The following is a 55,490-nucleotide window of genomic DNA, read 5'->3' on the forward strand; positions in this document are numbered from 1 at the left end:
ACCCCACTCCCAACGTCGCTCCCCCCCTGCTCCCCAGCAGATCACAAGATGCTGTCGGATGAGGGGGGCGGGAGGGGTTTGTGGCCCGCCGCCTGAGCTGAAGTGGGCCCCGTGAATCCGGAAGGCGCGGGGCACACACCAGGCCGCTGGCATTGCAGTCGCTGGCGGGGAGGGGTGGGGCTCGTAGCGAACGATGCAAGAGCTCCTTCCTCTGCCTTAGCTCACGTGACTGGTGCTCTGGAGGAGGGAACTCCGAGAGCTGGGGTCCGGGGCCCATCTGTAGACCCGCCCCCGGGAGTATAGAGCCGCGCAGCCGGCGGCGTGCCCGCCTAACCGGTGTGCCTGGCTCGCCGGCAGCCCCGCGTTTGGCGCCATGGCCCGGCTGGCCGCTCTGGCGCTACTGCTGCTCCCGGCGCTACTGCTGCTCCCGGCGCAGGTGGGTGTGCGGCGGCGGGGCTCGGGGCCGGGGCGGGGGACTCCGGAGAGGGAAGACCCCCGAGGGCCGGGCACGGGGCCGGGCCCGGGGCGCGCGCGGCGGAGCCCTCGCGGAGAGACTCGGACGAAGTCTGAGTTCTGGAGCCCGGAGGGAGAGCGGCAGTGTCCCGAGCACCCCCGATCCCGACCGGGTCGCGGCGGGGCCGAGCGCTCGGCGTCCAGCTCCTCGGCCGGCGGGGTCCCCGCGGCCACCCCTGCCCGCAACTGTCCGGGCAGGCGCGACGGCGAACGCGCGCAGGGCCGTTCTTCTCGCCACTGTGACCCACGCCCGCGGCGTAGCCAGAGGCGATTTAATGCGTCCTAATTGGGAGGATATTGTAACGGCTTCCTCGGGGTATAATCCACATTCAGTACACGGCACATTTTCAGTTCACCCCGCGGAAGCCGTCACCATCGGGAGAGTGGACGCGTCCCGGACCCGCAAAAGTGTCCCGCGGCCGCTTCGACATCCCTCCTACACTCCGTCCCCGGCAATCAGCCGTCTCCCTAGAGATTCATTAGAAAATAGTTACATGTGTTTTCAAATAAGATATAAATGGAAACAAGATCCTTAAGTATTCATCTGCTAGGCTTTAAAACAATTTTATTAAATCTGAATATTTGCATAAAAGTGATAACATGATTTGCCTATAAATATGTTTTTATTTTTTTAATTAATTTATTTTTTATTTATTTTGGTGTGTGAGGAAGATCGGCCCTGAGCTCACATCCACGCCAATCCTCCTCTTTCTGCTGAGGAAGGCTGGCCCTGGGCTAAGGTCCTGCCCATCTTCCTCCACCTGGTATGGGGACCCCGTCACAGCGCGGGTGACAGGCGGCGCGTCCCTGCGCGCGCGGGATCCGAACCTGCGGACGCCCACGCAGCGGAGCGCGCGCACCTCGCCGCCGCGCCGCCGGTTTGCCTCGGAGAAATCAAGGTTGATGTTGAAAACTTTTCCTTTTCAAAGTTATTGACTTCAGTTTTGTTTGCTTTTGAGTGATAGCGATTTCGTATTCAGTTTGAACAGAATATTTAGCCTCACACTACCGCTAATGAAATGACTCACCTTTGAAATGGAAACTTGCACAGCACTAGAGAATTTACTAAAGCTGTTTGCAAACGAGCCTTGCGATATCCTCAGACACTGCCGTCACGCGTCGTCCACGTCCGCTCCCCGTCCCCGGCAGCGTCGGCCTCGCGTCGCCGTCCGTGTCCTTCCGCGCCGCCCGCGTGGACCCGCGCCCGCCCCTCCCCGCTCCCCCCTCCCCCCCGCTGCCGTCACGGCCCCGCCCCCCCGCCGCCGGCGTGGGCCCGCGCCGCCCCACTCCCCACCCCCGACCCCCGCCGCCGTCACGGCCCCACCCCTCTCACCCCCTCACCCCCGCCGCTGTCACGGCCCCGCCCTCCCATCCCCCTCTCACCCCCTCACCCCCGCCGCCGTCACGGCCCCGCCCCCTCCCATCCCCCTCCCACCCCCTCACCCCCTGCCGCCGTCACGGCCCCACCCCTCTCACCCCCCTCACCCCCCTGTTTTCTATTTCCTATATTTTATATCTATTTCCAATTGCACATAATTGAGTTCAATTTTTCCAAAGCCTGAAAAGCTTCTCAAGAAATAGGAAAGGCTACTCCTTGTAGTGTTTGGTGCTTGGTGTCACCCCACGCTGGTATGTAGCTCATCGATTTTAATCTGTCTTGACTGGTCCTCAGCTGCAGGCAGTGGAGCAGTCAATGATGCAGCTTCCTTTACTGTGCCAAATACTTCATCTTTCACGTGGCCTCCTGCGGACTCCTTTCGCAGAGTTGCTCTCGTTGCTGCATACGTTTTTTGACAAACATCGAATGATCTGGAGACCGTGCAATGAGTATCCGTTCATATTCCTGGGCATTCTGAGAATCTAACCTGAATAATATGGCATGGTCGTTTGTCCTCAACAGGGGTAAAACAAAGGAATCCTAATCCTTATCCCAGGAATCTGGAGGCTGACTACGTGAGCCAATCACAGGTTTCTCATTTTCAGTGGATATTTTCAGAAGTCTGTATTTGCCATTTCTTGCTCTGGCAAATGTCTTTGGTATCAGGTGCTGCTGGCCTCGTAAGATGAGTTAGGAAGTGTTGTCGCCTCGTCAGTTTTTAGAAGAGTTTGAGAAGGATTGATGTAAGTTCTTCTTTAAATGTTTGCTAGAGGGCCGGCCCCGTGGCTTAGTGGTTAAGTGCTCGCGCTCCGATGCTGGCGGCCTGGGTTTGGATCCCGGGCGCGCACCGACGCACCGCTTCTCTGGCCATGGTGAGGCCGCGTCCCACATACAGCAACTAGAAGGATGTGCAACTATGACATACAACTATCTACTGGGGCTTTGGGGGAACAATAAATAAATAAAATTATAAAAAAAATGTTTGATAGAATTTACCAATAAAACTTTCTAATCCAGGGCTTCTCTTCGTTGGGAGGTTTTTTGATTACTGAGTCAATCTCCTTATTGGTTACAGGTGCATTCAGGTTTTCTATTTCCTCATGTGTCAGTCTTGGTAGGTTTTGTGTTTCCTGGAATTTGTCGTTTCATGTAGGTTATCCAATTTCTTGACATACAATTGTTCATAGTACTGTCTTATAATCTTTTTTATTTCTGTATAAGCAATAGTAATTCCCCACTTTCCCCACTTTTTTGTATTTTAACATATGGTCTCTCCTGGAGAGTATCCTGTGTCCATTGGAGAAGAATATTTATTCTGTTGTTGTTGGGTGGAGTGTTCTGTATATGTCTGTTACATCTAGTTGGTGTATTGTGTTGGCCAAGTCCTCTGTTTCCTTACTTATCTTCTATCTGATTATTCTATCCATTATTGGAAGTGGAGTATTGAAGTCTCCAACTATTGTTGTAAAACTGTCTGTTATTCTCTTCAACTTTGCCAGTTCTGCTTCACACGTTTTGAGGGTCTGTTATTAGAAGCATAAATGTTTATAATTGTTATATCTTCTTGCTATATTGGCCCTTTTATCATTGTAATGTCCTTCTTTGTCTCTTGTAACAGTTTTTTACTTAAAGTATATTTTGTCTGATGTTTGTATAGCCACTCCAGCTCACTTTTGGTCCCTGTGTGCATTGAATATCTTTTTTTATCTTTTCACTTTCAAACTGTGTATGTATTTGGATCTAAAGTGAGTCTCTTGTAGACAGCATTCAGTGAGATCATTTTTTAAAATTCATTCTGCCAATCTTTGCTTTTGATTGGACAGTTTAACCCATTTACATTTAAAGTAATTACTATTAAGGAGGAACTTACTTCTGTCCTTGTGCTATTTGTTTTCTATGTGCCTTATGGCTTTCTTTGTCTGTCATTTCCTGCATTACTGCCTTCTTTTGTGTTTAGTTTACTTTTTTTTTTTTTTGAGGAAGATTAGCCCTCAGCTAACATCTGTTGCCAATCCTCCTCTTTTTTTGCTGTGGAAGATTGACCAACGTCCATGCCCATCTTCCTCTACTTTATATGTGGGATGCCACCAGAGCGTGGCTTGATAAGCCGTGCGTAGGTCCGAGCCCAGGATCCGACACCTGCGAACCCCCAGGCCGCCAAAGTGGAGCACACGAACCCAACCACTATGCTACTGGGCTGGCCTCTAGTTTACTTTTCGTAGTGAGAAGTTTTAAGTCACTTCTCATTTCTTTTTGTGCAAATTATATAGTGATTTTCTTGGTAGTTATCTTAGAGATTACATTCAACATCCTAAAGTTATAACACTCTAACTGGAATTTGTACCAGCTTAACATGAATAGCGTATAAAACTCTGCTGCTATAGCTTCATCCCGACCCCCTTTTAGTTAAGCATGTCACAGAATTACAGCTTTGTGCGTTGTGTGGCCAAAAACATAGACTAATAATTGTATTTTATGCATTTGTTTTTTTTTTTTTAATTTTATTTATTTTTTAGTGAGGAAGAACAGCCCTGAGCTAACATCCACGCCAATCCCTCTCTTTTTGCTGAGGAAGACTGGCCATGGGCTAACATCTGTGCCCATCTTCCTCCACTTTATATGGGACGCCGCCACAGCATGGCCTGACAAGGGGTGCATTGGTGTGCACCCAGGATCCGAACCCCGGGCCGCCAGCAGTGGAGCGCACGCACTTAACCGCTACGCCACGGGGCCAGCCCCTATGCGTTTGTTTTTTAAAATATGTAGAAAATAAAAAGTGGAGTTAAAAACCAAAATTATAGGGGCCTGCCCAGTGGTGAAAGTGGTTAAGTGCGCACACTCCGCTGTGGCGGCCCAGGGTTCGCTGGTTCGGATCCCGGCACACACTGAGGCACAGCTTGTCAAGCCATGCTGTGGCGGCATCCTGTATAAAGTGGAGGAAGATGGGCATGGATGTTAGCCCAGGGCCAGTCTTCCTCAGCAAAAAGAGGAGGATTGGCAGATGTTAGCTCAGAGCTGATCTTCCTCACAAAAAAAAAAACACCAAAATTATAATAATACTAGCTTTTATAACGTCTGCATATTTACCTTTACCAGACATCTTTATTTCTTCATGTGGCCTTGAGTTACAATCCAGTGTCCTTTCTTTTCAACCAGATCCACTTTAGCATTTCTTGAGGGCAGGTCTAACGGTAACAAACTCCCTCAGCTTTTGTTTATCTTGAAATGTCTTTATTTTGCCCTCATTTTTGTGTGTGTGTGTGTGTGTGAGGAAGATCAGCCCTGAGCTAACATCTGTTGCCAATCCTCCTCTTTTTCGCTGAGGAAGACTGGCCCTGGGCTAACATCCATGCCCATCTTCCTCTACTTTATATGGGACGCTGCCACAGCATGGCTTGACAGGCGGTGCATCGGTGCTCGCCCAGGATCCAAACCTGCAAACCCCGGGCTGCCGAAGCAGAGCACATGCACTTAACTGCTGTGCCACCGGGCCTGCCCCTCTCCCTCATTTTTGAAGGACAGTTTTGCTTGGATATAGTGTTCTAGGGTAGCAGTTCTTTCCTTTTAGCACCTTGAATATATCAACCCATTGCCCTCTGGTCTCCAAGGTTTCTAATGAGAAACCTGCTGATAATCTTGTTGGGGATTCCTGTATGTGATGAGTCATTTCTGTCTTGCTGCTTTAAAGATTCTCTCTTTGTCTTTGTCTTTTGACAATTGGATTATGTGTCTCGATGTGAGTCTCTCTGAATTCATCCTAATGAGTTTGAACAGCTTCTTAGATTTGTAGATTCATATCTTGAATCAAATTCAGAATGTTTTAGGCCATTATTTCTTCAAATAATCTCTCTGACCCTTTCTCTCTCTTCTCCTTCTGGGACTCCCACAATGCGTATATTGATGCACTTGACGGTGTCTTACAGGTCCCTTAAGCTCTGTTCACTTTTCGTTAGTCTTTTTTCTTTCTGTTCCTCAGTTCTCCTATCTTCCTGTTCTCTGATTCTTTCTTCTGCCTGCTCAAATATACTTTTTAATCCCTATAGTGAGTTTTCTACTTCAGTTACTGTACTTCTCAGCCCCAGAATTTCTTTTTAGTTCCCTTTTAAGTGTGTTATGTCTTTATTGATATTTTTGCTTTGTTTATATACCATTTTCCTGATTTTGTCCATGTCTTCCTTTAGCTCTTCAAGCATCTTTAAGACAGTTGTTTTAGAGTTTTGGCTAAATAAAACTGCCATCTGGTCTCCCTCGGGAGTGGTTTCTGTCACACAGGACTGTGTTTTTTTCCTTCGAATAGGCCGTACTTTCCTGTGTTTTGTGTGCCTTGTGATTTTTTTGTTGAAAACTGGACATCTGAATCTTAACATAGTAACTCCAGAAGTTGTGTTTTCCCCCTTCCCCAGGTTTCTTTACTTGTTTGGTAGGGTGTCTCTGTGCTGGGGATCAGGTCTTCTGGGTCTTTTCTGAGCCTGTGTCTTTGCCTGAACATGCATAGTAACTGTCTAAATTCCCCCATATATGCAGTTGCTTTTGAATGTCCTAATCCTTACAAGTCTGGCTCCCAAAAGGAGAAAAAAGGAAAAGGAGGAGGGAAAAGAAACAGGTTCTAGCTCTTTAAATCTCTTGGAAGCTGTTTCAACCGGTGAGGGGTTACAGTAATGTCTGTCCACCTCTGTGCCTGCACCTCTTCAATCAGAAGCACCCACCATCACTCAGAACACAGATCCCCGATGTTTGGATGACAAGGTTGTTATGGTCCACCCTGGCTCAGCAAGCTGCTCCAGGAACACATGCATGGCTGCAGGCCTCAGGGCTGGAGGGTGGGGGATGGGTAGTGGCTACTATGCTAAGAGCTGAAATTGACCCAAATTCACTGAGACTGACCTACCCAGCCTTCCCCTGGGAGCTGCCAGCCTTGGAATGGTTTCCAGAGTTCTAAAATAGTTACATCAGACAGATTCTGCCAGTAAGGAGATGGATTCCTGGTGCTCCCTACTTCCCCATCGTCCCTCATGTCACTCTGGGACCTCTCAAAACAATATTGTAAAAGATGATTTAAGTGAGAATATGAACTTCTTTTCTTCTATCAAAGGGTCTAAAGATTACTGAGGTTTGGAGAAACAGTCACCCAGAAGGCCTTAACTATCCACCACAGTGTATTATGTCTGTGATTCCGGTGGTTTTTAAAAACCTATTTACTAATTTATTTGGTAGAAGTTCAGAGACATGAGGGAATATACCAAGCAGTGATGGCTCTGCTTTTTGAAAAGACTTGGTTGGAGATGTGGAGTCCAAGCTGAGTCTTGGCAAAAGAACAGCCCCCACACTTGCTGTAATTTTGCTCAAGGATACTTAGTCATGTGCTGCATAATGACGTTTTGGTCAATGATGGACCACATATGCGACAGTGGTCCCATAAGATTAGTATCGTACAGCCTAGGTGTGTAGTAGGCTATACCATCTAGGTTTGTATAAGTGTGCTCTACGACGTTCGCACAATGACACAATTGCCTAATTATGCATTTCTCAGAATGTGCCCTCTTCATTAAGTGACACATGGCTGTTGTAGGAACCCTAACCCACTGTCCCCATTCCATTAGTATTCCAGATGTCACCACTTTGCACTATTACCCCATGTTTTAATACTCATTAAGTACTTAGACACGTCTCTATTCCTTATTTTAATTACATGATATTATCTAGGACAGTCTCTGGAGGCTGCCAGCTTTGGGGGTCCAGGTGCTCCACTCTCCCCCCATCACCTTCTCTCCTGAAATCAAGCCTGAGAAGAGTCACCACACAAATGCTGCCCCCCAACAATATTGTTATGTCCCCAGAGACCCTCTGGATGCTCCAAGGCTGCAACCCCATGGGGTTGCTGCCGCCGTCCCCATCCCCACCCTTAGGCTGCTTCTCTCTGCAGAGGGAACACCAGGGCCGAGACCCGCTCAAGGGGCCCCTCTGTCCAGCTGGGGTCAATTCAGTCTGTTGCTGTTCCTGCCATGTCCGGCCCAGCCCCTCTTCCTCCAGGACACCTCTGCCCCTTTGCACTTCCCCTTTGTTTGATGGGGTGGCTGCTATCTCACTTTCTGAGCTTCGCCAGACCAGATATTTCTTTGTTCTTGTTGATGTTATCGTCACTAAATTCTTGTTACCTGTAAAACCTGTACATTGTAACACATTCAACCCCAGGAGATGATTCCAAATGAGAAATGGCTCATTTCATCACCCGTGGAGCCAATTTGTCTATGGCTGTCCCGTGCCCCAGGCCAGCAGGCACAGACTGAGGGCAGAGTTCGGGGCCCCGCAGAATGTGGTTGTGTTCTTTGCGGGCTGGGGCGTGTATGGTGAGGAGCCCCAGCTCTTTAGTGAAGAGCTGAGACCATGAGATGGTCTGGGATGGTGTCCTAGCCCAGCACTGACCAGCTGGGATCTTGGGCAGGACACCTGACCTCTCGTAAAGTCAGGTTTAATAGTACCTGCCTCTCGGGGTTGCCGTTGAGATGAATTGAGCTATAACTTATGCACAGCTGAGAAAATGCCCACCATGTCAGAGGTGACGTTGAAAGTGGGCTATTAGTAAAACGTGTCTTGTTCTTTTCCATCTGAAGCTGAACACCGTGACCGACTTGGTCTCCACGCAGAGCCTGGTGCCCCCTGGCCACGAGTCCTGCGGGCCTGGCAAGTACAAGCATGCCGGCCACTGCTGCAAGCTCTGCGATGCCGGTGAGTCCCGGAACGGGATCCAGCACCGGGCAGGTGCCTGCCGTCCACGTCCCCCAACTCTACCCAGCCCCGCAAAGGAGGGTTTGTGGGTCTGTTTGTACTGAGTGGACAGGGGGTGTCCAGCAGCCCTTCCCCATCTGGGCTCTCCTATCTGCCCTACAAGGGGTGACCCCCAGAACCCAGCTGAGAGGACAGGGGGTTCAAGAGGGGGAACCAGGAGAGTTAACGTCACCCTCCCAGCACCTGCTGCAGAAGCCAGGGTCTCCTCTGGCAGGTGAGGAAATCGGGCCCAGAGCAGTTAAGTGGCTTGCTCGAGGTCACACCATCTGTCAGTGGCTCAGCCCCGGCTCGTCCTTCCTAGTGCTGGCACACTCTGCCAGCAGAGGGCACGCATTCCTGTGCTGGGGGTCCCCAAGACCCACGATTGCTAGAAGGACTCACAGGATCCAGAAAAGCTGTTACATTCACGGTTATGGTGGATTTCGGAAAGGTCAAAACCAGCCAGTGTAAAGGCTTGGGGGCAGGTCCAGGAGAGACCAGGCGCCAGCTTCCAGCTGGCCTCTCCCAGCGGAGTACGTGGACAGCCAGCCCTTCATTCTCCCAGCAGCCTTGTGTGACACATGCGTGGAGCACTGCCACCCAGGGAAGCTCACCCAAGCCTGGATGTGTAGAGTTTCTACTGGGGGCCGGTCACATGGGCGTGGCTGATCACCAGCGTGGCTGGTCGCCCATGCGGTTGACCTTAGCCTCCAGGCCCTCCATAGGTCAAGCTGATATAGCATGGCCCAGGACCCCAGGCAAACAAAACAGACACTCACCATAAATCATGTTGTTAGCATAGACGATCTGCTGGCACGGGGCCCCAGGTAGATAAAGAGGCTCTCACCAGGCCCAGGGCAGGACAGTGCAAGGGCTCAGACATTACCTCCTGGAGCCGGTCAAGGGCCAGTCCTGAAGACCTTGGGGATGTGCAGGGTTTGAGCACCCCAAGCCCGCAGAGTTAACCCTTCACTGCGCAGAGGGGGACTCCAAGCCTGGGGTTCCCCGAGCCTCAGGCTCCCCCACCTCCCGAGAGACAAGCTCACAGACAAGGCCATGAGGGGCATGGCGGGAGTCTGTGCACAGCCTGCCGTGAGTTCAGCCTCCCTCGCTGCCGGTCCTCACCTGTCACGGGAGGAGAGCCTCGGACCCGGACCAGGCCCGTCATGGCAGCTCACTAGCCAGATGACCTGGGCATGTCCCCTGTTGCCCCCCACCCCAACCCCGCCGCCAACAGCCTCTCCTTAGCTGTAAAGAGAGTAGTAACACTGACACTCCTGGACCATCAGGTTTTGAACACAGCGCCTTGGACAAGGGGTGTGCACTTGGGGTCTGTCACCCACACGGACACTGCTCTGTGCCCCCAAAAGTTGGCCACTTGTGATAGTGGCATTTAGGGAATGATTTTAAGATTGTTCTTTAGTTTGAATCACTGTTAAATTTCAAATCAGTCTATTTCAAAAAGGAAATGTATATCGCTGCTGTAAATGAAAAATCAGTATCAGTGTTCATAAAGAGACAGGAGCCATAAAGCAAGCTTCAGGTGTGTTAGCTTCATCCGTTCCAGACCCACTGAAGATGTGTCAGGCATTCCATCACACTTCCATCTCCAGCTCCCTTTTGATGCTTTCAAAGTCCTGTTTTTGACAGAAGACAGCCACACCTCAGGACCATTCGCCCCCAGGTCTCTGTTCTCACATAGACTTTGCATGTTACACGATTGTCAGCTTCTGGAAGTGACCTTCGGGACCATTAGAAAGAACCCAGTGCCATGAGTGGGCACCCAGGATTTGGGAGTCACACCACAACCCTGCCAGTTCCCGAGGGCCAGGCTTGGGAGGGTTCGGGGGAAGGTTCTGTTATTGAAGGTCTGGTGGGTGGGCTCGCCTGAGTCCTGAACCTGTAATTCCCACCATCTACTGAGATAAATAAACCATTGCACAACCTCCTTCAGCCTCGTCCCGAGCAATGATATCCATGAGGTCACACATTCGCTGTACTTGTTAATTTTTTCTGGCTGTACAATAGAATAAATACGTATCTATTAACATGAAAGGAAGTTCCCAGGGCTACTTAAATTCCTCTAACATTGCAGTGGTGGAGGCTAGCAGAGGGCTGACGAGGTGGGAAATGGTCCTGGGGAAAACCTTCTAGAAGGAAGAACTGGCCTGCCCTTAGCAAACTTGGCAAAGGAAGCCCAGGCTGACTGAGTGAAGTGCTCATGGGATATTGAACAGAACACTTGTCAGATCTCAAGTCCCTTTAGAGGGAACCTGGGCGATGCTCATTCAGCAGGATGCTGAGCCCTGGAACTTCACGCAGCAGTCACTTGCTCTCGTTTCCCCTTGGGGCAGTTGGCTGGCAAGCCCTGGCTGGGCAGGCGGAGAACTGAGCTGTTGTCTCAGTTCTTCCACTGACCATGGACCAGATGCTCGTCCTCCATATCTGACGGGTCAGAAGGGGGTCGGGATCCCTGCCATGCCCCACAGCACAGCTGTCTGGAGGAGCAAATGCAGGGCAGGTGGCCGGAGCCCTTGGAGGCAAGAGCCATGGCAGTTTGGCGCTTCATCATTTCCAAAGTGTTGTAACAATCCGAAACTCCAAGACATAAGTATTTCTATTTACTTATTGGAGAGGCAAGCCCTGGGGACTGGGTGGGTGGACAGCACAGCCCAGGACCCCAGGGTGCCCTGGTGTGGGATCTGACCTCAGCACCCAAACTCTTGCACAGGCTGGTACGTCCGTGAACACTGCAGGATCCCCCACACCCTGGGAAAGTGTATGGAGTGTGACAGAGGGACCTTTACGGCACACCCCAACGGCATGGATTCCTGCCAACTTTGCTCCACCTGCTCTAAGGGTGAGTCTACGGCCACAGGCACCTTCCTTGACCTTGAAACCCTCAGCCCCCTGACCCAGCAGTGGCCAGGCTAGGAATGTGCCCTAAAGAAGTCATTCAAATTGAGCCTAAATAATTTAGCCACGAGGATGTTTGCTGCTTAGCTCTGAAGAGTTAGGAAAACCCAAACGCGTATTAACCCAGCATTTGGGTAAAGGAGAGACGATGCAGTCACAAAACTGCTCACACAGTGCTCGGCAGCCACTGGAAAGAAGTGTCTGGAGAACTTTTATTTGCATAACAAACTGTTCCCTGTGTATTGTGAGAGTAAGAAAAAAAAAGTGACAAAGCTTTGGTTACCCTTGGAGCCAAAATTCTAAGCAGTTATTTTTCACTTTTAATCATTTCCTTCAAATTGCAAATTAGCAAATTCAATCTAGAAAATTTAGAAAATACATGCACACAAAAAAATAATAAGGGGCCGGCCCGGTCGTGCAAGTAGTTAAGTGCACGTGCTCCACTGCGGCGGCCCAGGGTTCACCGGTTCGGATCCTGGGCGCACACCGACGCACCAATGCTTGTCAAGCCATCTTGTGGCGGCGTCCCATGTAAAGTGGAGGAAGACGGGCACGGATGTCAGCCCAGGGCCAGTCTTCCTCAGGAAAAAGAGAGGAGGATTGGCGGATGTTAGCTCAGGACCAATCTTCCTCAAAAAAAAAAAGTAAAAAGGTAAAAATCACCCCTCGAGGAATAAGCAATTTTTTAATATGAAAATTTTCAAACATGTAGTAAAGTTGAAAGAAGAGACTCTTCCACCGAAGATTAAACAATTACTGTTTTACCACATTTCTGTGGGTGTGGGTGTGGGTGTGTGTGTGTCTAGGAACAGTTTCAAAGTAAGCTGCAAATGGCATAGTATTTCACCCCGAAACACTGCAGCATGCGTTGCCTGAGAATCAAGACCTTCCCCTACAGAACCAAGTGCTAGGACCACATCCAGGGAGGTGAATATTATTCCCTAATATCATCTGACATCCAGTCCGTATTCAAATTTACCGTGAACCAACTTTTCTTTAAAATTTCCTGTATTGCTCATCTGCAGAGGACAGGACCAAGAACTCGGCCCCCAAGGGGCCCACGGTACCTACCCCCAAGGGTTTAGCTGAGCTGGATCTTTCTGTCACACAGTCAGACAATGGTTACCTAGCCTCAGAGCTGCACCACATGTGACATCTAGAACTTCACTGTTCCTGTTGGCACTGAATTCCGTAAACAAGGTTAAAAGGTGAACCACCCAGTGGGAAAAATATTTAAATTTTTTCCATCAGCCACAAAGGGTACAATCCCCATTAAGAGGAGAAGTCTGGCAAGTCAGCTTATCGAAAGAAAGCACCCTGAGCGGTGGGCCCCTTGAAGTTCGTGAGAAGGTGCTCAGATTCCCTGGGAGCTCCACGGAGCGCATGAAAATGTGAATTAAATATTGACAGGCCGCCAGAGATGGCTAGATGCGTGGAGAGGCCGTGGAGATGGCGGACAGGGAGCGTCCCCTTGCCCTGGCAGTGGGGTACGTGCCTTGAATAGAGGCCCGGGGGGGCACGGTGAGGCTGTGGTTCAGAATTGATCCGTGCAAACCTTTTGAGCCCACACCCCTGTTCTAGGCATTTGCCCTGGGAGATGGGCGTGTGAAGGTGTGGTAAGGATGCCCCAGCAGTGTTTACGGTGCTCACCACGACTCGGGGCTTCTGCCTGGCTGGCTGAGTTCTGTACAGGGGCCAACTGTTTCCGCGCCAAATGACGATGTAGGTCCACATGTACGCACAGGGACAGGGCACTTCCCTTGGACTGACCGGTCTTCCCTGAACTGCAGGTGAAAAAGTGTTGGAGAATTGCACTTCGACCAGAGACCGGGTATGCCAGTGCCCATCGGGCCATTTCTAGCGGGTCCCGGAGGCCTTGGAATTCTGCACTCCATGCAGTAAGTAGGTGACAATGCGCGGGTGCCCCAGGCGCGGGTCGGCGGTGGCCCTGGACTCCTGTGGGTTATTTGTTAGGGGCTGAAAACCAGCAGGACATGTGACTTTTGACCGGGTAAGGACAGCCCAGCGCCAGCCAAGACCGTTCTGGCTCCACCCGAGTGGTTCTCTCTTTTCCTATCTCCCCAGCTCCATAGAATCGTGCCAATTTTCAGGTTATTTCTTATTTGGACAGATTCTATTTTACGTAGTTCTTTTCTCCTTTCTAGAGTTTCCTGATTGCCTTCCCCTGTCTTAACGCATTGCTTGCCTTTTTCACGCCTCACTTTTTTTTTTTTTTTTTTTTTGTTAAAGATTTTATTTATTCAGTTTTTCCCCCCAAAGCCCCAGTAGATAGTTGTACGTCATAGGTTCACATCCTTCTAGTTGCTGTACGTGGGACTCGGCCTTGCGTTGGACGGAGAAGTGGTGCCTCAGGGCGCTCCCGGGATCCGAACCCGGGCCGCCAGCATCAGAGCGCGCGCACTTAACCGCTAAGCCACGGGGCCGGCCCCCACGCCTCACTTTTTCTGAGCTCTCCGTCACCCTCACTGTCTGTCATCCGTCCTGGTGCCCCGTGTCCCTAAATTCTCAGCTGGACTCACCGCCCTGAAGGTCTGCTCCCAGAAGCCAGTGTGGGACCTCCCTTCCCCGCCCTCTTGAGTTCTGCCCTCCACCTCCCCCTGTCTTGGTCTGCTCCTCTGTTTGGCTGAAGTGCATCCTTATATTGCACCCTAGTAAAGGATGCAGGACATAGACTTCTGATCATTGCTTCTTACGAAGGGCTTTTTCTTCCCTCACATTCTGCGGACCGGTGTGTGCGGGGCGGGAAACTACTCCCTCAGAATTCTGGAGGCATCTTGGCAGCGTCCTCCGGCATCCGAGTTGCTGACAAGCTGCCCAATGCCTCACCCTGGGGTCGCTACGGTGTCGGGCCTCTATGGCCTGGGGGACCCAGGACTTGCATGCCCACCATCTCCAGGGCTGGGTCCAGTCTAAAGAAAGCAGAGTGACAGGCTGGACAGGGCTTTTGGTTCCTTCAAGGATGTCTAAGCTGGAGCTTTCTCCAGTGTTTTCTGCTTTGTGATTCTGGAATAAACCTCATTCATTCCCAGAAGAGGGTGGGGAACCTGGGGAGATGGTGGAAAGCGTGGGGCTCGTGAAATGCCCTTAGAGACATCTACAGTTGTCACCCTTCAGTGTGGTGCAGGGAGCTTGGAGTCTGTGAGGGACGTTACCAAGTAAATACTTCATCCTGGGTCTAAACACACCTACCCATTACTTCAATCACGAAAATGCATAAGAGCCTGTAACTTGCAGCAATTAGGAAGAAACCCTAAATTCCTGAGCCTTTGTTAAAAGCAGGACAAATTCCTTTTCCTTCAGTCCATATGCCTGCTAACCAGGCCATCAGTATTCGTAGAGGAGGAAAATAAGTGACCGTTCCTCCAGTCAGAAGGACGGCGAGGATATCTGAGGTGCTGGTGCAGGGCCTGAGAGTGTGTGGCTCTCCATGTGGCCAGGGCCTTCGTGGTCTCTGACCACAGCACACAGTGTTCCCCAAATGCGAGTTGGGGTGGGGGTGTCCCTGCTGCGTGCCAGGCCCCTTCTGGGCCCGGGGAGACAGCGTGATGGTGACGCCATGGACCCGGGTGCCAGTGGGCCTGGGGAGACATTAGGGGAGGAATACTGAGGGTGTCTCTCTCCCCCAGGTGTCCCAGAGGGAACGTGGTCCTCCAGAACTGCACCCGGGTGGCAGACACAGTGTGCGGCTTGGCTGGTCCAAGTAAGAGAGCTGTTTTTTAAAAATATGTATATTCTTTATTAAGAAATTCACATAATATAAAATTACCCATTGTAAAGTGAACAATTTAGTGGCACTTAGGACCACCACCTCTATCTAGTTCCAAAACATGGACATCCCCCCAAAAGGACTCTGTACCCAGGACACAATCACGCCCCCTTCTCTCCTCCCTCAGCCCCTGGCAAACACTAAGAACGTCTTCTGTCCACAGACAGACGTTTTAAAAATTGTGCTGCTTGGCGGTGGTGGTTCTTGAGTTGTAGGAGTTCTTTCTCCCCTCTCAGGTACGTGATTTGCAAATATTTTCTCCCACTCTGTGTCTTTTCTCTCTGTTGTTTGTGCATTCGTTGATGCACAGATGTTTTTTATTTTGATTGTCTTGTTTGTCTATCTTTTCTTTTGTTGCCTGTGCCTTTGCTGTCATCTCCAAGAAATCATTGCCCAATCCAGTGTCATAAAGCTTTTCCCTTATGTTTTCTTCTACTCGTTTCTTTCTTATAGTTTTAGCTCTTACGTTTAGGTCTTTGATTCATTTTGAGTTCATTTTTGTGTATGTCAGGTAAGGGTCCAACTTCATTCTTCGCATGTGGATGTCAGTTTCCCCAATACCATTTGTTGAAAAAACTGCCCTTCCCATAGAATGGTCTTGGCTCAAGGGTTTATTATTTAAAAAAAAAAAAAATTTAAGTCCATTAGCAGATGAATAACGAACAAAATGGAATATATTCCAATATACATATATCTGAATACTACTTACGCATAACCAGGCATGAAGTACTGTCACATGCTACATTATGCTGAGTGAAAGAAGCCAGACACAAAAGACCATGTCATATAATTCCATTTGTATGAAGTGTCCAGAAGAGGCAAATCTATAGAGAGAAAGCAGAACGTATACTTAAAATGGTTAACATGGTTGATTTTATGTGATGTATGTTTTACTACAATTTAAAAATAAGCAAGTAAACCCTTGAGGAAAAGCTGCACTTCCCTTCATTATAGGAGGACCAAGGCTTTGGAAAGCCAGGTGTCATGTGACCCCCTTGGGCCTCTGTTCTTAGGTCTGTGTCCAGGGGAGGGACACACAGGGCGGCCCTATTGGCTGAAGACCCAGGGGCTCCCCAGCGGTCTAGGGGAAAGTCTGTTTCTCTTTTGCCCTCACAGTGCTTCTGACACCAGATGTGTGTAGTTTTTTCCCCCACAATGACCAATTCTCCAACACCAGCTGGGTGTCTTGCAAGTCAATTCATTCTGAAACTAACCAGAGTTAGCACAGACCCGGCAGGTTAAGGGCTCGGTCCCACAAGACTGCCCCCCACTTCAGATGCCCATCACAAGTCATGGGTCCCCGGGTTACCCATAACTTCTGTCCCACTTGCCTACAAATCGGAGGTTCCCGTCACCCCCTCCTTGGATTCAGTCATTTGTAAAGCAGCTCACGGAACTCAGGGAAACACTTATCCACATTCACTGGTTTATTATAAAAGATATTATGAAGGAAACAGATGCACAGCCAGTTGAAGAAGTACATAGGGTGAGGTTCAGAAGGGTCCTGAGCACAGGAGCTTCTCTCCCTGTGGACTCGGAGTGTACCACCCTCCTGGCACATAGATGCATTCACTAACTCGGAAGCTCTCCGAACCCCATTCTTTTGGGAATTTTATGGAGGCTTCATCACAGAGGCATGATCCATCATTAACTCCACTTCCAGCCTCTCTCCCCTCCCTGGACGATGCCGGGTGGGGCTCGAGGTTCCAACTTCTAATCATTGCTTGGTCCTTCTGGTGGCCAGGCCCCACCCAGGAGCCCACCCAGAGCCACCTCATTAGAACAAAAGACATTCCCATCACTCGGGGAATTACAAGGGTTTAGGAGCTCTGTGTCAGCAACTGGGGTCAAAGACCAAATATTAGCGGGAACGGGGGCAGAGACTAATACACATATTTCTTAATTTTGCACACCAGGACTTTCAGTGCCAATACAGGGCAAACTAGCCCTCGTTGGTCACCAGAGGCACAGCATGGCTCTGCCCAACCCCACTCGCCGAGGTGTCCTGATGCCTGTCTCCTAAGGGGACTGTTGCGAGGTTGCGGGCGGGCACAGGACATCTCCTCAGGGCGGGCATCAGAGCACCCTTCCTCAAACACCTGTGCTGCAGAATGAATCCTTCAGGTCCCTTGGAGACCTGCCACCACACACCACCCTGGGGGAGGGGTCAGACCTCCCTGCCCTCAGCTGCGCCAACCTGGGGTAGCCTCTCCTCCCGACCCCCACCGCGTGCTGGGCCCAGCCTCCAGGCCAGGCCAGAGGAGGCCTGCTCACTAGGGTGGGCAAGGTCTGCCAGGCCAGCAAGCGGAGATGTTTGTTTGTTTGTTCTTTTTTTTCCCCGTTTTATTGAGATATGATTGACATACAGTGCTCTATAAGTTTAAGGTGTACAGCATAATGACTTGATGTATATGTATCATAAAGTGATCACCACAATAAGTTTAGTTCACATCCATCATCTCATATAGATACCATAGAAAAGAGAAAAAAGAGGGGCCGGCCCAGTGGCATAGTGGTTAAGTTTGCGCACTCTGCTTCGGTGGCCTGGGGTTCGCGGGTTCGGATCCTGGGTGCGGGCCTACACGCCGCTTGTGTGTGGCGGCATCCCACATACAACCTAGAGGAAGATTGGCACAGATGTTAGTTCAGGAACAATCTTCCTCGAGCAACAAGAGGAAGATTGGCAGTAGATGTTAGCTCAAGGCCAAGCTTCCTCACCAAAAAAAAGAGAAAGAAAGAAAAAGAAGAAAAAAATTTTATCCTTGTGATGAGAACTCTCAGGATCTACTGTCTTAACAACTTTCAGATATACCACACAGCTTTGTTAACTATAGTCACCATGCTGTACATTACATCCCCAGGACTTATTTATCTTATAGATGGAAGTTTGTACCTCTCGATCCCCTTCATCCATTTCCTGCACCCCCACCCCCTGCCTCTGGGAACCACAAGTCTGATCTCTTTTTCTATAGGTTTGGGTTTTTTTTTTTTTTAGATTCGACATATGAATGAGATCATACAGTATTTGTCTTTCTCTGTCTGACTTATCTCACTTAGCATAATGCCCTCAAGGTCCATCCATGTTGTTGCAAATAGCAAGATGTTCTTTTTATGGCTGAGTAATATTCCATTGTATGTATAGACCACATCTCCTTTACCCACTCACCCGCTGATGGACACTTAGGTTTGTTTCCATGTCGTGGCTATTGTGAATAACGCTGCTATGAACAGGGGGTGCAAATATCTCTTCAACATAGTATTTTCATTTCCTTCGGGTATATTTCCAGAATTTGAATTGCTGGATCTGTTCGTTTGTCCTTTATCCTGTGGCTGCTGGAAAAAAAAGTCAGTTGACCTTACCGAGACATTTTCTCCTTCCCACTTTTAGCCAGCAGACATCATTGGTGTGTGATCCGAAGCTTTCTACTTTTCCTGGTTATTACGATCATCATCTTTTGTTATGCTCTAAAACGAGAAGACAAAGGATTCCGGATTCCGTGCCATCATCTCCCTGACGGTATGAAGCATTGATGGGAGGACCATTGGGTGGAACAAGGGACATCCTGGGCTGCAGGGCAGCTCCTAGGGGCACCTGAGTTACCATGCGGCCGCACCTTTCCTCAACAGTGTCTGGTTCTCATGAGCTGAGGCTCCTCCTAACCCAGGCGAACAGCCGAACGGGAGAGCACACGCCTGGGAGTTTTCACAGTGCTGTCGGCAGCTGAGCCCCCGGCCTCTGAGGCTGAGGGAAGGGCTCGGCTAGATTACGGTGTCCCAGGTCAGCCTCAGAGGCAGACATGGGCTCAGGGCAGGTTTGCCCGGCAGGCTCGGTGGGGAAGAGCAAGTACGGGGCTAAGTGGCGGCTGGGCGTTCTTGGTGCAGAGAGCCGAAGGCCTCTTGGAAGGTTTCAGGAGTTGCGGAAGTGGATAGCTGTGGGCATCGAGGCACAGCCAGGCTCACTGCTACAGCTTCCTGGCCTGAAGAGGGGTGTGGTCACTTCCCAAGCCACCGCCAAGTCACAGAGTAGGATCTCCTGCCACCGTTAACCAGTTTTCTGTCTGTCTTCACAGGAGACAGTGATGGAGGAGAGCACGTGGTGAGTATAGCCTCGGCCCTGGGCAGCATGAGGTATGGTCCCGGAGCAGCCTCCCGTTGAGGGGCAGCCAGCCCTCGAGTTAGTAGGGGGCCGGACTGGCTCCAGGAGGCCCTTTCCTGGCCTGGGTGTTAGCCCAATAGTGGTTCTGTGGCCAAATGGGAGCCAAGGGTCCTGAGCTGGAGGCCCTTTAGACTCGGGAGGGTTTGGTTCATGATGGGGAAACTAAGGCACCAAAAGGCCCTCAAGGTGTCTTGACCAAGGCCAGCCGAGCCGGTGGTCAGGGCAGAGCTGAGGCCAGAGCGGGCCCTGCCGTAGGATCCTCAGCCCCTGTCCTCCCAGGGGCACGTGTGCTTAATCACCCATCACAAACGATTTTCTTATTTTTTCAGTTGCCGGATGAATCAGTCTCCAGCACACAGTCGAATGAGAACCAAGACGCAGAGTCTCCAGTCCCCACGACGGAGAACTCCAGCCTGTCTAAAGACAGCCTAGACATGGTGTCTGAGGCCCCGGGCGCCCCCAGGGCCCCGGCAAGCCCGGTGAATGTCCATGGTCCACAGGTTGCAACAGAGAAAGAATTCGGGCCCCAGAGCACTCACCAGGACCCGGCCCTTCTGTGTTCCCCGGGGCGGAGGGTCAGACTGAGATCCTGGTGAATCTGGAACAGCTAGGAGGTCGTTTGTGAGCCAATCTGAAAGACAATGGTAACAACAACATCCTCCCTCCCAGCCAGGCTCCTCGCCCACTGTTATTTTAGTCATCAGAGCAATCTGGTCAGAGGCCCGTACCCTGATTTCAGGCGAAGACTCTGAGTACAGAGAGGTCGCCTATGCCAGCCCCATCCACCACTGGTGAGAGCCAGGGCTGGGCCTGGAGGCCAGCTGTGCCCTTGACCTCCTCCACCACGGAGCACTCACCGTCCCCCGCCAGTCCTCCAGGAGCCAGCCCTCTGCGGAGGCTGGGGGGGGTGACAAGGGAGGGGCATTAGTTTCCTGTGGCTGCTATCAAAAATGACTACAAAGTGAGTGGCTTGAAACCACAGAAATTCATTCCCTCAGGGTCTGGAGGCCAGAAGTCCAAGATCAAGGTGTCACAGGGCCGTGCTCCCTCCAAAGGCTCCAGGGAGGATCCTTCCTTTCCTGTTTCAGCTTCCGATGGCTGCTGGCAATCCTTGGCCGGTAACTGCGTCACTCCAATCTCCGCCTCTGTCGTCACACAGCCTCCTCCTCTGTGTGTGTGATAGTGAACCTCTTCATCTCAAGTTCATGTGCCCGATGCCCAGCAAGCCACACACTGAGACATCGGTGCTTGGAGATGAGAAAGGTTTATTCAAATTGGCCAAAACGAGTAGGTGGGAGCCTGGGTTTGCTCAAATCCACCTCCCCTAGAACAGAAAGCAGGGGGGTTTTATAAGCTAAGGGACTTGGCAGGAGGTGCTTCAGGGAAACAAAGGGGTCACTCCCAATAAGCCTCTGGGCAATCTGACTTCTGGGCTTCAAGAGCTGCTGAGGGCTGGCCATCTGTCGGTCCGGTGATTGGCCATCCGGTGATCTCAACCTCCCTGAAGGCATTCTCTTTCTCCTGCAAAACAAGCTCACAAATCCTGGAGACCCCCGAGTCACCCCTCCAGTTAAACAGGAAAAACAGTAAATTGGTTTATTATGTACAGTACCCCTCAGATACTTGGCTTCACATGTATCTCTCCTCTCTTTATGAGGACATGGTCCCACGCTACTCTAGTGTGACCTCATCTTAACTGGATTACATCTTCCAGCCTGGGTTTGGATCCCGGGTGCGCACCGACGCACCGCTTCTCCAGCCATGCTGAGGCCACGTCCCACATACAGCAACTAGAAGGATGTGCAACTATGACATACAACTATCTACTGGGGCTTTGGGGAAAAAAAGGAGGAGGATTGGCAATAGATGTTAGCTCAGAGCCGGTCTTCCTCAGCAAAAAGAGGAGGATTAGCACGGATGTTAGCTCAGGGCTGATCTTCCTCACCAAAAAAAAAAAAAGAAAAAACAAGGTTCTATTCCTCATTCAAAGGTCCTATTTCCGGGGCCGGCTCGGTGGCGCAGCAGTTAAGTGCACACTCTGCTTCGAGGGCCTGAGGGTTCGCAGGTTCGGATCCCGGGCTCGCACCAACACACCGCTTGTCAAGCCATGCTGTGGCGGAGTCCCATATAAAATAGAGGAAGATGGGCACAGGTGTTAGCTCAGGGCCGGTCTTCCTCTGCAAAAAGAGGGGGATTGGCATCGGATGTTAACTCAGGGCCAGTCTTCCTCACAAGAAAAAAAAAAAAGGCCCTATTTCCAAAAACGATCACGATCATATTCTGAGGTTCCAGTGGACACGAATTTTGGGGGAACACTCTTCAACGCAGTACAGGAGTCTTTACAGAGCTGGGTCCATGGAATAGGGTCTCGCAGGATAAAGAGAAACTGGTTATGTGGACAGAGAGGGAGGGCCAGGAGAAAGGCCTGGAACAGATCCTCCCTCAGAGCCTCAGAGGGAGCCAGCCCTGCCCACACCTCGATCTGGGACTTCCAGCCTCCAGAACTGTGAGAGAATAAATGTCTGCTGTGTTGAGCCACTCAGTTTGAGGTACTTTGTTCTGGTAACCCCAGGAAACCTGTCTGCAAAGTACTATAAATACATTTTGGGAATGTAAATTGATGTAGCCACTGTGGAAAACAGTATGGAGGTTCCTCAAAAGATTAAAAAGAACTACCAGAGGCCAGCCCGGTGGCCTAGTGGTTAAGTTCAGCGTACTCTGCTTTGGTGGCCTGGGTTCAGTTTTCAGGCATGGACCTACACCACTCATCAGCAGTCATGCAGTGGTGGCATCCCACATACAAAATAGAGGGAGATTGGCACAGATGTTAGCTCAGGGTGAATCTTCCTCAAGCAAAAAAAAAATAGAACTACCACACAATACAGTAATTCCACTTTTGGCTATTTATCCAAAGGAAACAAAATCACTATCTCTAGGAGATATCTGCACCCCCCACCATGTTCACTGCAACGTTATTCACAACAGCCAAGACATGGAAACAACCTCAGTGACTTGCAACAGACAAATGGATAAAGAAAATGTGAGAGAATATATATAGTGCAATATTATTCAGCCATAAAAAAGAAGAAAATTCTGCCATTTGCGACAACATGGATGGACTTTGAGGGCACTATGTTAAGTGAAATAAGTCAAACAGAGAAAAAGTACTGTATGATGTAACTTATATGTGGAATCTAAAAAATATGAACTCGTAGAAACAGAATAGAATGGTGCTTGCTAGAGGTGGGGGGTGGGGGAGGGAGGAAATGAGTGAAGGGGTCAAAAAGTACAAGGTATCTTTATTTGTAAGATAAGTTATGGAAATCTAATGTACAGCGTGATTACTATAGTTAAGAATCCTGTTTTGTATATTTGAAAGATACTGAGAGTAGATCTTAAAAGTTCTTATCACAAGAAAAAAGTATTATAACTATGTGAAGTGATGGATGTTACTTATCGTGGGGATCATGTCACAACATAGACATATACATATATTGAATGATTATGTTGTACATCTGAAACTAATGCAATGTTATATGTCAATTATATCTCAATAAAACTGGAAGAAAAAGAAGAAAACATTTAAAAAGAGCTTCTGCAATGGAGCAATTGTCACTCAATGCTTCAATATCAATTTCCAGTAAAGTCAATGCCTCTGGAGTTCCTAGAAAAATGACTGAATCTTCACAAGACTCCCTTGTTTAGAAATAGAACGCTGAGTGAGAAACGGCAGAAAGCAATACGTCTGAGTCATATGCAGACACAGATTAATTAAAGCCTTATTACCTCAAATATCATCAAAGTTCCTCATTACTTGAATTTAACTGAATCAAAAGGTGTTTGTACTACAAAAACTTTTCACCCTGAAAGAAAGTACTTTTTAGGGGGGAAAATGCTTATCTGTCATTCTGTCCATAGCATTGGCACTTGCTGGTTCAAATCTAGTAAAGCCCTCCCATGGATGCACCATTAATAAAATACTCAGAATGGCTTCTCTCTAGAAAAAAAAAATACATTTGTTGGTGAACATATCCTGTGTAGGCAGGCCTCACTGGCCAGAGCCCCTTTACACCTTACACGGAGAACCACCCACCTAGGGTGGTTCTGGGCTCTTGCCCTGGAGGAGGGGCTTGCAGCGGACCAGAGCCCTCACTTTCTCAGGAGGATCCTTGGGGAGGGAGGGATGGAAGGGATCTTATCGCCCCAGCAGGATGGGTTCCTGCCGGTGGCACCAAGGAGAAGGACATCTCTGGCCTGCACGTGTGGGACCAGCGCGGGAAGTGTCCAGCCATATCCTTTCTCAGGACGGGGCAGGGGAAGCCCGAGGAAGGCCCCAGATGGGGGAGGCAGCTCAATTCACTTACATCCACTCTCCTTACCATTCTCATTCCTGGATTATTTTGAGCCTACTTCCAGATGTTGTATGATTTTATCACTTTAGCTGCCTCTTCCTCTAGATCTATGCCTTTGGACGGGATGGAACTTCCTAAGCCTGAATGCTTTTCCCGTAAAAGACCTACCTGGTGGGACTGGCCTGATGTGATTCAAGATATGCTATGGGGCAGGTGCCTGGAGCTGTTAAGGCCGTACGCGTACACTGGGCACCGTGGTGCAGCTGTGCCCTGAGGCTCCATCTCTCTTCACTATTGGAGAAGCCCCCTCATTCTAGCTGGTTGCTACAGAGACAGAAAGCAGAAAGGAGTTCATTAAAGTGCTACCGGCCAGTTGGCAGAATTGCTGGGGGTTCAGGCTTGGAGAATCTCAGTGACCACAAAGCTCAAGTTCACACCACAAAACAGGTGAGTTGTGGACGGCACGCCCTGCAGACAAGGGCCTGCAGCCTGTTCCCCCTAATAGCCAGACCCGGGGCTCTGCTGCCAACACCGTCACCACCACCCGGGCACAGGCCACCGGCCCGCAGAGAGACCCTGGCGGTCCTTGCTTCTTTATGGTACCTGCAGGGGCCAACTCATCCAGGCTGTCCCAGGACTTTACTGATTTTAGCACTGAAAGACCCATATCCCAGAAACCCTTCCATCTGGACAAGCCAGGACAACTGGTATATGCATTTCCTGGAGCTACCAGAACAAATGACCACAAACAGGGCACTTAAAGCCCCGGGAATTTACTTTCTCCATTCTGGAGGCTCCAGAGGGAAGTCCTTCCTGCCTCTGCCAGCTCCGGGCGGTCCTCGGTTTGCGACTGCATCACTCCAGTCTCTGCCTCCATCTTCGGGTCTTCCTCCCTGTGTGTGCCTAATCTGCCTCTGTTTCACTCTTGTAAGGACATCTGTCGCTGGACTTAGGGTCCACCCTAAATCCAGGGTGATCTCATCTCAAGATCCTTAATTATATCTGCAAAGACCCTTTTTCCAAATAAGGTCACATCCACAGGTTCTGGGTATTAGGACGTGGACATAGCTTTCTGGGGGCCAGCATCAGCCCACAGCAGTTGGCAGTTGGTGACCCTAGGATGGGCCAGTAAGAAACTGAGGCCCTCAGCCCAGTGGCCCACAAGGAACTGAATGCTGCCAACAATCCCGAGAGCTTGCGAGTGGATCCTTCCCCAGGCCAGCCTCCGACGAGACAGCAGCCCTGGCCGACACCCTGATTTCAGCCTGTGAGATGTTGAACAGAGGACCCAGCTAAGCCATGCCGAGTCCTGACACACAGACACCATGAATAATAAATGTGTGTGTCTCAAGAGGCGAAATTTGTAGTCATTTGCCACGTGGCATGAGATCGCTAATACGAAAAGTGACCAGCCTCCACTCCTCTTGATGGGACCCAGCCCAGAGGAGCTGTCCCTTCATGGGAGGACCCAAGCTGAGGTCCCTGTGAGGGGCTCCTGAAGAGCCCACGTCCACACTCATAGCCAGTGCCAGCAAAGAGAGAGCCACAGCAGCGCCAGCGATGGGGACCCCTCCACCTCCTCCAACCCTCCCTCCCCTGCCTGACCCTGGAAGATCCAGAAGATGGGAGAGGGCTGAGAAGATACCCCCACTGCAGGATCCCAGGTGGGCTCTGGGAGAATCGTTGCATTGGATGTGGACTACAATTTTGAGACCAGACTGGATGGATCTTTTAATTATTTTTTCATTGAGGTGAATTTCACATAACATAAAATTCACCATTTTAACCATTTTAAAGTCAATGATTCAGTGACTTTTAGTGCATTTACAATGTTGTACAACCATCACCACTATCTAGTTTCATAACGTTATCATCACCCCCCAAAAAGAAATCCCAATACTCATTAAGCAGTCACTCCCTATTTCTCTAATCCTATGGCCTCACCTCTCACCCCTGGCTCCTGGAAAATACCAATCTCCTTTTTGTCTGTATGGATTGCCTGTTCTGGACATTTCATATAAATGGAATCATGCAATTAAAAAAAGTGGCCTTTTGTGTCTGGATTCTTTCACTTAGAATGATGTTTTCAGGGCTTACCCACATTGTAGCATGGACCAGAGCTTCATTCCTTTTCATTGTATTTACAGTGTACATATGCCACATTTTATTTACCACTTATCAGGTGAGGGACATTTGAGCTGTATCCACTTTTTGACTATTGTGAGTAAGGATGCTCTTAAGATTTGGGTACAAGTTTTTGTGTGGATATATGTTTTCATTTTTGATAGATCTAATTTTTATTGACTTAAATTCTACATATAGGACTTTTTTTTTAAGTACCTCTAACCCACTGTACCAACACATCTTTTCTAAGACTTGTCAGAAAATGTCAAAACCAAGAGAATCTAAATTCTTCTACTGGATGGCAATAAGACTCAGTTTTAAAGACTTTTTTTTTCAGAGCTTTTTATCTGCAAGAGTTGGGAAATCGTTTTGTGAAATCTGAAAATTCTGTCTGAACCTTAATTTGACCTGTATGAAAAGACCACTAAGGTTTCACATGTGGGAACTGAAAAACCAAGTAGCGCAGTCTGCAGAAGTTTGTGGTTTGTTCGTGGAAATCTGACTCAAAAAAGTGAGAAGCATTGCACCACTCTGTTTTTGCCTGCCTTGACAACGAGTCATCCTGGAAGCAGATGCTTCCCGACTAAGAGGGTGGTTAATTATCTTGAAAACTGGGGTGGGAAAGGGTCCCGTGTGCCTCCCCTCCCAGTTCTCTGCAGCTCATCTGTCCATTACCCTTCTTTCTGCGGACACAAGCCGGCTTTCCCCAGGGCTCCCCAACGTCCTCCGCCCCGGACTGAGTTACATCCGGAGTCCTTCCTTGTTTTCTTTCTGAATCTGCCCAGGCTCGCGTGTCCTCCTGGTTGACTTTGTTCAACGGCTTTCTTCGCGGTGAGCAATGCTTTCTTCCTTCCTTGCCTGAAAGGCGGCGGCAGGCGCGTGGGCCGCACCCCTGCCCGGAGGGGCCCTCCGTGACTCACCGCCCGCGAGTCACTGTACCCCGAGCGGGTGCGCGCGCCCGCTGCGCCCCGCAGGCGGGACCTCCTCGGGTCCTTCCTGTGCCCCGCGCGGGCGCCCCCGCGCGTCCCGCGGGCGCCTGGCCCAGAGCCGCCGCTGCAGCCCGGGAGCAGCGAGCGCCGCGGGGACCCGGCCGCGCCCGAAGTGCGCTGCGCTGCGGCCTTCGTGTCCGGGTGTGACGGCCCGCGATTCAGAGCTGTAGGAAACGCTGCCGTGAATGGTGCGTGTGAGCCGCGGTCGGGCTGCCTCCGTGATCGTGGGGTCGGATAAGAGACGCATTCCGATCAGGCTTCGGTCCCGAATGCGCTTGTTAGTTCTAACAGGTGGTTTGTTTTGTGCCATCTCTAGGGTTTTCTACATGGAAGTCATGTCATCTGCAAACGGATTTTACTTCTTCCTTTCCAATTTGGATGCCTTTTGTTTTTTTCTTGCTAATTGCTCCGGCTGGTGTTTGGGCCTTGTAAGCAGTTGCAGAGCAGTGCTTTTGGATTCTTAAGAGAGGGGAGAAGAGAGGGACACCCACTTGGTCCAGCGGGAATTGGGGGTGATTGAATGGAGTAGCAAGATCACCCTCGGTGGTTGGGTCAGTCACCTCTCTGCAGGAGTCATCCTGTGGTGTGGTCCGAGGATTCAGGAAGTAACCATATGTGTGTGTAGTCCAATCTGCGTGCTGGGAAGAAAACCTTTATTCTGACAAAGGGAAAAGCTGACTCAAGTTGCTGAAAGACTTGGAACTAGTAAAAGGCTCTCTTCTCACATCTGAGTGGGCAACAACAGCATAAAGACGAGCATTCAGCAAAGACCTCCTGAGTGACCCTGGCCAACGAGGCAGACCTGACTTCCTGCAACTGATGCTACAGGGGAGGCCAACTTTTCTCCCGTCCATTCCTCAGGTCTGGGTGGTGAAAACAGAGGGGCTGAATACTATACTGTTTTGTTTTGTTTTATGGTTTTTCTTTTATTGTGGTAAAATACACATAACATAAAATTTTCTATCTTTTTTTTTAAGATTTTATTTATTCATTTTTTTTCCCCCCAAAGCCCAGTAGATAGTTGTATGTCATAGGTTCACATCCTTCTAGTTGCTGTACGTGGGACTCGGCCTCGCGTTGGACGGAGAGGTGGTGCCTTGGGGCGTGCCCGGGATCCGAACCCGGGCCGCCAGCATCAGAGCGCGCACACTTAACCGCCAAGCCACAGAGCCAGCCCTAAAATTTTCTCTCTTAACTACTGGTAAGTGGTTACAGGGCCGGCCCCGTGGCTTAGCGGTTAAATGCGCGCGCTCCACTGCTGGCGGCGCGGGTTCAGATCCTGGGCGCACACCGACGCACCGCTTCTCCGGCCATGCTGAGGCCGCGTCCCACATACAGCAACTAGAAGGATGTGCAGCTATGACATACAACTATCTACTGGGGCTTTGGGGGAAAAAATAAATAAATAAAATTATTTTTTAAAAAATGCTAGTAAGTGGTTACAGCTCAGTGGCATTAAGTGCATTCACAGTATTGTTCAACCATCACCACCATCCATCTCCAGAACTTTCCATCTTACCCAACAGAAACTCTGTCCCCATTAAACACTAACTCTCTATCCCCCCACCCCAGTCCCTGGCACCCACCATCCGACTTTCTGTCTGTGAATTTGACTCCTCTAGAGACCTCACATAAGTGGGATCACACAGTATTTGTCATTTTGTGTATGGCTTATTTCACTCAGCATGTCCTCCAAGTTCATCCATGTTGTAGCATGTGTTAGAATTTCCTTCCTTTTTAAGGCTGAGTGATATTCCACCATATGGAGATACCACATTTTGTTTATCCATTCATGCATTGATGCACGCTTGGGTTCCTTCTACCTTTTAGCTGTTGTGAATAATGCTGCTATGAACATGGGTGTGCAAATATCTCTTCAAGATCCTGCTTTCAATTCTTTTGGATCTCGAGTGGAATGAGAAGCAGCTTTGCCATGGCAGGTCCTACCAGGATCCTCATAATCCACTCTTTGGGAAACCAGCACCATCAAAGACCTGTCATTGTGGAAACACTGTCTCCTGCCCAGGTGACGGATCTGTGATCTAGCAGCAGGGGTTGGCTCAGCTCCAGCCATGCCAACACCAGGACCTCCTCCTCCTGAATCCCTTTCTTTGTCTGCCTGTTTCACCTACTGAGTCCCTAGCAACTGCACAAATGTCTACACCGCATGGAGACTTCAGGCATTAGTTATTTGATGGTTGAACTAGCAGCACACAGCATGGAGGGTTAAGATAACATATGCAAAGCCTGTGGCAGGCAGTTAGTATGTGTTTGACTAAAGAACAGGATGTTCCTTCAGGGCTCATTCATTCTTATCTTCCTCCTGTGCTGTAGTTGCTGCTTCCAGAGGTGTCATTAGATGACTTTGGATGACACCTCATGTTATGGGATGAATTGTGTCCCGCCCCCCAATTCATATGTTGAGGTTGTGGGAGATCAAGATTTGGCCATCCTAAAATATATCTCTTTACCTTGATTGTTTTCTCTGAGGGACATTTGACCTCCCCACTAACTGCCTAAAGAATTTGACATGGTGGGTCCTTCCTGGAACAGATCTATCATGATGGCTGTAAAGATAATGTAGGATAGAGGTTACAATAGAAAAGGCACCAACAAGCCCATCTTATCGGAAGTTCTGTCTCTCTGGCCACATTCTCTGGATGGCCCTGCGAGGAGTTGCCAGACAATCATTTACATTTATAAGGGAAATCTCCATTTGTAAAGGTATCTCCCTCTCTATTTTGGGAAGAGGGGGGGGATGGCCTCATTTCTAGAGGCTTATCAATGTGGAAGGTGAGGCCTTAAATCTGCATAATAACCTTACTCTTGTTTACTGTGCTTTAGTGGTAATCTCCTGTAACTGACTCCCCCCACTCCCAACATCCTCCTTTGTCGTTGGCTGAACATGGTATTTAAGACGAAAATTTCTGCTATTGTGTGGAGAAACGCAGTGTCCCTGCTTTCTCCCATGTATACATGTTATTAAACTTGGTATTATTTTCTCCTGCTAACCTGTCTTGTTAATTATTTGGCCAGCCAGAAGAACCTTAAGGAAAAGGGGAGAGGGGGATTCTCCCTCTTCCCCCGACAGTTTTGGGGTAGTCGCCAGGAGCCACACTGGCTGGCAAGTTGCCTTCTCTGGCTGGAAGACCTGCCTTCTCCCTGGACTACTGCAGATGGTGAGATACGGGAACGCCTGACAAAAGCTGGCAAAAAGGTAAGACTTCTTACCACGTCAGCCTCCTGGAATCTCTATCTGCAGAGTCCGGTGGAAGGAAGTGGTGATAATTTTTTCTCATTCTAAATTTAGATTGGCAGGAGAAAATATTTGGGAAACTAGTTTCTTGTGTTTTTAGTGACTCTTGGTTTAAATTTGGCAGAGTACTCTTGGTTTTGATCTTGATCCCTTTTCCTCCCAGAAATAGTCTCTGTTTTTCTCTTTTGTCTGTGTCTTTTGTCATAAGAAGGAAATACCATAGGGTAGGACGCAGGCATAGGCCCTATAAGCCTGCTGTCCGGGCCGGCCCCACAGACTGGTGAGTTTGCGGGTCTCACCAGACCGGCATCTACAAACTTTGCTGTGGGTTAATATGCACATGAAGTGAAGGTCATTGCCAAGGGCATCTTGGAAGCAAAAAAGGCCACAAATTTGGTGGGCACGGGTCAAGCAGTTAAGAGCCATTAGGGCGCTCGCCACTTTCAGAAGACTCCCGTGACAGGATAAGTTGGGTCACGGAACGGGGTAGATGACACAGGTCCCCCGCCAACTGCAAGAAAATGTCCGTGCAACCACGAGGTACTCTGTAAAGCACACAGTCCCCAACCCCGCGGCATCTCCCCCCCTAGGTATTATTCTGGCTCCAAGAGACCTAAGGTGTGGCTAAAGCTGTCATTGTGCACATAAGAAAAAAAAACTGGATAAGGTTTTTCCTTCTGTCTTGTTCTGTGTCCTGAGAAAACTTGGCTTTGTGACCAGTGAGAATATTCTCCTTGGTCTCCACCATACGGAAGGTGCACTTACCGGGGTGCACCTTGGTGGCCAGTCGAGTAGACTGGGGTTCCGAGCTGTCTCTTTGTCCGGCTGTGCCAAGCTCTCAGGGGAGTTTGTCATAAAGGGCCCAGTCCATAAGGGCTTTTGTCGTCTTAACCTTCGTTGCTTGTTAGTGCTGGAAAAATCCCATTCCAGCATCGCCTGCCCAGTGTCACAGATTAGCGGGTCTGTGACTGGAGGCGCCCCACACTATTGTGGGAGACCGGAGACACCGTTTTCACTACACCATCCTTACCACCTGTGCAACGAAGGTCTTTACTTTCTCTGAATATCTTTGGGAGTGAATTCTGTGGATCACGGGGGCTACATCATCTGCGCCCTCACCATGGATGCCTCTTGCATCCATGGGAAAGATTTATTCTAAGCGTGGAAAGTTACCTCCGGGTCTTTCCTTAAAAAAGGTTTATTGGATCGAGTCACTATTGGAATAAATATACAAATGAAGATCCTACTCGTCAATGGCCAGACGACGGATCCTTTGAATTGGAAAAACTTCTAAATTGGGGAAAAAAAAATGTTTTGAGAGCTCTCACATAATTATTTATTTGGTACCTAAGAAAAGGCCAGAAAAAGGAAGGGAAAAATTTGACTAGCCTTAAGACCTTGACTCAGGTTACAATGGAATTGAGAACATGTAAAAATGTAAGTGTTGATAAGATTATAAAGGTTGGAATGTTTGAGCTAATTTTATATAAGAGGTTACATCAACTTTGCCTGAGTATGTTTTAAAATGTCTGACTGGGAATGCTTCCCTTGTCCAAAATTAGTAGACCAAGACCTGTTGATAAAAATCTTAATAATAACTATGTTTAAAGATATAAGAGGTGATGAAATTTACATGAAATTTTGTAAAAAAAAAAAACCGATGTTATTTCTGTTACAGAACTGATTAACAAAAATAGTAATTTAAATGATGGCTAATTTTATCTAATGTCTTATGAAGTCTTGTAGGCAATCTAAATAATTATTGGGAACAAGTAACTAAATAGTTGTGAAAAAGATGAATGTTGGGTGAACTTTAAACAATAATTATGTGTTATGGTGGTTACAGCTTCCAAACTCTTTTTGGTGACTTAAAACTTTAGAGTTTTGCTAAATTTTATGATAAAAATTCAAGTGAGTATCTAGATCATTTCCAAATAACATAAGATATTAGACATTGATTGCTAAATGTACGTTTGTCTACTTTTGGCTTTTCATTACAGGAAAACTAAAAGGTGTTTTGGGTCTATTGGTAAACATGTGTTTTATTAAAAGATTGTACTATAAAGTAACATATTTCTAGAAGTTATGAAGTGTTTATAAATTTTCCAAGCCACAAGATACTAATGTAAAAGAAAGTTTATAATTGTTTACTTAGTTTTTACCTAGAAATTAAGGTTTCTAAAGGTTAAAATTTCTAATTAGTATATGTGATTGAAGCTACTAAAAAAATTAAGAAAAGAAAAATGTCTGTGTACAAGGAAAGTAAGATGCATAAAGAAGGTACAAAGAATGGAAATATTTTGTTTGGTTGATTAAGAAAGATAAATTTGTCCTCAAGTACAAGGAGGGGAAAAAAAAGACATGGGACAAATTCTGAATGTAAAAGAAAGTTATAGGTTTGTGGAAGAGGAATTCTGGAAAAGGAGTTTTTGCATGGTCAAGTTGGCTAAGATTGAAATAAATTTAATTAAGTAAATGAGTTTTAATATCAGAAGTAAGCTGATACAAAATTATAATTTGGTCTTATTTCTCTTAAAAGGATAATTTGCTTAAACTTGATAAAGAGGTTATAAAAGATTTTTCTTTACCTTTGGGTAAGTCTACCTAAAAGACAGAGAAAAAAAAAACTGTTAAAATAATTTCCTACGTTCAAAAGACTGAGGTCTCTCTATTAAGGCTTTTTGGACTGTTAGTGCTCTGTTTGCCTTGACTTTTTATATTTTTGACAAGCTCCCCAAAATTCATATAAACGTCTTTCTTTTATTTTTTTCTTTGAGAATTTTCAAAGGGCCCTGGAACTTCTCAAAGAAATTTTCTCTCTTCCTATAAAGAGAAAGATACTAAACTTATTAGGCTGATTCAATATGTTAAATTACATGGAAAACATTGTCAGACAAGTGATGATAAGCCTGCTTAGGTGATATTTTGTGGGTAAATGTCATTGACATAGGTGTTTTAAAATTGTATAACATTACTAAAATTCTGTTCTGTCCTGGTTATCAGTCATAATTCTTGTTATTATTATTTTAAAGTGTTGTATGTCACAAAATTAACCAAATTTCTCTGTCAATTGCCATTTTGAGGTCTTGTTGTTTACAGACTTATTTCTTTGCTCTAATGCTTTTGCAAAATGTTTCAACTTCAGAAAAATTCATGGAAAGGACTCGGACATTTACACTGGAGTACAGGTTTCTGACAAACTTTCTGATCATAAAACTGAACTTGGTAAGAAATTACAGAAATCTGATGGAGAGACTGATAACTTCATGAAGCTGCTAACAAAAAGACTGGGATCAAGAATGGATTACACAGGACTGAATGAACTGATAAAGATGATTATAATTTTTATGATTTTTCGTTTGAAGTATTGCTGAATTTTTAATATTTTATTTTTTCAGATTTAAGGAAAACTTTTTCTCTTTTCTCCTGAGCTAGCTATGACATAGCAATTTGGTAAATGATACTTTTGTAAGTAAAATTGAAATATTTATCTTTTTCTTTCTACCTGATCCCTCGAATTTGGAAACTCTTAGTGAGTGAGTATTGTTGTTTTCATGGCAATATAGTTATTTGCATAAGTTCAATAAGAATCTGTTCTCCTTATAACAGGACACAATTGGAAACACTGGTTATATTACCAAGGTTGTGACCAGAACATCATATTTGCGATATAACCATACAGCTTTTGAGGAATGAAGATTGGACTTTATGGAATAAAGCCACGTGGAAATATTGACCTGGTACCTTATGTTCCAAGCAGCACTTACCAGGATAAGTAAAGAATGTCACTTATCTGGCAGGTACAAGGAACCTCGAAATATTGTGGGGGAACCTCAGAAGAGAGGAAATCACCCAAATCTGTAGGTATTACAGGCAAAGTCTGATGACAAAATCCTTGGCTTGGCTTTCCTGGCCTCGAGAGGCCTTTAAAGTTCAATCTGAGATTCCTTATAAAAAGTTCCAGCAAAGCAGATTTAAAAGAGCCTATGTGATTCATTGCTATTCTTGCTGTACTTATGTAAATAATTCTGCCAACTTTATTGGAACTAGACTTATTTTACAAACTAGTTAGTTTTAATTTGGTGATCTTAATAAAAATGAGGGTGATTTTAGAAAGAAAAATTATATTTCAGTAAAAACTATAGTATACATTTGTGGATATTAGATCCTAGTTTGTTAATTGTCTTGTGAGGTTTTTGTTTTATATCTGTTGACTGGACTGGATCCTGATTTCTTCTAGTCTCCTGAAATATCTGGCTACAGATGTCCAAACTAACGTTTTTGATTTTTTCCATCATTTTCATTTGAAATCACTGAAAACTGAACCTGCGCTTTTTCCTGAAGCCTTACAAACTGAAGCTGATGGACGTGATATAAACTTAAGAGATTACCCGATGAAATCATCAGAGACATTTTAAACTGCAAAAGATGCTTTGACGCTGACATCTAAAACCTTAACTGGCAGTCCTCTAAACTCAGAAACTGCTTTACAATGTGCTCCAACCATTAACCTTGTTTTTCTTTTGTTTACATAGAAATGCTTCTATTAAATACTTGATTGCTTGCTTCCACAATATAGGCGTCACCTTGAGAGCCCAACTGCATCACCACCTTCCAAAAGGAACTTAATTAAACTGATCTATTATCAGGACTAAGAAATGTGTTCAGTGAGATGAAACAGCCTACCAACTCAGCTTCTGGACTATGAAACTTCTTTAAGTTTCAAAAGGACTGTGAAACTTCTAGTTTCAAAGGCGGAACTGTGGGAGATCAAGATTTGGCCATCCTAAAATATATCTCTTTACCTTGATTGTTTTCTCTGAGGGACATTTGACCTCCCCCACTAACTGCCTAAAGAATTTGACATGGTGGGTCCTTCCTGGAACAGATCTATCATGATGGCTGTAAAGATAATGTAGGATAGAGGTTACAATAGAAAAGGCACCAACAAGCCCACCTCCCTCTTCCCCCGACAAGGTCCTAACCCCCATATCTCAGAATGTGGCCTTATTTGGAAATAGGATGTAATTATTCTATCTGCAGCTGTAATTAATTAAGATGAGGTCCTAGTGGGCTCGGGTGGGCCCTAATCCAATGTGACTGTTGTCATTATAAAAAGGGGAAATTTGGACACAGGCACACAGCGGGAGAATGCCACGTGAAGACAAGGGAGAGATGGGGTGATGCTTCTCCAAGACAGGGAATGCCAAGGTTTGCCGGTGTTGGGAGAGAGGGAGAATCTCCTTTTGCCCTTTTCCTTACGGTTCTTATGGCTGGCCAAATAATTAACAAGACAGGTTAGCAGGAGAAAATAATACCAAGTTTAATAACATGTATACATGGGAGAAAGCAGGGACACTGCGTTTCTCCACACAATAGCAGAAATTCTCGTTTTAAATACCATATTCAGCCAAAGACAAAGGAAGATCTTGGGGGGTTGGGGGTGTCAGTTACAGGAGATCACCACTAACACACTGTAAACAAGGGTAAGGTTATTAAGCAGATTTAAGGCCTCACCTTCCACATTGATAAGTCTCTAGAAATGAGGCCATCCCCCCTTTTCCCAGTACAGAGAGGGAGATACCTTTACAAATGGAGACTTCCCGGGCCGGCCCTGTGGCCTAGCGGTTAAGTGTGTGCACTCCACTGCTGGCGGCCCGGGTTCGCATCCCGGGTGTGAACCGACGCACCGCTTCTCCCGCCGTGCTGAGGCTGCGTCCCACATACAGCAACTAGAAGGATGTTCAGCTATGACATACAACTATCTACTGGGGCTTTGGAGGAAAAATTAATAAATAAAAATAAAAACAAAAAAAACAAATGGAGACTTCCCTTATAAACGTGAATGTTTTTCTGGCAACTCCTTGCAGGGCCATCCAGAGAATGTGGCCAGAGAGACATAAGATGGGCTTGTTGATGCCTTTTCTATTGTAACATCTATTTTACATTATATTACAGCCATCAGATGGAAGATCTGTCCCAGGAAGGAGCCACCATGTCAAATTCTTTAGGCAGTTAGTGGGGGAGGTCAAATGTCCCTCAGAGAAAACAATCAAGGTAAACAGATATATTCCAGGGTGGCCAAATCGTGATCTCCCACACTGGCAACCACCAGGAGCTAGGGGAGAGACGGGAACAGATTCTCCCTCACAGCCTCAGAAGGAACCCACGCTGCCCGCACCTTGATCTCAGACCTGCAGCCTCCGGGACTGAGACACTAAATTTCTGTTGTTTAAACCACCTAGTCTGTGGTACTTTTTTTTTTTTTCATGGACCACATTTTATTTATTGCTGTTGTTGCTGTTGAGGAAGATCGGCCCTGAGCTAACATCTGTGCCCACCTTCCTCTACGTAGTACTTTGTTTTGTTATGGCAGCCTAGCAAACTATTACAGGGTAACTCCTGGGGGCCTGTCTGGTCACCGTCAGCTATAAGGACAATTTCTTTCCAATAATTACACATCACTTTCAGGAATTACAGGCCGAAGGCACCGACCACCTGGTCCTCGGCCTGGGAGTCCCCGGCAGGGCGCCTGCAGCGGGACGAACGTCCCCACCCGCCCGCGGGAAATGAGCGCTGGACAGGGCGGGGCTCCTCCTCGCCGGCTCTGCGCATGCTTGGGGGGGCGGAGACCGGGGCTCCGGGCCGTATAAGTTGCGGGCGCCATTCATTCGCTGCGTAGCCATGTTTCTGCGCGGACTCGTGCTGTGGCGCCTGCTGCTGCTGCTTCTGGCGGCGGTGAGTGCGCCCTGATCGCGGGGCCTGCCCGGGGCAGCGAAGGCGGCTGCGGCTGGTCTGCGGGCTCGGGCGCGAGGGGAGCCGGAGGAAGGGGAGGCGGAGGAGAGCCGGGCCGCGGGGGCTCGGGGGCGCCGGGGCGAGGCGAGGCCGGGGAGAGCCGGGGCTCGGGGGCGCGGGGAGGCCGGGGGGAGCAGGGGCGCGGGGGCGCGGGGATGCCGGGGGGAGCCACGGCGCGGGGCATCCGGGGGTCGGGGAGGCCAGGGACAGCCGGGGCGAGGCGAGATCGGGGAGAGCCGGGGCTCGGGGGCGCGGGGAGGCCGGGGGGAGCTGGGGCGCGGGGGATCCGGGGGTCGAGGAGGCCAGGGAGAGCCGGGGCGCGGAGGAGAGCTGGGGCGCTGGGGCGCGGAGAGATGCCGGGGTGGGGGTGGGGGTGGGGGCGACGACACCGATGGGGGGAGGGACCGTGGGGGGCGGGGCGTGCGTGGAGGCGGCGTGCGCGCAAAGGGGCGGGGCGCTCAAAGTACCCGCAGGAGCTGGGCAGCCTTGACGGCCTTCCTCCGCCCGGAGCTGGGCTCGGGCGTGGTGCCGGGAGCCGGCGCTGCCCCCGCTCCCTACCCTAGGCTGTGGGCATCCCGGTGGCCGACGCTGGCGCAGGGTGGGCCCGGGGTGGTGCCCCAATGTTTTGAGGGTAACTCGAGACTTTGCCCAAGTTCGGGGTGCCCACCTCTGGAGAGCAGGGCTTGGGGGTATGCATCCAGGCCCGCGGAGCGTGTCCGGACAGCTCCCCGGTGCCCCGATCGGGGAAACAAGGAAACCGGAGGTCGCGGGGAAGCCGAATGAATTTTTTTTTTTAATATAAGTCTGGTCTTTTTTTTTTTTTTGGCTACAAATAAACTCAGCTGTTTTCTAATACATAGCATTCACGCAGAAATAGTTTCATATACATATTGGTTCACTCTTTTCTGAATATCACTAACATTTTTTAAAGCCTGAGTAATTGTTCCCCATAATACGTTGTCACAGTAAATGATTTGATAGGTTCCTGGAAGCAGCAAGCAGAGGATATGATTACTCTGCCTCTGCGTGTTAGCCTCAAATCAAAGGAAGTGGGACCTTTCACTGCCCTGGGGGCTTCTCCTAGAATTCTCCAAGTCAGGCCTTAGGGCTGTCCAGGCTGCATTCTTTGCTCCTTTCAACTTGTAAATGAACCCAGGGAAACAAACTGTCCACACCCAACACGTTGTTAAATTTCCTTGAAGCCAATTTGTCTACAGCATTGCTGTTTTTCTGCTTTGAAAAGGATGCTGCTTCTGTGTTCAGCACTTTTAAATAATGAGCAGTGCGTCGACTTCAGGTTTTTTTGTGCAATCTGTGAGATTAGTCTGGTCTTGGTGTTTTTCTACCTCAAGTGCATTCCTGCATAATGCCTCCTGAGAAGTTTCCTCAACTCTGGGCCTGCCTGCTTCTGGCTGCGTTTTTGCAGGTGTACATAAGCCATGGCTCCGTGGGCCTTGTTCCACGGCAAAGTCAGAACGAGATCTGACTGGTCCTGGCCCGTGCTTTTATCTCTCCTGCCCTCCAGGCTGGTTGCCGGCAGCCTCCTTTATTGGGATCATTTTGCCTTGTAGCAAAGCCCATCTGGTGATGTAGCAAGGCAGAGGCGGTGTTGCCTGCAGGGCCGCTTTAAGAGCTGACAAGTTTTATCCAGAGGGCCTTTTCTTCCATGAGGCTTGGCTGTGCATCAAAACGGGTTGGTTTGTGTTTTTCGGGGTGCTTTCTTCTGTCGGCTTCTTATCCTACATCCTGAAGCTTCAGGGCTGGGAGAACCTTCATATCCATTCACATCTTCTGGATTTAGCCTGCAAGGCTGCCTTAGGGTGGCAGAGGAAATGCCTCTCCTCTGTCTGTCGTGGGCCGCTGGTTCCAGTGTTCTCAGGATCCCCTTCCAGAGCCTCTTTCAAAGCGGGGTGGTTTGGTCCTAAGTCTTTCTTAGCCTTGTGCAGTCCCTCCCAGCATCCTCCTTTCTGTAAGGAAGGGGTTGCCCAGGGAAGCAGACTGTTCACTTCAAATTGGTGGCCTGTTCTTGCTCATTTAAGTCCTTTCGTGGGTTCACAAATGCTGGTAGGTTGTGGTTCCCACCTGGGATTGGGTGTCTAGTGGGCCAATCTTGAGGAATTTCCTGCGATGCAAGTGAAGGGACTGGAGGGGATTTTTCAGCCTGAGGAGTTGGTAGAAGGAGCCCAAGAGGGTAGCAGAGGGGGAAGAGGAAAACTGGAGTCAGGAGGGGAACTCCTGGCTGGGGTGAGCCACCGGGGGGTGGGGACATTGCTAGTGGGAGGTGGCCCATGGGTAGGAAAATGGGGACCCCTTTGTCATCTGCAAGGGAGGGGCTGGAGGAGAAAGTGAGTCGGGTGCTCATGTCTGGTGTAAAATTTACGGGAGCACCAAAAACACTCAGAAAACAGGATAAATAATATTTTGAGGCAGTATCTTGAAAACATGAAAAATTCACGCCAAAAAAAAATTCATGATGAAAAAAATAGAAACATTTTTCTATATTACTTTTAAGTTAAATGAATTTTAGCCCAATTAAAAAAAAAACACAATTATCCTTCAAAAAAACAAAACAAAAAGTAAGACAGCACAAAGACTTTGCGTAGCCACCCCCACCCCCCACCCCCCGGCTCTCACCGAGGATGGCGTCTTACATACCCTCAGCAGTGATCAGAACCGGGAGAGCCACGGCGGTGTGGTGCTCTTGTCCACCTACAGACCGCCTTCAGATGTCACCAGCGGGCCCACCGATGTCCCTGAGGAAGGTCGGAGCCCTTCCTCAGTCTGCCTGTGTTTGCACAGCCTTAACACTGTTGAAGAGTACTGTGTTATGAAACCTACCGTTTCATAGACTATTTCTCAGTTGGGGTTTGTCTGATGGGTTCTTATTTCCGGCAAAAATAGAAGTGATGACCACAACAGAAGTGATGCTCTGTGCTTGTCACTGCCTCATCTGAGGAGACACGTGACACATTATATCGATTTGTCTCTTTACCGGTGGTGGTGGTGACTGACGACGGTGGTGACAGTGACCACTTGGTTAGGGTGGTCTTTGCCTGATCTCTCACTGTGAAGTTACTATTTTTCCCCTGTGTAATTACCCAGTATCTTGTGGGGAGTTGCTTTGAAACTATGTAAATATTCTGTTTTTCTCATGCTGTCACTGACAGAATGCTAGCAGCCTGTGATGGTTCTTGCCTGAAGCCGTTAGGACTGTGGTGTTTGCAAACTGGATTTTCTTCTTTAAACCTACCTAAATACTTTTGTTACTTTTTGCCTCATTTTCTCCAAGTTAAAATGCAGCATAAACCAGTAAAAACTAAAAATAGAATCTCTTCAGTTTTGCAGTGAAGGAAAGCAAAACAGGATCTGGAGGATCCAGGAGGAATAAGGAAGCAAAAGCTAGAAAAGAAAGAAAAAGTGGGGGGGACACAAAGAGAAAGTCTGATGTCAAAAACACAAAAAGAGATGGTAGAAATAAGTCTAAAAGAGTGTAATCTGATACATATAAATAGGTTAATCTCAGTTGTGAGTTATCAGATTGAATCAGAAAGAAACATCGAGCCATGTGGTGTTGTTAAGAGCTGTGCCTAGAAGGAAGTGATGCAGCACTTAGCAGTGCGAGTGGGAAACGAGAGTGGGAAACGAGAGTGGGAAACGAAAGGTCGACGGCTGGCATGTTCTCACCCCAGTGCAGCAGCATGTCACCGTCACACTCAGATAAAAGAGGATTCCAGCTCGAAAGCATTAGTAGGGAAAGAGGTACTGGACGGTGATGACCAAAGGAACCAGCCGCGGAGCAGATAATCGATTTTCATGTGTGTGGTGCGTCTGTTCTCCCAAGTCCTCGTATGCGAGGAATGAGCCAACACTGAACCCGTGCTGGGAGGAGAAACAGGGTTAGGTCCCTGGGAGCCCTGGGGCGCAGCGTTTTCATCAACATATGAATAGGTGACCTTGTTTGATGTGTGTTTCTGTGTAAAGACACCTGATGTAATGTAAAGTTGATTCATAGCTCGGACTCAGCTCTCTAGCTTGTGCCTGAACGAAGCTCATCTAACACCCGTATTTTCTCCGTAAGATGTGTCATGGCCTTCTTGCACTTAGGAATACCAGACGGAGCTTCAGCACTGCACTAGGGGGTCGTTGTAAACAGCAAAATCACCAACAAAAAGCACAAAAATATGAAAAACTAACCAGGCCGTGAAAAGGACACTTGTTTACGCTCTGAGAACTGAAACAGGATGGCAGAGCATCGCCTTGGTCTACCCCAGCTGGGAACGTATGTGTTGGGTAGTGAAATCTTTCACTGTTCTGTCAGTGCCCAAGAAAACAACGGTATCGACATTGGGGTTATAAATAAATTTTAGTGAGTATAGCTGGGTTTGCAAATATAGAATTCAGTGAATAAGGAGGATCGACTGTACTAGTGAAACAGTCATGAAACTGGATATATCCGATAACATAACCTCAAAATATACAAAGCAAAAACTGACATACTCGAAGAGTGAAATCTAAAATCCACAAACTTAGTAGGAGATTTTAATCCATCTCAAAACCAACAGATGGAGCAGAAAAAATAGAAAAAACTGGGACCACCTAATGAACAGGCTTCATTGTGTGTGTGTGTATACAGATCCCTATGTACAAACTCAGATCCCTGTTCCCAACAGATAATGTCGTTTCATGACAAAGTGTTTGCAACTGCTGAAAAAGTTAACTATGTACTAGAACAAAAACAAACACTCAATTGCAAAGGATCTGCACTGTACAGGATCTAGTTCTGACCGTGCGAATAGAACAGATATCAACGATAGAGATAGTTGACCAGACGGCGTGTATTTGGGAACCAAAGAACATACCGTCGCCCCCCCGCCCCCCAACTAATAGCTGCTCCGAACTGCACGTCAAACAGCACAGAGGTGTGTAAGAAAAAGGTCCCAGTGTGCGCTCCTCCAGCAAAGCCCTCCCCCGTGAGCGAAGCGGTGCTCCCGGTTGGCAGGTGGCCATGTCGAGGACCTGGATGGTTCTACCTGGAGCAGAGGCATCTCCTGGTAACGCCAGTCTTCCCTTTCTGATTGAAGGTGACTGTGGCAGCCAGTGTCACCCAGTGTAGCTCAGAAGAGTATGAGGCCAAGAGCTCCCAACTCTGCTGCAAGCTCTGCCCGGCTGGTAAGTCCCTGGAGATCTTCCAGAACCTTCTGGGGCAGACCTCATGACCTGGGAGAAGGGAGGCCATAGGCCCTGGGAGCAGAGCTGGAAGCCACCCTGGGTGGGGAGAACCAGGCTGGCTCAGGGTAGGTGGGCCTCTCCTTGGCAGCCACCCAGCGACTGTTCACCACCCCCAGCCCACCTCTCTACCCTCTTTGGGGGCTCTCCTGTGAACAGAGGGGTTTGTCTGCTTGTTTTGAGGTGGGCGAGGTGCCTTCAGCAGGGCTTGGAGGACAGAAGTCAGGGTGTGTGCCCAGGCTGGACCCTCCCACCTACCTTCCTGTCGGGGGCTGATGAGGGACACCTGAGGAAGGGAAGCTCCTAGTGGAGAGACCACCGCCACTGCCCCATGCAGCACACATCCCTGGAGGTTTATTCATTCTCACCTGGGAGCTCTGGAATCGGAATTAGCCCCACGGAGCCCATGAGGAGCCGCAGGCTCCACGGGCCTGCTCCGCCCACCCCCCAGGCCTCATCTCATAGCACCTAGGCCTTCATAGGGAACCTGGTCAGAGGCCCATTGCCCCCACACCTGCACCACCCACACCCCCATCTGCACACACGGACAGGTGTGCACACGTTATCAATGAAACAAACTCCATGGGTCTCCTCTTTTAAGGGGCCCAGCCCATACCTACACCCATCCATCCGAATCCCCCACTCACACACATGTGCCTCATTTTATCCGTGAACCTGGGCCTCCACCGGGCTTTTGTTTCAGGGAGCAAACGTACCCTCCCCACATGCACCTGTACACATACCTATACGTAAACTACACACACACCTGCGTGCACACACACCTATATGCACAATTGGTCCCACGTGAAATCTTGTGGACTCAGCACATGTGCAAAGTGGGTGTTAGGGCCTCTTCCCAGGGAGGACATGAGTTGGCTCAGCTACAGTCTTCGCACGAGGCGAGCGCTGGACCAGGAGGGCACCTCTGTAGATCGGGCCCTGAGCTGCTGAGCCTGTGCTGAGGGGCGGTGGGGGGAATGAATGCACAGGCATTTGCAGGCTCTCAGGGGGGCTCCAGAAGCAATGCTCAAAGCAATTTGTTTACATGCGCTTCGGGTCCCCGGTTCCTGGGACATGTGGCAGAGTATCAGTCCCGAATGTTCTGAGGAGATAGGAGTCGAGGGGTGGGTACTGTGCTGGGGGCCTGGGCCCTCATCTAACCTCTGTACCACCCCCACCCCCAGGGCAGTATGTCAGCGCACACTGCTTCGAGAATCACGGTTCCGGGGAGTGCTCCCCATGTGAGCACGGCACCTTCATGGCCCACCGCACGGGGAGGACCAGCTGCATGCCCTGTGCCCATTGCCGGGATGGTAAGTGGGCTGCAGTCAGGCTCCGTGAGTTGTTTGGTTTTTAAAATGGTCCCCCTTCAACCTGGCTTGTAGGAATCGCCCCAAAGGGAATGATTACAGATGAACCTGGTGACTGAGCCGTCAGAGTACACCAGAGGGGGTTTATTTTTATCATGATGATAACGTGTAGATGGTTAAAGGATCAATCTACACATTATCAGGATTTCAGAGTTGCTGTGTACATGAATAATATACAGAAGTTTGTCTAAATTTCTATATATCAGGGGCCGGCCCCGTGGCTTAGTGGTTAAGTGCGCACGCTCCGCTACTGGCAGCCCGGGTTCGGATCCTGGGCACGCACCGACGCACCGCTTCTCTGGCCATGCTGAGGCTGCGTCCCACATACAGCAACTAGAAGGATGTGCAACTATGACATACAACTATCTACTGGGGCTTTGGGGGGCGGAAAAAAAAGGAGGAGGATTGGCAATAGATGTTAGCTCAGAGCCTGTCTTCCTCAGCAAAAAGAGGAGGATTAGCATGGATGTTAGCTCAGGGCTGATCTTCCTCACACACGCAAAAAAAATAATAAATAAATAAATTTCTATATATCAGTAACATTGTTTTAAAAAATGTAATTTTAGAAAAAGATACCATTTGCATAAGCAAAAACAATATAAGCTGCTTTGGAATAAATCTAGCAAAGGATGTGTGAAACGTTTATGTGAATAAACAACATTTAAGAAAATCTAAATATGCAGAGAGAGACAAGATGATCATAAAAGAAAGTCAGATATTAGTTCTCCATGGAGTGATTCTTAGATTCAGTGCATTTGCTGTGAAAGTCCCACCAGGGGAGATCAGCTCATCGTGCTGTACTCCTTAAATACATGCAATTTTTATTAAAGGAAAGTCCCAACAGGAATCTTCCTGAAACTTGACAAGCTGACAATTGCCAAAACACTCCTGAAGAATGAAGATAAGACGGCACACTGGCTCTCCCAGGTGTTAAGACTTTGTACAAAGAGACAATTAAGACAGCGGTGTTCCTGTAGGGGTAGCCCAGCGGACCAGTGGAAATAGCCCTGTAGATGAGAAGTGGGGTGTGTGGCACCATGACCTATCCCTTCACAGTAGGAACATGGAATCCTCAAATGATACTAAGATAGATAATTGGTTGTCCTCAGAGGAAAAGGTCTCGTGCAGGACGGGAAATTTCTACTGTCCCGACCTCTCGCCAGCCGCAAAAATCAATTCCTGGTGCATTAAAATCCACATGTGAAAAGTAAAACTTTAAGAAGAAAATATAGAGTTTTTATGACTTTAGGGCAGTGAAAAAATATTTGTCATTTAAAAAAACATAAACCGTAAGAGTAAAATTGATAAACGTGTCCACATTAAAATGACAAACTTCTGTTCATCAAAAGATACCCAAGGCCAGCCCGGTGGCATAGTGGTTAGGTGTGCATGCTCCGCTGCGGCGGCCCGGGGTTCGGATCCCAGGCGTACACCGACACACTGCTTGTCAAGCCATGCTGTGGCGGTGTCCCATATAAAGTGGAGGAAGATGGGCACGAATGTTAGCCCAGGGCCAGTCTTCCTCAGCAAAACGAGGATTGGCATGGATGTTAGCTCAGGGCTGATCTCACACACACACACACACACACACACACACACACACACACACACACGAAAAGCCGTGAAATGTATGTATTTATGAAACATAGAACTCATGTAAAATTAGTGTCCAGAGCAAACAAAGGATACCTGGAAATCAATAATAAGGTTTGAAAAAAAAATTTGTGGGAAGAAACACAGAACGTTACAAAGAAGATGAAAGATAAGTGATCAGTAAACATAGAAAAAGCATTGGAATAAATAAAAAGATAGGCTATTTTACATCTACCAGACGGACAGATTTAAAACATTAATGCCAGGCGTTCATGGGGACGTAGGACAATGAGAATAAACTAATGGGAGAAGTAGGAAATCGGTGCAGCCACTTTGGGAAAGGATTTCGGGCTAAGTTGAAAATGTGCCTAAGCCACAGCCCCCCGCGCCACGTCTCAGTCGAGACCTAGACAAGCTCTTGCCGTGTGCGCTGAGCGAGATGGGGAAGAGTTTGTAATAACAAAACCAGAAGCATCCCCACTGTCAACAGAGCAATGGATGTAAACAATGGTGTGAATTCACACCCTGCACAGTGCCCCACCGTGAGAAGGGGCTGAGATAACCCGAGTGAGCTGCAGAAGCCGGCCCCAGGATGGGGACACAGCAGCATCTCGTTGATGCCCATGGCATTCAAAACCTTGGGTTTACGGACATGCGAGAATGGTGAAGTTATAGAGGGCTGAACTCGGGGGCAGGGCTTCAGGCTCATGGCAATGGTCTTGGTGTCAAGCTTGGGGGTGTGGTCCCGTTTTATTTTTATGTCTCACATCTAGTTCTTTGTGTTAGAGGGGAAAATGTGGCAGATGGGCACAGGCGTTTTTAAAACATGCCCCCCGTTATGAAGCTCTTCACCTCAATACTGTCTTACCCTGCACCTGTCTGTAGGGCGTGTAGACGTGAGCACACTGGAAGGGCTTCTGGAAGGGTTATCGCTAGTGGGCAGGCGTGCAAGGGCTTCTCTGCTGTCCACTGTTCTCTCTCACGTTTTACATGCTCAAACACATAATAGTGCTGTCCTTTCTGGGACAAACAAGACAAAAGGAAAAATTGGGGGATATGTTGGAGGAGTTGGATCTGTCCCCCCACCCCAGATGTCAGGGGTCCCACTGGTCTCTAAACACCCCAGGTTTCAGAGTCAAACACCAGCCCCTCCATGGACACCCTGATGGTGGGGAATATGGTCTGGCTGTTCCCTCTTCTCCGCTCCTGCTATAGAAGGGAAGGTGCATGCAGATTCTATGGCTGCCAGTCAGCAGCTGAACGTGGTCCCACCCCTGGTGACTGACCCTCAGTTCTTCCTGTCGCAGATCAGGAGGAGCTGAAGGAGTGCTCTCCGTTCAGCGATCGGCAGTGCCAGTGCCGAGAGGGATTCTTCTACTGTGACTCCATGGACTGCATTGAGAACTGTTTCCGATGCACAAGGTTCCAGCCTTGGGGGTGCGGGCAGACCAGACAGGCCTGGGCTGGGCCCCCCACTCCTCCATTCACCATTGGCTTGGCTTTGGGTCACTTACTTAGGTGCCCCTCCCCAGAGCCTCAGTTTCCCATCTGTGAGATAGGGCCAGTGGTAGCGCTTGCCACGCACAGGTGCCCTGAAGAGTAAATCTAACAAATCACCTGGATGTTTCCGCCTGGTGGCTGGCCTTGAGTCAGTGCTCATTCATTGATTGATTCATTCAGTCATTCAGCAAATGATTACGAGCCCCACTGTGGCTGGCAGGTGGGATTGCAGGCCTCCAGGCCCCAGCAGTGGTGAAGACAGACCATCAAACATATGCAGTGACCAGTCCGTGAGGAATAGAGGCCAGGGGGTGAGGGGCAGCTATTGTAGACAGGCCTGATGAGGGAGGGAGGGAGGGAGGGAGCCACAGGAAGTCACGGAGGAGCTAAGAGAGCTCCGGGCACAGCATGGCAGCATGAGTGTCCTGGGGCTGCTGTAACAAAGTGCCACAGCTAGGTGGTTTTAAAAAAACAGAACTGTATTCTTTCACAGTTCCGGAGACCGGAAGTCTGAAATGGAGGTGTCAGCAGGGCCGCACTTCCTCTGAAGGCTCTGGGGTCAAGGACCCTTCTTCGTCTCTTCAGCTCTTGGTGTTGCCAGCGCTCCTTGCTTGTGGACTCATCGCTGCAGCCTCTGCTTCTGTCTGCGCGTGGCTTCTCCCCTGCGCGTTTGTGTCTCTGCATCTTCACATGACTTGCTCTCTGTCTGTGTACAGATTTCCCTCTTGTAAGGACAGCAGTCATGCGTTAAGGCCCACACTAATCCAGTGTGACCTCGTCTGAACTCAGTTACATCTACAAAGACGCTATTTCCAAATAAGGTTTCATTCCGGGTGGGCGTGGATTTTGGGAGACTTATTGGGGAGACATTTGCAGTGGTAAAGCCACATGCAAAAAACCTGACAGATCCAAAGTCAGGGCTGCCTTCAGGTCTGGTTTGATCAGGCCTCTGGCTTCTCGACTCGCCTGTCCCCTTCTCCGTGGGCTTCATCTTCGGGCTGACTTCCCTCTTGGTAGAGATAGGGCTGCAACTGGTCCAGTCCTCATAGCCACACACAGCTCTATCCAGGAACAGAGAGAGAGGCGGGGAGGCTCTTCCCCCATGTATCACAGAGAGTTCCCAAGCTTGACTCTCATTGAGCCTCTTTGGGCCAGATAGCCTGGGAAATGGCAGGCACTGGTTGCCTGAAGCCTGGCGGGCCGTCCAGGAGCTGGAGCTGGTCCCTCCTAACCCCTGACCTGGGGGTGGGGAGAAGGATGCTTTGGGCCAGGCCTGGGTGGGGAGAAGCAATGCTCAGAGTTTCTTCGCTCTTTCCTCTCAGGTGTAAAGGTGCCATCCTTCACTCTTGCAATGCAACAAGGGATACAGTTTGTGCCACAGACACTAACCAAGAGCCAGGTAAGAGGCTGATTCCATCTCTTCAGTATGGGTCAGGAAACCTCTTCCATAAAGGTAACTAGTTTAGGCTTTGCAGGCCCTGTGGTTTCTGTCATCACTACTCACTGATCAGCGGGAGAGCCCTTTAGGGCCCAGAGAGTCGCCACCACCGCCATCACTGCCAGGAGCGGAGACTTTCTGTATGTAGCATGTCACTCAGTCAGATGAGGAAAGTGTGCTGACCCCTGCTACAGCATTCTCTCTCTTGCCTCCTTCCAGGAAACTCAAACTGGTATTGGTTCTTCATTGTGGGCGTCGTCATCGTCATCCCCGTTTACTACTTGAAGAAAAAAGGTAAATTAGAGTTAGGTCAGTCCTGGAGAAAAATAGATCAGCAGCCACCTCAGGATCTCCGAAATGGGACGTGGTGTTCCCAGGTTCTGGACGGGGGTTTTCACTTAAAACAGCTCTGCACTTTCTAACTCAAGTGGCCTCTCGGGCGCTTGAGCTCAGAGCTCTGGGGCGGGGAGCCGGCTGCTGCGCACTCCCTGACACACGGGTCTTAAGACCTGAATCTCAGCTCAGCTGGCTGGAGACTGGCTGTCCAGGGTGCCCTCGGCTGGGGAGTGGGGAGACTTCGGCCAGGGCATGTTCTGGAGGGAGGGGTTCCGGCTGGGCCCCGGGGGCTGGTGAGTGCGCTGTGTAAGTTCACCTGCTGTGTCTTCCAGGGGTACAGATTTTGCCGTGGTTTGTCAGCGTCTTGAAGCGTAAGTCCACTGTCTTTGTTGTGAGTTGAAGGCACTTCATCTCCCCCATAGAAGTCATTGTCCTGGTTAATATCAATTATTTTCTTTCTGTCTTTTTTTTGATTTTCAGAAGAGTCAAATGAGCCAGGCAGCCCTGTAAGTACCACCCTGGGATTTGCCTAATGGGAGTTTCAGTCCTCGATGGCAGCCAAGTCCCAGGAGACATCCCAGGGGCGGGCGCAAGGCAGCCCCAGGCCTTTCCACCTGCATCCACAGCCTAGCCACGTGGTGGCGTCTGCCTCCACCTTGTTGGAGCCCCAGAATGTGCTGGAAGATAATTTAAATTCTGTTGGTCTAGACCACTGAATGGAAACTGAGGAACACATGGGCAAAGGGCTTTGTCTGGGTTTCCTGGGGCTGCCGAAACATTTTCACAGACCAGGTGGCTTAAAACAATAGGAACTTATTGTCTCCCGGTTCTGGAGGCCAGAAGTCCGAAATGAAGGTGTCAGTGGGGTCGGCTCCCTCAGGCTCTGGGGGAGGGTCCTTCCTGCCTCTCTCCTTGCATCTTCTGGTGGTTGCCAGCAAGCCGCAGCATTCTTTGGCTTGTAGGTGCATCACTCCAATCTCTACTACCCCCGTCTTCACGTGGTGCTCTCCCCGTGCGTCTCTGTGTCTTGAGTCAATATCCTTGTAAGGACACTAGTCATTGGATTTAGGGCCCACTCTAAGCCAGTATTACCTCATCTGCAAAAACCCTGTTTCCAAGTAAGGTCCCATTCCCGGGTCCCGGGGGTTAGGGATGTGTCTCTTTGGGGGCCACTCTTCAACCCACAGCAGTCTTGTCTTGGCATCCCCCAGGGAGTTGGTGGCAGAGCAGGACCTGACCCCACACAGTATTCTCTAAAATTGCGCAGCTCTGGCTTCCCTATCAGACACTTGGCGTTTTTTCCTCTAAAAGAGGCTTGGGAAGAGCCCGTGTTGCAGGTTCCTCTCGCCAAAACAATGACTTTTGTCCTTTAGTCACCTGAACGCAGCCAGCCTAACGACATGTTACTGATGGACCCTGAAAGGGACCGGCCAGCCCCTGGTGTGGAAACAACACAGGAGTTGGAGGAAGAAAGGTTAGCCTTGGCGCCTGGGGCCGGGACCTGCCCAGGGCCCTCTGGGCACCCCGAGGAAGGCATTGAGCTGCAGGTGGTGGTGGCCACAGCCGCCCCAGAGCAGGAGCTACAAAGTCATGTTCCTGGTGCCTGCGGGCTCCAGGGCCAGGCCGAGACTGCACCCTCCCTCCGTAGTCTGGAGCAGGTGAGTGAGACATTGGTTGGGTCTGAATCATAACAAAGCCTGTGCTTACTGAGCCCTTACTGTGTGCAGGGCTCTGTGTTAAGTGCCAGCGTGCATGCTCTTATAAAATTCTTGTGTGGGTTTCCTGGGCTTGCTGCAACAGAGTACATAGCAGAGACTGGGCACCTTAAACAGTAGGAATTTATTGTCTCCCGGTGCTGGAGGCCAGAAGTCCGAGATCAAGGTGTGGGCGGGCTGGTTCCTTCTGTGCTGTGAGGGAGAAGCTGCTCCGGGCCTCCCTCCTGGCTTTGCTGGTTTCTGGCAATCTGTGGGGTTCCTTGGCTCGTAGGAGCATCATCCCCCTCTCTGCCTCCATCTTCACGTGACGTTCTCCTGCTGCACGAGTCTGAGTCCAAATTTTCCCTTTCTATGAGGACACCAGCCATATTGGATTAGGGCCGCCCTAATGACCTCATCTTAACTTGACCAGCTGCAATGACCCTATTTCCGTATAAGGTCACATTTATAGGTAGTGGAGGTTAGGACTTCCACATCTTTGGAGGAACATAAACCAACCCATAACAGTCCCCAACCCAACCTGCTGTCCAAGGGGGCGCTCAGGCTCAGTGTCCATCCCATGACTGGAATGCAGCAGGACCCAGGAGGCCCAGCCCGCCGTCGTAGACACCACCACCTCCTGAGTGCGTACTCGTCTCTGGGGTCAGTGCAGCAGACCTCAGCCGAGCGCCTCCTGTGTGGCAGGCGTGGCATGCGCAGAAGGCAGGGTTGCAGGGACCAGGGAGGGAGTAGGGGAGCACACGCCCATCCACCAGGTGGACCGTGCAGGATGGCAGCAGGTGCCGTGTCCAGCTGTGCACGGAGAGTGACAGTCTCTGTTCTCTGTTGTGGGGCTTCAGGGGGGCTGTCCCGAGGCAGTGACACCTGAATAAGATTTGGCAAACTGAGCAGACACCTACTAAGTGGCCCTGGGGAGGAAGGCCCCTCAGGAAGAGGGAACTGTGTGCTGCCTCTCAGAGGGGCACGGAGCCAGTGTTTGGGGAATGATGAGGACCCCCTGTTTCTGGATCGTGCAGGCAGGGCACAGGTCAGGAGTTGAGGGGGAAGGTGCCAGGGAGGAGATCATGGGGCTCCTGTGCCAGAGGTCATGGACCCTGGGGCACCCTGGCACGGGCATGGAGGTTGAGAACTCTGGAGAGAGTGGGTCATGTGCCCTAATGTATCATTTCAAGGAGATGGTCTGTGACTTGTCTGATTGTCCAAAGAGTCTGAGAAAATAAAATGCAAAAGTAAGGACTTTGTGCCCATGTCAGCGAGAGGCACTGGGGGTCAGGCAGGGTGCTGGGGGCCCTGGGTCTTCCTCTGGGGCTGTGCTAGGAGAGTGCAGCCCTCCTCACCCAGTTCTATGTCTGAGCAGCTGTGGGATAGAGGGCGAGGCACGGGCCGGGCCTGCAGCGGACAAGAGGCAGAGCTGGGTTGAACCTTGCGATCAGGCTCCAGGCCTTATGCCCACAGCAGGCGGCTTGATACTAAAGAGAGCACCTAACCTCGTCCTCGGGAGAAGCGGGGTGGAGCCGTCTGTAGTAGCAGTTCCTTAAAAGGTATCCAGAGTCCGCTGGTACATGCTCAGATTTCCATGAACGAGGAAACGGCATTCAAGTCACTGATATTCCTTCACAGTGCATTTCTGCGGACAGGTGTCCTCTCCATTAGTATTGTCAAGAGTAGAACAGGTCACCCCAGGTGACAGCATTCAACTGTTACCTGCCCCCCCTATGGTGGGGGGTCTGGGAAAGAGTCGGGGGCACACTCAGAGCAGCTGGGCCCAGGACCCCCGCCCACCCAAGCAGGGGCAGCTGTGACAACAGTGTTACCCCCGGGCCCAAGCAGTGTCCTGGGGAGCGTGACCTAGAGGGCACAGCTGGGCTGTGAGCTCTCTGCCACCTGTCTTGAGGCAGTGGGCCAACTCTGCTGTCCAACTCGTGGGTCTTCTGAGGTTCATGGAGGCCCACTTGCTCCCACCCTACTGTTCCTACCAGAAACCAGTTTCTGGTTCTATTTGAGTACAATTCCTCGAAGAGGCCACACAGATTTCTTCTCCTGGAACAATTTTATTCTCTTCTCTCTGCAGGAATATAAACAAAAATATTTTTTAAAAGACACGTCCTCTGACTGTAAGTGATCCAAATTCTTCCCTTATAATGACTGTTCAGCTTAAGTCTTGTTTGGCGTGAATGTCAAGGCCTAATGTCCTTATTTCTGAGATGGGGGAACACCTGCCTCCTCGAAGCTATAGGGAACTTTCCTGTAGATTTGAAATGTACTTTTTCACACTCACTGATGACAGAAAAGACATTTGTCAAATATAAGTTTTGTGGGGTTCTTACAGACTGAATGTTGCTTTTATTTTATAAAACTTCATGTTTTTAAGAAAAAACATGAGTGAGTGTTAGGAGTACTTGCATAACCTAGATTGCTAGGTCCCCTAGCAATGGCTGTGATGCTGTGTTTTTAGTGGTACAAGAGTGAGTATTTATTGAGCACGTGCTGCATATCACCTGCTTTTTATTTTTAATTTTTTTTTGTGAGGAAGATCGGCCTGAGCTAACATCTGCCAATCCTCCTCTTTTTGCTGAGGAAGACTGGCCCTGGGCTAACATCTGTGCCCATCTTCTTCCACTTTATATGGGACACTGCCACAGCATGGCCTGACAAGTGGTGCATCAGTGCGTGCCCGGGATCCGAACGGGCGAACCCCGGGCCGCCGCAGCGGAGCGCGCGCACTTAACCGCTTGCGCCACCGGGCCAGCTCCCTCAGCTGCTTTTTATAATCTCATCCTGACCAATAGCTCTGCGAGACCACCCCATTTTACGGGCTTAAAAGCAACACAGTCCAAAGCTCAGAGAGGTTACAGAACTTGCCCCAGGTCTCAGACCCTAAACACCGCCCCCCCCCGGCTGATGCCAGGTGGCCTTTTCAGTGCCAACCACCTTACTGCCTCTCTCCCCGTGTCGTGGGATGGGAGAGGAAGGGCAGGGGGATCCTCAGCAGATTCTTTATCTCCACGGGGACTTCCGACTCTCTCGGGATCCTGGGTTCCTTCTGCCCGGCTCATTGGCTCCAGGAATGAATAAGCAACAGGTGCAATGAGAGCCACGCAGGTCATGGCCCGACCTCGGTCTCCTGGCCTCTGGGCCTGGTCCCTTCTGTGGGATCAGCTGGAGTAGCACAGGGCCTCCCAAGCCCTGGGCCATGGTGTGCCGGCTGGTGCCCAGCCCTCGGGGAAGGTGGAGACACCTCTGCGCCTGCACCCCTAGGGAGCAGAGTTACGGTGGATGCTACACCTACCTTCCAGAAATGTAAACAAACTCTTTTTATATTTTTCAGTCTCCAGTTTGACCTATCTTGCATTCGAACGTGAGGTTCCACCAAATGATTGGAAGATGTTTATGAGATTGATTGGACTTGAAGAAAATGACATTGAGATTTGCAAATACGAGAATCCTGGAAATCTGATGGAAGGACGTCATAAGATGCTCCTCACGTGGAGAAACAAGTTAGGCAGGGAAGCTTCTATTTTTAGACTCTTGGCTGCCCTCTACACATTGGGGTTACGTGAATGTTTGCAAAATATTATAAACAGATTGGTTGCTGAAAATATTTTAGGTAGGCATGCAGACACCCCAAATTAGAGTACACTCTTGGCACAGGATCTTGACTTTAAGCAGTGTCGTGAATGGATAGGATCTGAGCGTCCTACCCAGTTCTGATCCCATCGGAAATTTCATGAATCCTAGATGGGGCTGTGCCCCTTATCTAAATAGATTCTCTATAACGCTTTCAATGGGGAGGTGAGTTCCACATGGAAGCAAGAGTGCTTCCCTCCCAGGGCAAGGGAGTCCGGGGAGCTGCCTGTGGCTGGTGTGGCAGAGATGGGCTGCTGCTAAGTGGATTTCAGGGGGCTGCGAGCTTGTCTGCCAGGGACCACTTAATGTGCTGAGTAGGTTCACATTCCTTAGAACCCCTTCCCAGGCACTGAGGACAGGAGGCTTTGGTGGTTGTCTTGCTGCCTTCACCAACTCCTTGATCTCAGAGTCACTGTGATATCCCCCTGACCTAGATCAGGGTGTGGCATTAACCACATGCTCCATAAGTATGTGTGAGCAAATCAGTGACAAGCCACTCCCTGCCAGCTGCTCTGAGCAGTCCGTCAGCACTAGTCTGTATGTGGCGCTGGAATCAGACCATCACTCGGGTCTTCTTCCTGGTGATGCGACTGGATTGAGACTAGACCCCACCTTTCTAAACCAGTATTAGCTGGGCTGGGGATGGTGACAGCCACAGAACTTTTTTAAGTGCCTGGACTTTTTAAATTATTGATGCCAAATATTTTTTACCAAAAGATTGTTCATCTTAGCAATACATAGTTTTATAATTTTTCTTTACCTAATAAAATTATATCTTGAATAACATTTCCTCTCATTCCTGGTGGATGCACAATCTTGGGTGTGACGTCCTTGGGAAGTGACCTGATGCACAAGGAAGGCAGGAGCCCCAAGGATGTGATTTGTGGGAGGAAGGGCTCCGCAATGGGGATCAGAGGCCAGAGAAGCCTCTTCTCGTGGTTTGTGGTATTTCCTGGCATCTCTGATCCTGGGAGTGACAGTGCTGTCCACCCATTCATTGCTCAGTTGGAATGTGAACCCCACCCTGCCCATCCTCACCGCAAACATCACCAGTCCTTGGAAATATTTGCATGTCAGCCTGCTTATTTCCATCCAGTGCCAAGCATCTTCAACTTCCAGTTCATCATTAAAGTAACTACCACAACTATCCCAGTCTCTCTCAGTCTAGAAATTTGGGTGTCATCCCCCACCTTCCTTATCCCCTCACTTCTCAGCATTTACTGCCTCCTGTGGCTCTCCTAGATCTGTCTGCTCACCCTGCTAGTCCAGTCCGCCATTCACTCTCCCACAGACCATCAAGATGGCTTCCTATCAAGTCTCGATTTCCTGAATCCATTCCTACCCCACTCAGCAGTTTTCAGAATGGTGGTTCTAAAGCAGAAATCCGGTCACACTCGCTCCTGTCTAAACCTTTCAGTGGGTCTCTGCCATTCTTGACTTTATTTACAAGATCCTTCAAGAAGCACTAGCCCTAGCCCTAGCCTGAGCCTCAAGCCCCATCTCATGCCGGGGCTGCTCAGGTGGGTGCTGTAGTCATGCTGAATTTCTCAATGGCTTGCTTTCCGCTGGGGTCATTTGCAGGACAGTCCCCTCTGCCCGGAATGCACTTTTCACCCATCCCTAATCCCTTCTTCGAAGCCTCTAGAACAAGTCC

The 55,490-nt window shown here is 49.2% G+C and overlaps 2 protein-coding genes and 1 long non-coding RNA gene across 5 annotated transcripts; 2 read left to right on the top strand and 1 right to left on the bottom strand.

Moving 5' to 3' along the window:
- The first annotated feature begins 311 nt into the window (after positions 1 to 311).
- On the top strand, positions 312 to 20,126 carry LOC147912511 (uncharacterized). The gene is given in 8 exon segments (XM_087422460.1): positions 312 to 436; positions 8,503 to 8,617; positions 11,388 to 11,516; positions 13,363 to 13,474; positions 15,220 to 15,293; positions 18,748 to 18,876; positions 19,430 to 19,455; positions 19,845 to 20,126. Coding segments are annotated over 8 exon segments (915 nt in total). The 5' UTR covers positions 312 to 373; the 3' UTR covers positions 20,112 to 20,126.
- On the bottom strand, positions 16,712 to 20,434 carry LOC147912512 (uncharacterized). The gene is made up of 4 exons (XR_015549688.1): positions 20,373 to 20,434; positions 20,055 to 20,146; positions 18,526 to 18,692; positions 16,712 to 17,976 (listed from the first exon to the last, which is right to left on the bottom strand). It is a non-coding gene; the product is annotated as an uncharacterized LOC147912512 (long non-coding RNA).
- Positions 20,435 to 36,863: 16,429 nt separating this feature from the next.
- LOC147912513 (tumor necrosis factor receptor superfamily member 26-like) lies at positions 36,864 to 54,622 on the top strand. Of its 3 annotated transcripts, XM_087422463.1 has the most exons (11): positions 36,865 to 36,974; positions 42,113 to 42,200; positions 43,442 to 43,570; positions 46,528 to 46,642; positions 48,043 to 48,119; positions 48,378 to 48,452; positions 48,827 to 48,865; positions 48,975 to 49,000; positions 49,868 to 50,152; positions 52,281 to 52,323; positions 53,538 to 54,622. In XM_087422463.1, the coding sequence occupies exons 1-11, from the start codon at positions 36,921 to 36,923 to the stop codon at positions 53,840 to 53,842; spliced, it is 1,236 nt and encodes a 411-aa protein (XP_087278589.1). In that variant the 5' UTR covers positions 36,865 to 36,920; the 3' UTR covers positions 53,843 to 54,622. The 3 variants fall into 3 exon arrangements, with proteins under 3 accessions (XP_087278591.1, XP_087278589.1, XP_087278590.1); XM_087422465.1 differs by lacking the exon at positions 52,281 to 52,323 and having other exon boundaries at positions 36,864 to 36,974; positions 53,538 to 53,711; XM_087422464.1 differs by lacking the exons at positions 36,865 to 36,974; positions 42,113 to 42,200; positions 43,442 to 43,570; positions 46,528 to 46,642 and having other exon boundaries at positions 47,297 to 48,119.
- The last annotated feature ends 868 nt before the right edge of the window (positions 54,623 to 55,490 follow it).

Source organism: Ceratotherium simum, chromosome 34 (genome assembly GCF_057802395.1).
Source record: "Ceratotherium simum simum isolate JZ-2026a chromosome 34, ASM5780239v1, whole genome shotgun sequence".
Classification (NCBI taxonomy): domain Eukaryota; kingdom Metazoa; phylum Chordata; class Mammalia; order Perissodactyla; family Rhinocerotidae; genus Ceratotherium; species Ceratotherium simum.

Coding starts and splice junctions, on each gene's coding strand:
- LOC147912513 (XM_087422463.1), top strand. CDS start 36,921: ATGTTTCTGCGCGGACTCGTGCTGTGGCGCCTGCTGCTGCTGCTTCTG. Junction 43,571..46,527: donor CTGTGCCCATTGCCGGGATG/GTAAGTGGGCTG, acceptor TTCCTGTCGCAG/ATCAGGAGGAGCTGAAGGAG. Junction 50,153..52,280: donor CCCTCCGTAGTCTGGAGCAG/GTGAGTGAGACA, acceptor TTCTCTCTGCAG/GAATATAAACAAAAATATTT.